The sequence below is a fragment of the Larus michahellis genome, chromosome 1 (assembly GCF_964199755.1).
Source record: "Larus michahellis chromosome 1, bLarMic1.1, whole genome shotgun sequence".
Taxonomy (NCBI): Eukaryota; Metazoa; Chordata; class Aves; order Charadriiformes; family Laridae; genus Larus; species Larus michahellis.
Window position 1 is genome coordinate 148,270,589 of NC_133896.1, and position 60,948 is coordinate 148,331,536.

At 38.0% G+C, this 60,948-nt stretch overlaps 1 protein-coding gene across 3 annotated transcripts; it reads left to right on the forward strand.

The window, feature by feature from the left end:
- The first annotated feature begins 7,305 nt into the window (after nt 1–7,305).
- PPP2R3B (protein phosphatase 2 regulatory subunit B''beta) lies at nt 7,306–60,712 on the forward strand. 3 transcript variants are annotated; one of them, XM_074607808.1, is made up of 14 exons: nt 7,306–7,419; nt 8,986–9,436; nt 38,449–38,634; nt 40,394–40,497; nt 41,059–41,161; nt 41,898–41,972; nt 45,470–45,556; nt 45,982–46,138; nt 48,085–48,133; nt 49,443–49,532; nt 50,223–50,398; nt 53,769–53,887; nt 53,972–54,078; nt 59,472–60,712. In XM_074607808.1, the coding sequence occupies exons 2-14, from the start codon at nt 9,089–9,091 to the stop codon at nt 59,614–59,616; spliced, it is 1,746 nt and encodes a 581-aa protein (XP_074463909.1). In that variant the 5' UTR covers nt 7,306–7,419; nt 8,986–9,088; the 3' UTR covers nt 59,617–60,712. The 3 variants fall into 3 exon arrangements, with proteins under 3 accessions (XP_074463909.1, XP_074463918.1, XP_074463928.1); XM_074607817.1 differs by having other exon boundaries at nt 7,373–7,568; XM_074607827.1 differs by lacking the exons at nt 7,306–7,419; nt 8,986–9,436 and adding exons at nt 23,157–23,307; nt 23,406–23,715.
- Nucleotides 60,713–60,948: the final 236 nt, after the last annotated feature.

Sequence of the window (60,948 nt, forward strand, 5' to 3'; positions counted from 1 at the left end):
CTGGCACCCCACGCCTTCCTTGCTGAGAGGCTGTGCCTTGTTCCCTGCGAATGTAAGCCAGCTTGGGGAGCAATTTAATGAAGCAGCTGAAGCTAATGCCATTTTTTGGCACCACATAAGAGAGTTTGTTGTAGGGTCACATATATGCATATAAGGGGTCATGTACCAGCAAATTTTCAGGAAATAGGAGACATGCACATTATTAGACCGAATTGCTGTCTGGCTCCAATATCTGAAATATGTAACCAACTCTTTAACCCTAAGTCTCAGCGCTGCGATGCATTTAAATCACAAAAATGTGTGGGTTTTTTTGTGTCTTAAACTTAGTTTCTGGAGTAGGAAAAGAATATCAAGAATGTAGCACCAGATCCTATACATAATTACTTGAAGAGCGATACTGCTGGAATAAGTGCCGCTACTGACACAATATTTAGATTAATAAACACTTCTCAAAATCTGAGATTGCTTCTAAAATCTTGATTTTAAAGAAATTAATCTGGGCCTCTCACGCTTTTTTTAATTAGAATTTTTGAGCCATTAATTTTATATTTCCAAGACTTTCTTTGCAACCACAAGGGCTTTTTCTAATGTACACATTTAATGGAAGATAATATTATTTCATAATCCTGGGACTCTGGAGCTGAAGCTTTATAAGAAAAACACTAAATCTTATTAAACTTTGATAAAATTATTGGTGTTGGCAACCTTGCAGGCATATGCCTAGAGCTGCACAGTGTTTTCCTCCGCTAACTACTATAACTAAAAGGACTTTAATGAGAGCAAAAGAATGTAGCTCTGTCTGCCCAGAATCTTTTGGAATTTTCACTTTTCCCTAATGAAAATGAAAACAAATACTTTTTTTTTTCCCTGTAAGCTTTTATGGACATCTGAACTGACTTTTGTAATGAAGGAGGATTAAGCAAACTCAGGGAAATGATAAATGTGGTTTGTATTAGTGTACTAATTAGCTCATAAATTTAGAAATAGTTAATCTTTTAGTTTTGCTGAATGAAAATAGCCGTCAAATCACAGATCAGATCTTGGAACTGGAGTAATGCAGTGGTGAATTAAAACCCCCTGAGCATAGGTGTCTGATTGCATAGCATTATGAAAACTGGAAATTTTGCTACTGGCTTTGAAGAGCACAAGATGAATTTAATCAAAGTTGTAAAATACTACTCAAGCAGCCAGACACTTAACAGATAATAATAAAAAAATGTGATTTATTGGGTGTGTGCTTCTCATTGTGCTGTAATCCAACGATTAACTATGTTAATTATTGTTAGTTCAGTGAGCTAATTAGAGCACTGGTAGCTAGCATAATCCTATATTTTACTGCAGTTTCCATTTAATGTATACATATATGTTCATAGATGTTCAAAGACCATGCCCTAGAAATACACATTATTTCAGAAACAGTTCTGGGTGCCAAGCGATAAAAATATACTTGCCCATCACACAATTTACATTTCCTTAGAACTGCCAAAGTAGAAAATGAGTAGAGGCACTATCTGTTTTACACTGCCCCCTTGATAATCTGATGAGGACTCCTCTGATGCAAATCAGAGAAATGCGTATTCTATCCCAAAACAACAAGTTTAGATCTCAGTTATCCAGACTGGGTCCCAGCCAGGTGGTGGAGATGCAAGAGCCAAGCACCCAGGCATGGTTTATGGTATGGTAGCAGACAAGTAGCTGCCAGACTTTGCAGGCTGCTGAATACAATAGCATTGAGTCTCCTCTCCCCTCTAATGGTTGCACCAGGACGAGGTTAGAAGAGAACCGGGCTTGGTAACACTCAACATGGAGAACGAATACACTCCCATTCTCACACCCCATAAACATCTTCATGCACACCTTGTTAAACACCACCCTAGAGACTGCATTGCAAGCAGTTTTCCATAAACTCCATGTGACCTGGATACGATGCTAGATAAAACCATCGGATAAAATACTGCGCTAGAAGCATGTGAACCCAGGATTAAGAAGATCAGCGTGACTTAATGAGGAACCAGCCTTCACATCTGGACTGCTGTAAACATTGCCCAATCCAAGGTCCCTGTGGAAAAAAAAACCATCACACCGATAGTAATTCAGTGAAAAGTATAAGAAATGTTCACTGCTAGCCCTGCAGTGATACGCAGTAGGAATTAATCTAAAACCATGATGGCAAACAACTGCTGAACCAATTTTCTTCTTTGGCTTGTAGTGCACCTGCTCTTACACTATCTACATTTTATACTCTCTTTTTTCCTTGCAGAAATGTAAATATTCCCACATTAAACCAACCGCTCGTGCAAAGAGATAGCCAGTGACAAGGCCTGAGCCTAACCACACAGTGTGATAAGGAGGAAATAAAATGTATCTGCAAGTACAGAATATTTAAATGCCTGTACTCATGACACAAACCGACGAGTTACAAAGCAATCTGTAATTATACCTCTGACTCGCTCTTAAGGAGCTGTGCGCCAGCAAGCTATTAACCAGATCCCATACTACTGTAGTATTTCACCTCAAAGTTGTAGGAGACAGAGAAAATTCAAGCCTCAAGTCTCAACACGAGGCTCTTCTGAAAGCGTTGCTGGCAGCTGAACACGTGCACCAAGTCAGCATTGCTGACATTTTTTTGTCTGCATATGATGCTACTTCTGGAGGGCATACGATCTGTAGTTCACCCCCCTAGCTCTATTTTTGGTAAGCTGCTGCAAGAAAGGATGAAGTGGCATGGTTAGCTGGTATGGGTGCATAGTTTAAGGGATTCTCAGTTATTACCATTTTCTCAGCCTTTCTCTTCAGTTTAAGTGAGGCCACATAAGGCACCCAAAGTCCTCTCCATTCCCCCTCAAAACAGTACTAGGACTAGCAACTTTTGTTTGAGTGACAGAGTGCTAGACTTTATCTTTCACTAAGTGAAAAGCAACATTTATATTCTCCTGAAGTCTCTCTGACCGCATACCATAAGCAGGTTTACAAGGAACATCACCTTGGCAGCACAACCTCAATGAGCCCTTCTGGCCAAAATTTTTACTTACGACGACTTAAATAAAAGTGACCAGCTTGCCAGAGATATTCAGCACACTTGCTTCCAACTAAGTTAGCACATTAGGAAATCAGGACACAGTTATTTTAGTGCTTATATATAGGTTAGAACTGAACTTCAGATGCCTAATTTTGAAATTTGTGAAACGTGTCAGCAAAAGTGTTGTAAGAAGCCTGATCAAAATGCAATTTTCTCCTTAAAGCAACATCCTAAGGAGGTACTGTAGTTCTCCCCATATGACAGGCGTATGAAAAGCTCTAGAATAGACTCAAAAGGATCCTGCAGTGAACTGCATTTTTACCTTGAGCACGTTTCACCTCACCCTCACTCTCTGTGGAATGATGATTACTCTACTTTTGAGACAGGATGAGACCACAGCTACCACAGCCCTCTGCAACCAAGTAAATGTACTGCTGCAAACACATTTATCCTACCTAACTTTAGACTTCTAAAATGTGGTTGTGTATACCTCAGATACTAATTGAGATTCCTACTAATTAGTGGAGAGGAACAGGCCCTTTTAAGTCATGATACATCTGACCTAGGTTGATGTCTACCTTGGGATAACATTAATTAGGTCTTAGAAATGCAGCTTTACACCCACCAAGTACTGAGGGAGTAGAGACAACTCTTTCATACCCAGATGTCTAAGTTGTACATACCCAAGGTTATCAGAGAAGAAGACCAGCCCTTGTTGCAAACTGCTGATTGGGAACGGGAATGTTCCCAATGGACACTGCTGCCCTGAGTCACCGTAACGGTAACAAACAAAGGCAAAGAAGAATTTTGTTATTTAGCCATTAGTGTATATTGGCACTACTGCCAATACCACCTTGTGTGTCAAGACTGGTAGAACAAGGTAAGTAACAAGCTGTACGCAACGAAGCCAACAAGAACTGGAAGCTAATGTGGCTCTTGAGTTTCTGTACCGGGGTTGGTACCTCCATGCACTATATGGAGGGAGGTACTGTGATATGTGGACACACTAATGTGGGTGTACTAACTCCACTGCACTGTGTAATTAGGCCCAAGCACTCCTATTATTATAGAATCATAGAACAGTTTACGTTGGAAGGGACCTTAAAGATCATCTTGTTCCAACCCCCCTGCTTCCCACTAGACCAGGTTGCTCAAAGCCCCATCCAGCCTGGCCTTGAACACTTCCGGAGAAGGGACACCCAGAACTTCTCTGGACAATCTGCTCCAGTGTCTCACCACCCTCACACTGAAGAATTTCTTCCTGATACCTAATCTCAATCTACCCCTTTACAGTTTGAATCCATTACGACCCTTCTTATCGCTACATGCTCGTGCAAACAGTCCCTCCCCAACTTTCTTATAGGCCCCCTTCAGGTACTGGAAGGCTGCTATAAGGTCTCCCCAGAGCCTTCTCTTCTCCAGGCTGAACAACCCCAACTTTCTCAGCCTGTCCTCATAGGAGAGGTGCTCCAGCCCTCTGATCATCCTTGTGGCCCTCCTCTGGACACACTCCAACAAGTCCATGTCCTTCTTGTGCTGAGGACTCCAAAGCTGGACGCAGTTCAATTGGTTATTTTTATAACCGATTTTTTTATACCCATTTATTGAGTTTTACCAATACGCTGCTCTATCGCACTTGTTAAACAGACCCCTGTCTTATCTAAAGTGTAGTCTGCATCTTTTACAACAATGCTAAGTGTAACCCCACCACTTTAACTTTCAGGTATCAGTTGGATATTGCATACTCAGCACTTTTATATTTAATAATTATTCAATGGACTTTTAAAGAAGCCCATCCCTAAACCAGATAGATACATTTCACATAAATTGTTATACACTAGAACAGATTTCTGTTTTCCATATATTGAAAGCAACATAGAAAAGGTACAGCTTCTGTATTTACCATGCCAGCAAGAACATAGAAATAGCGGCCAAAAAGGAATTTCAAGTTTCAATTCTTGGTGGATGATCTAAACAAAGGGATTCAATTTAGGTATTTTCAACTTTTGGCCAAGTTTTGGCTCATATATCTGCACAAACACACATCCCTCAGTAGATACACTGCTGAGGAGGCCTGATCCATCCAAAGGCATGTTCAAAGTATCCCTGCCAATTGCAAGTATCGGTACGACCTGGTGATGCTGCCCTGTTTAACAGAAGACATGTAGAATTGATTCCTCTCTCATACCAACGTTAATCGTGACAAACTCTAATAAAGTCAGAATTAGAATTGCTTTGAATGTACACTAGCATGCCCAAGAGAATAACGCGACCATGTATATTTCTCAGAGGTGGTGTTTTTCATTTCTTTTTTCTTATTTCTCCCGTTCCTCTGGGAGATCTCACTGCCAGTTTCAACAAAGGGCATCATCTCTATGCAGATGATATCCAACTCTACAACTCTTGTCAGCTCACTCTCTGATCCCCTTCTTGCCACCTGTCTTCAACATGTCAATCAACAGATGGCTACACCATCACTAAGGAATGCTTCAAAGGCATTCAAAATGTTTTAAAAGTCCTCTTTGTTCCATGTCTGTGGCTCTGCTATCAGTCTTCTTAATTCAGCCCTTCAGTTCTCGGCCAAAAACCTTGCTGCTATCCATAACGCAGGGTTTTTGTTTCCTTTTCCCCCACTTTAAAGCTACTTTCATAATATTTACAGATTCAGACATACTTTGACATCTGCTTCCTCTGTGTTATGTTGAATGCTTTACTCCCATTTAAAATAATGCCATTTTGTCCACTTTCATTTTCTAAAAACATACACTCTAAACTTGACCAATCAATGGGCAGGAATGAGAGTAGTAGCCTGCTTCAAAAAGTGGAAGCTCCCTCCACTTTGAAAGTTGAAAAACTTTCAACGGTCTACAGGTTTTCTTGAATCCAGAATCTCATTTTAAGACTTGTGAAAATATATTTCAGTGTCTACAGCAGTATGCCAAAGCCCTCTGATATACTTACAACAGTACTATTGGTTTTGCTGGAAGATATTATTTTGAATATTACAAAAATATAAACGTATTGATTTGTACTAGATCTCTCTCACAGCATCTAGCCTTTCTTATCTCTTTGTTCTCTCTCTCCAAGCCCTCAGAAATAAGAAAGTAAGTACATTCCTTCACTTACCCTATTTTAATCTTGTCTGCATTTTTAGGCCTTCTCTTCAAACTACTGGAAAATGTAAACAGTATCATCTCTAATACAGCCTCAGCTCCACAGCAGTAACATTGCACAGATTTGTGATAATAACCCATCAGAAATTTTTGGAGCATCTGCCATAGTTGAGGAAATGGAAGAATGTAAAAGGAATAAACCAAAGGGAAGTACTGCCACATAAAGAAAATAAGAGTAGTGAAGTAGGGATCTGATGTAAAAATACAGATGACTTTCTGATGTACAAAATACCAAACGAAGAAGTCATACGTGGGTGAGGCCCTTATACATAAAATCACAAAACACAGAAAATGTGTTTACCTAGAAAGCCTTGCAGGGGTGCCCATGAAGGCTAGCAAGTTTCCACTGCATGTTACCCAGAAAAAAAACAGGGTGCAAACAGACTGGCGCGCGCTGTTGCCTTAATATGGGGATTATCTTTTTATTTGCTACTGCCTCCACTTCCCCTTTCATCCTCTCATTTGTAATGGCAACTATGGCAATTACTTGTGTAGATACGGTATTTTGTGGTCGCTTTTAACAGCATTCAGCAGCTAGAACCAGCAAAGGTAAGCTCATGTACTTTGCCAGCTCCTCAGAGGAGCTCGCTGCGACCCACGAGTCAGAAGCCAAGGTCTTGTCACAGCTGCCCTGCGAATGCAGTGCAGGCGACAGCACCGGCGAGGCCCTGGGAGCCGGGCGACACGGGCAGGCCGCACTGCGGCAACCCCACACGTCCCTACCCGAGTGCCGGGCAGCAGGCTGAGAGCAGCACCCGCGGCTTTCGGTGCGGGAGGCCCAACCCGCCCGCCCGCAGGTGTCGCTCCCCCCCGCCCTGCCCCTCACAGCGCGGCACGGCTGCCTCAGCCCCGGGAGGGACTCCGAAGCCAGGGTGGAGGCCGACCTGGACCCAGGTAGCGGCAATAGGAGCCGGAGGCCGTGCCCATCACCCGCCACAACGCCATAACTGCCGCAAGCACCCTGCCGGCCGCCGCAATGGCTGCTGGGAAGACGAGAAGAAGAGGGAAAAACACCCAACACCCTCCACCGCGACGTCACGACGCACGCAGAAAACACCCCTCCCACGCCCCGCCCCCCTCCCCGCCCGTTACCATAGTGACGGCCCGCCGCGTCCCCGGCGGGGGCGGGCCCAGAGGAGCTCTCGCGAGATGTGGGCGGGCCGGAAGGAGGCGCGGATTTGAAGGCAGCGGCGGGAGGTGGGGGGTGAACGGTGTGGCGCGCGGCAGGTGAGTGGCTGGTGGCCGTTGTCCTCGCGAGGTTGTTGGTGGCGCGCGCCGTCCCCCACCCGTATCCCCCCGTGTCCCCCGTGGGGCTGGCGGCGCGGCGCGGCGCTAAACCGTGTCGCCTTAGACCTGTCTGCCGTGGGGGAAGGCGGGTACGTGCCCCTCTGCCCGCCCCCCCGTCTCTAGGGGGAGCAGGTGTGTGGTGGTGGCGGTTGCCCTGAGGGGGGTGGAGGTGACCCTGGCGCTATGGCGGTCGCTGCCACCCCTGCGGCCGGTTCTGGGCCCGCCGCTTGTAAACGGCCGGTAGGAGGCCGCTCCCCTTTGGCCTATGTCTGGACGCCTCTCCCAGGCAGCCGGGGGAGTGCCCGTCTGTGCTGGGCGGCACCGGCGGGCCCAGGCCTGGGCAAGGGCTGCTTTGAGCCGTGAGGGCACAGCCACCGGCCCTGTGAAAGCGTTGGCCTGAGAAACTAGTGAAACATTGTGGCCTTCAGAATCAGCGACGGGATAACTTAGCTGTGAGGTTACTAAGCATAAAGGCTTAGAAAATTTAACTCGTGCAGTGTTACAAGGTTTATAGTTCTGCCGTGGGATGAAGATTGAGCTGTGATTTTAATAGTGTATTCAGTTGCTGAGTGTTAGATTTCCAAGTTCAAGTGCTCATTTCAAGGCATCTTCAGTAAAATATTTGCATTATCTTTGCTGCCTTCTACATATGGATCAAATATTGATAAAGGCTTTAAAAAAGTAAATCAGGAGGAAGCATGGAGTTCAGTTAAACTGTACCAGATCACCAAGTAATTTGATTGTGGAGATAATGATAGTAACTTGGGTTTTGTTCTGAGTATTTAGCTCCAGTCCTCTGCCTCTCCAAAGAAATATGTATTCTCTTTGTTTCAGGTGAGCAACTAAACATGAAATCATACTATACCAGTCCTTGAGCCGTGCTGGGTTTCACATTGTCTTTAAAAACTAAAAGTGAATGTCAAGTAGAGCAGTTTTTAAATACCAAATGACTGTGTGGTACCAAGCAGGCAGACAAATCAAATCCTGAGGAAGGATCTTCAGGAATTCAGCTGGGCATCACTCATAGGGGAATGCATCTTGCGCTGCAATATGCAATGCAAGATTTTAAATCAGAAGCACAGACTTCAGAAGGAAAATTGAACCTTCAGTCAACTGAAAGGCTTGCTTCTTAATTGTAGTATTGCCAAGGCTTTGTATAAACTGCTTAGAGATTTAGTTCTTAGCAGGTTCAATATTAAGTCTTTTCAAAGCTATTTGTCATAAGAAATGCATATTTTAATATGTTCTTGGAGAACATTTGTTAGATAGCTCTCTTTAGAGAGAAAGAAACTGCACTCACGCACCTTCTCCATCTCCATCATTTATGCAGTATGTTTTTAAAAAGAAATCCTTGGGATTTGACTCTGATTAATGGCTTACACTTACAAAGTGTTGTTGTAGCCATATGTTAGCATGTATGTCACAACATCTGTTGATATCTTGAGGGAATAAATATCAACGCTTTGTTAAAACCGTAAGATTAAATAACAGTATTTTTCATAACAGGAACCCTGGAGGTTGTGAAACACTGAAAGTCAAGTGGAATAAGTAGATGACTGTCAAACCTGTATTTTGAATTTGATACAACAAAGAGGGAAACTGGTAGAAAATGTCACCTGGGAAAGTTCTGCAGCCTGTACTGAAAATGAAGGTGGATGAACTCTTTTTGTGCTGGTTGAGTCAGCCTGCAACTCAGCTGATACTAAAGGACTGCTTGAGAAGAATCAAGAATGAGGAGAAAATGGAGATTGGTAGTGGAGATTCAGGAAATGGTAAAAATGAGAGGTTCACTAATAAAAATTCCAATTCCAATCAATGCATATTAGGAGATACCAGATTGCCTTTGATGTCTTTCAACCCTCCTCAACTTTCTACCACTCTTCCATTGGCAACTCCAGCCAGCACAAGGAACATCTCTAATGTTAGAGCAACACGTCGATCCTCAGGAACCAGAGTAGTAAGTTTGTTTCTTAATTATTAGACCTATTTGTTTAAATGGAAGTAACTTTTGTGTTTATAGTGTTCACAAATCATGCAGGTAATTAGTTGCCCTACGGGATGTGCCAGGAGTGGAGTGAAGCAGCAACGCTGAACATAAATCATCAATGTTTCTGTGTCATTAGCACTAATGGCTAGGTGACGTGAACTTCCAAAAGACTGTTTTGGCTCACTGCAGCTCTCTTGCTTTTTATAAGTCATACATGCCTGACACAAAATGAAAGATGAATTGTTTTCTATTTCCGATAATTTTTCTGTCAAGAGCAATATTGCCCTTGTTCTTTAAAACTGCAGAGTGGAAGGCATCTTAAAATTCCATATCCAGTACAGCTGATTAGATTTGATGTACTGCCCTGGTTTTGAGCTATAATTTTGAACATCACGCAATACTGACCTGTGTTGCAACTAATTTACATGTTATGTTTGCTTCATTGTGTGCCACATAGATAAGGAAAAGTCAAAACAAGCGATCCTTGCTTTCTGAAGTATTGCCTCTCCTATGTCAATAAGGTTAGGGCTGGTATCTGTATTCTTGCATTTCTTAACAGGCTTGAACAAACTAGAGGTAGTGGAAAAGCCAAAAATAGCCTTACAGTAAAAAAGTAGTTTTCAGTAAGGGCCTTGTGTTCACTGAGCAGTGTCCAGTGTTGGGGAGGACACATATTTAGAGTTGGAGAATGAAACAGAAATAATTGTAAAAGCCAAAATTTGGACAGATAGGCCAGATAGCCATGACTAACCAGGCATCATCAGTGAATATCACACTTCATATTAAAAGAAAAATCTAGCATTCTATCAGATGTGATCGTTTACAAAGGGCATTTAGTTTACTAAATAGATCACAGTTGCTGGATATCTCTTGTTTAACTTACTTTTGCCAAAGGTAACCCAAACCAAGCGTTGATGCCTCCAATACCATGCTTTCAATAACAGGCCCTTCCACTGTTAAATGCAATCTAATTTTGGACAGATGTAAGCCCTCGCATTTGTTTGCAGTGTTATTTTTACAACATACTGCTTTGACTGCAAATATTCCTTTGTCTAATGATACCAGGCACTATTGTTAGTACAAGACTCAAATTTGGCTCCACTGAATCTGCATATTAACAAAGTAATTGTTTTGGTACTGCATGGTACACTCAGTTCTTCCTTTCTAAGGAGGTCTTGATTTATAATAGACAATGCTCTCTATGCAAGAATGACACCCCTGCCCCCAACCTTGGATTCCTTTTTTAAATTTGCAGTTCAGTTCAATCTAATTTCTAGCCTTTCTCATAAACTGTAAAAACAAAACTGGACAGAAAATGATGTGGTAACTGACAAAACTAAGCATTGCATTTATGATATGCCTTATATCAAATGAGTTGTTAAAAGACATGCAGTTTCTACTATAAGACTATAAATTCATATCATCTAATAATACTGGTAAGTTGTAAGTGGTCATCACTCCCAATCACTCTGCAGACTTTGGTATCTAACTCAATACATTGGCCAAACCTCCTGGTGTCCCTGGGAAGCTTTCTCAGGTTGGTAAGGGTAGAGCGATTAGGGCTGAGGATGTTTAAGAGTATAGGTTACTTCTTGTCTGTTAATGGTGTGTGTTGAATGTATATACTTACCTTTTGACCCACAGGACTAACAACATGACTACTGTTTTTCACTAAAACATTTAATCTGAAGTGTTGTCTTGATTTCATAGATATTAATTTTCAAATCTAGCTTGACAACTTGGAGTCCCCACTTCGTAGTTTCAAGTCATTAAACAGTCTAGAGTTTGTCTAGATTGACTTTATAATATTAGCAACTTGTATTTTATGTGTAATCATTAGCCAGACAGTAGGACATGACAATTGATTTATGTACTCTTTATGTTCACACCATTAGGTTTCCTGTTGTGAAATGTAGAAAGTTATCAGATGCTCAGTTTATTATTGTATTGGATAAAGGCATGCAAAGGGAGAGCTTTCATTAAAAGCCACTGTTACTTGATGTACTTGATCACTAACTCGTGTACTGTACTTTCTCTTCATGTGTCTTGGTGGATCGCTCTATAGTAGATCCCATAAAGAACTAGAAGAGATCAATGAAGAGTAACATTCTTTGCTTAATTGGAATTGTTTGTATAATACTGAGAGAGAACCTAAAGGGTTTTTTTCAAGGAGTTGGGCAGGGGGAAGTTTCCAAGCAATAAGGAATTTATTTATGGCGTCATCATTCAGCCGAACTGAAGCCTCATCCAAAAGTTTCCTAATCTTTAAGAAGCGTAAATTACATTTGGAGCAGGCATCAGCTCTTAAAATACCACCAAGAGTTGCATAATGACATGTTCTGCCATGACAGTGTATTTTCTCATAGAAAGGAAAATACACCCCTTTTCCTTCTTGTACATCCATAAACTACCCATTGCAGTGTCAAAAGTAAGCTCATTTAAGTCTGAGGTCCTCGTCTCATTTCTATAAATGGAAGAAAATGTTTCCGTTTTTTTAAAAAGAAAGCTTGTGCTGTAGGTCCAGTAAAACAGATTTAAATTCTAAAAAGCAGTCCTAGAAAATGGTAAAAGATAGTGGGCTTAACTCTGTGTCTGAGGATGATATTAGGAAAGGGATTTTACGTCAGCCATAAAGAGCTGGAGAAATATTTCTTTTAGGACTATATAAGTCAACTTAGGCATCTTCTTATTAAACGTTTTCTTACTGTATACAGGAATTCTCATAATGCAGGGTATAAGCAGTAAACTCATTTTTGCAGGATACATTTTCAGTATCACTGGGCTGACTCACAACATTTGATTATGGGTAAGGTTGCGGTACACCTTTTTTCTGTTTTTTAAAATGTTCCCATGACTTTTTTGATGGACACCAAACAATAAAGCTTATAACAGAAAACTGATCCTCGGGTTATTACCAGGTAGTAAGTGTGAATGTGTAGGAAACCACACTTTCATGCTACAGGTTTCTGTACTTGTTAGAAAAATATGTTTTGCAGAATGGGACGCATTCTTGGAAGACCAGTCTTGAAGCTAATTAGATATTTAATACCTTAACAGTAATAACATATGAGCAAAACAAGTTGGTGTTCTGATGGCAACTGTGGAACAGCATTAAAAGTACTGTAGCTGACAGCTATTGTATTCAAGGAGATCTTTTCTCTTTTTCAGAGGTTAGCTTGTAACTGAAGTTTGAGGGTTATATTTTTATCCAACATTCAGAAGTTGCCATGTGTTTTTTCTGAAACACTAAGGATGAGTGTCAGAAGAGAATTTGCTGGCTTTCAAGACAGTTGAAGCCTTCCACTGATTAGCAAGTCCAAAGTACTTTCTCAGATAATGAAAGAACATACGTGGTCCTTATGTTAAAGATGAACAAAAAACTGAGGCTCTTCAAACAGGAATTTGTTCATTTGGACAGGGCACTTAAAGGCTGGTTTTCTGGAAAAAATACTAATTCAGAATAAACTGTTGGCTTAATCCACGTGCACATTTTGATATCTAGACAGAACTCTGCTATGAAAACTCATCTTAGGGTGTGTTTTGGTGCAAGTGAAAACAAAGCAGTGTTTGTTTAGGGGTTCGTGGTTTTTTTTCCTTCAGGGGAGGTACTTCCCTTCACTTGCATGGTGTCATTCAGAGTGAGATCAGTCTCTGACTGCATCCTTTGCAGTTACAGTGTTTGTGCAAAGTTCTGGTCATCTTTGTGATGTGAAGTGCTTGCTAGCACTTAGTATTCTGCAAATAGGCTTGTGATTTGTATGTACTAAATGTATTACAATAACAGAAAATCAGAGGCATAGAAAAGTCTCAACATTTAAGTCTTGAATATTTTATATTTTTGTAACGAAATGAGATTCCAGAGCTGTAACTTTCAAACCTGAAGAATAGCTGTCGTAGCTTTCTTCTAACCCTTATTACTACTGTACATGGATTTAACAGTGTTTCTGGCACTCCATATTATCTTAAACATATGGGATGTACACAATTGTATGCTGTTCATCGCAGTGTCAAAAATGCCAGGCCTCAAGGCCTAAAAGATGCCGCAGGCAAGATGTTTAATCCTAACCAGCTGGTGTGCAAGGCATCTGGGGAAACAATTCACAGAATTCCCTATGGGCATTTTGGGGGGTGGTGGTGCAGAGAGAATGTGATATGATCTGAAATACTTCAAAGTTATTTTCCGTTTCTCTGCAGGGTCAACCTTTGATATAAAGGTACTTCTTGGATTGGTTTCTGTATATTCTTCGCTTGATAAGCATACTGTTCCTGGTTGTTATCCTCTCACAATTATTAAAGCTCATTGTCCTGTATTTCTGCAATTTGTAATTATTTTACTACTTTATTGCTGCATAGCTTTTTAAATCTCTACTGTTCTTGCCAAACTGTTGTTACCAGTTAGTTGATTCAAATGGAGCGGTACTACTAGAATCCATTTTAGTTTAAAGGGAGACTAGAATGAAGGCTTTTAACATTGTCGGAAGTTTGAGCATAATAACATTTAACAGTTGCTTACTGGAACAAATGAGTTCTTCCAAGGACTTGAGTTGGAGGGTGGCTAGGCTTAGACCTGCATCGTTTAGATCAGTGGTGGACTGTCTCAGTGTTCTGCAGGTGTACTTTTTTTTTGGGGGGGAGCCACCCTCCACTAGCAAGGAGAGAAACTATGTTCATAAAATGTCAGAAAAGTAAGAGGAATGACAGTGTTTGAATCCTGCCAGCTTTTCATTTAAGTAGTTATGAAGCTTTGATGTTGGCCTTGAAATTTCAAGTGTCTAGTCTTATACGTTGTCTGCATCTGAGTTGCCACCTAGTATACCTTAATACTAGAAGCAATGTTAACTACTAAGTCTAGGTTACATAAGTCGCATTAGCATTACACAATACACCAGATTACACTGTGCAGGACTGAATGTGGTCTAGCACATACACTCCCTAACTCTGTATTATGCAAAGCTTGTGTTAATAGTGCCGTATCCCATCACTAAGTGGGGAGGATGGTGGATTTGGCTTCCATCTCAAGCCCGTGACTTAAAGGCAGACTGTAAATAACCCAGTATCAAACTGATGTACTTTTATGATGATAACAGGGTACTATGACAGATGTCAGCACTAATGTGTTCACAATAAAGGTCCTTCTATGGTGCCAACAAAGGAAGGACAGCCAGAAGTTCATATTAAGGTCTGGAAGAGTGCAGCTATAGGTGTTCCTAGAAAATCATTATTAGTTTCAAGTGTGGTGAAATAATAGTAGTCAGCATAAGCAGGACTGATAGTATGTTGTGTTATTCTTCTTAAGCTTTGCTGTACTGAATAGCTTGGAATAGAAGAATTGTTATCCTGATTAGAGAACCAGCTATTCATTTTATGTATAAATGAGAAACTGAAAGTTATTCACTGTTGTAGCTTTTTGGTAGCGGTCTTTATTCTAACTGCATCTTGTACCCTGGGACGTAAATGTTATGCTTTTCTTAGTAGCAGTAGTAATTCTGCTTACAAATTGTGCTTTGTTAGAAGAAATAGTGATCTTTTGTCCTCTTGCACAGCGGCAGTTGCACTTGAAAGAGAAGATATTTCTGTCCTACTGGAAACTCATAAATATTTCTTATATGCTGCATCCAGTTGTAAGAAGTCTTGGCATTTCTAGTGCTTAAAAATTGAATTCAGAATTATAGGTGGCTTTCTTCAAGTTTAAAATTCACCTGAATCTTGACACAGGACAAATTCAAGTATTTGGATGGAATTTATTAATCACAGGCACTCTCTCCTGTGTGAGTAACTGTCACTTAAAAGCAAACAAACAAAAAAGTACATAGCTGTATGAGGTCATTACTTACTTCTAGTTGCTTCTCTCTGACCAGTCTTTCAAAACACTTAGGCTTAATTATAGCTTTACATAAGTCATTTAAACAGTTCATTTTTTAACAGGTGGTCAGTCTGGGAGGAAATTAGATATTGATATAGAGGAGATAGCTTTCTTTTTTTCCTTCAGTGGTGTTTCAGAACCAGTCTTATATTTTTGAAAACCTTTCCATATGCCTACGCTTACTCTGTCAGCAAGAAATAAGCTTGAGGCCAAAAATATATATGGGCTTACGTCAGTACAACACAATTAATGCAGTTCATCCAGTGAACTAGTTTGTCCACTGGTAGACCTAGTGAATGACTGCACAGAATTTTTCAGCAAGCAATTTTATGAGAAAAATCTACAAAATACCAATGGTAGTAATATATGGCTGATTCTTGCAAATTCAGAGGCTTTGCACACGCAACCGTCTCGAAAAATTCAATGAAAGTTAGGCAACTTAAGCAGTTGCGTTGATTGAGAAGATACCAGTTAAGCACTCTTGTTTTCTGCAGTCCACAACAACTGGTTACTAAATTTAATGTTCTAACTGTGGCATAATATGTAAATAACTCCTTTGTGATGGGTTGGATTAGTATGACGTTCTCATCTTCAAGTTAACCAGATGGTACTAATGTCTTGGTAGATAAGGTTAGTTTGTATTCTGTGAACAACAGATACAACTTAAAATGGGTCCATAAAAAGCTCACCAGTGATCAAGAGATGCTCTTAAAAGTGTCTTCTGGTACTTCATGTTAGATGTGCCCCTCTTGCATAGCAATCACTATTTTGTATAAAAAATAGCTAGAAACTGTTCAGCCACCCATGTACCATTTCTTGACCACAGATACTTGCAGGGATAATGGGCTCTTAGGGCTGTTGGGATATGTGCTTAAATAACCTTGTGCATACTGCTTAGTTTCATTTCATGCGGAACTAGCCTTATGCACTCGTTCTATGCAGATCTTACTAGAAACTTTGTCAGATTTCAGGCAACAAATGAGACTAGTTGTAAAACTACAAGGAGACTTTCACAACTTTTGTAGAAATCTACGTGCAAGGAGAATGCAGGGAAAGACCTTATAAGTGGGTGACAAGGGAAACATTGCAAAATACCTATAAAATGAAGTCGCAAATGTGCCCACCATAAACAAGTTTTGATTGGACCTTCTCGACATGATCTTGACAAAACAAGGTTTGTAGAGCTTATGAAATTGCTTGAGTTGATCTGGTTTTAGAATGCAGCAGAACCAGAAGAGTTTCTAAATGTTTTTATGCCTTTAGAAACTAGATTTGTATTGGTAAACAGTTAATATTCAGATTTTGTGAACATTTCTACTAGATATGATCATCACTGATATATTGTAAATAATCTTCATCATTGTGGCACAATTCATTGACTAAGAAATAAAGCAAACTATCTGAAATTAAGTAATGTTGAAAGCACTTAATGGGCTAGATTTGTCTTCCATCTACTACTACTCTTCAAGAACAGTCATCATTTACAGCAAATACTTATTAAAAGTCTTCTGTTGTAATTTAGGATTTTACACAAGAGATCACCAATTTAGTTCTCACTTGCTGTTAACACACTAAAGAATACCTCCTAAATTTTGACTACTTGCTTATTTATCAAGTAAAAAAATTAAGCTTAGTATTTTAGAAAGATCTTCTAGAATGCTTTAAACATATTTGGACTTCATATCAAGACTTCCAGTGATGGAAAATGGAGGAAATTGCTAGTCAAGAGTACTGTTACTGTTCTGGCAAAGTATTTGTGTTGTTATACCTCTGAAGTTGTCTTATTACTTAAGTCTTATTTCTTCATGTGTAATGGCTATCATACTGGAAGCTAAAGTTCATTTGGTTACCAGTGACTAGCTTTTTTGCTCTGCCTTCTTTCTTTGCTTTGTCTTTTACTGCTGTACCCTGCTTGCAAGTTTGGATGTGCATGACTCTTCATTTAGCTCTGTAGAAACCAATATAGTTTCTGTTGCCTCTCCATTTCCTATATCAGCAATAATTTCATACTGATTCAAGATCAACACAGTAGTGTTAGTTCAAGAGTAAGCCTCTATAGGAATTCCACCAGAAATCCCATTGTTGGTGGGTAAATTACAATTTACAATCCTACTGACTGACTTGTAGAACACAATCTGTATCTTAAGCTTCCCAATTTGTTGGTTTTGCTTTAAGATCTTTGGGAAGGGAAATCTCAAGCGAAAGCATAAGCAAGAAGCTGTCCTGCAGCTGTCACTGACTCAAAATTATTGTCTTGTGATTTCAGGGACTAAATTACATGTCATGTTAGCCTGTGATGCTGGAATTAAAGTAGTGGTTGTACTTTCATGCACCAATCGTTCTAGTTTTGGAAACTATGAAATTCCAAGATATAAATGTGTTTTTGAAAGGATTAATTGAAAATTCAGTTCATGTCAAAATGATGAAGTACTGAACAGATGGTGCAATGTTTAAATAAGTTGTTGGACAGTTATAAAACATTGTCATTCCTGTTCTTTATACCAGATTACTCTGTCAACTTCTAAATTAATGTGACACAAGGTAAATAATAACAATCTCAAAATTACTAAATATCCAGAATGGCCTGTGTTACTTTGAGAAGTTACATAACGCATAACATTAGACTCTATTATAAAAGCTGCTCTCTCCTGTAGGAAAATCTCAGTGGTATTCTGCATCAGCCTGAACTGATTCGTCCTTTCAACTTATTCTGCTATTCAGAGGCTTACCTTGGTAAAATTACAAATATGTGTGTTGTGAACCATAGCTTCTTCTGTGGATAGCCTCTGTAGCATCATGGTTCATCCAAAATGTAAAAACCCAGCATCTTATGAGAGCAAGTGTGACTTTACTTTTATAATCCATCCTAGATATTTTGCTTTCTCTGTTTAATAGCTACCTCAACAGCATAAATTTGAGTGTACCTGGTTTTCATGATCTGATGAATAGTCATCTGAAGATCATGAATAGTAAATAGGTTCCAGCTGTAGATCACCATTCCAACAACCTTTTTCCATTAAAACTCTGTTTATGTTATACACAGATAAATAAAATGTATACTGATGTTTTCCTAAGATGGCATTTCCTAAGAATGAGAATTCCCTTAGCTTTTCTAAGAATGAGAATTGTTCTGAAAGGAATATATAAACCATCCATTAACTGTCAGGCTTCTGTTTTATCATATCTAGTGTTGACGCTTGCTGAAGTTAGTCTGCCAGATGCAGTTAGCAATCTAAAAAGGACCATGCTATGTCTTTGGAGTCCAGGCAGTGTAATCATAGCAAGGTGACATGCATCTTTTCTTGCTTATAATCTGATAACAGCCCATGGCGTGGTGTACATACATGGCATTCTTTTGGTAATGCGCAGAGAAACTGATCAGCCCATCCTGCCTGGGCTACCAGCGTGACCATATATCTCCCATCTAACTGGTGTCTTTTTATTCACTGTCTCGCCTCCTGAAAATTCCTGATTCTCCCAGCAACTGAGGAAAGAACCTGCAGGCGTTGCTCTGTCTAATCCAAGACTACTGGAAAAATTAAATAATCATTAGAGAAGGCAGGCACATGCAAGACTTCTGTGTTTTTTCAACTATCTGCATGTTCTATGGGAGAGGCATTGCATCCTCAAAAAAAAAAAAAAATGCATCTAGACCTAGATTCACATGAACTTCATTCCAAGGCCGAAGGATCAGTTTCTCCCTGTGAAGGTAGATTTCTTAACTACTCAGTGACATCATCTATCAGTTCATCAGTGTAGCACACCATACTCAAAACACCATCGGTAACTTTAAAGCAATCAATTTGGGTAGCTGATAGCTGGGTATGAGCATGATTACTTGATTCCTTCTGTGATCCAGACATTGTAGACTTTGTCTCCCTTGGGTTTTGTCAGTGTACTGCTGCAAAGGGGTGACTCATCCAAAGGAGAGTTAGGGATGGACAGTAATACTTTGTTTAGCTCACAAGTGCATTGTCCTCTTGCTCTCTTCCCATACAAAGTGGTTAGAAAAGGGAAGTTACTAGAAAGAAGCAAGTTAGGTAAGTGTCTGAAGAACTGGGAAAGCTGATTATTTAGATCCCATTATATCCCTTTTCTTATCCATCAATATAAGGATAGATAGGTTTCAACATTATGTGTCCTTATTTCAGGATAGTCAAGGGTGTTGGGAATGAAAATAAAAATCAGTATTTGTGAATTCAATATTGAAAAATCAGTATCAGAGGGTTTTGTCCCCACCCCCAAGTGGGTCACCTTGTCAAGAGATGTTAATATTCTTGATTGCTTAGGCAGTTATGTGGATAAAAAGCAGAATTTTCTTTGCTACTTCCCTTTTATTCCTGTATTTTCCACTTCTCTAGACATTTCATATTTACAGTACCTGCTCTACTAAAATTCAAGGTCAGTAAATCTTGCTATGTACTGTAGTCTCCTGAGAAGGCAATGTTTTTGTTTATTGTTCATAATAATGTAAAATAACACACTTGAACAACTGAGACTTTAGTCCATTGCCATAAAGAGGTTTTCTCCTGCAAGGGCCTTTTTAAAGACTTGAGTAGAAGTTTTGTAATTCTTTCCAAAGAGAAGCACTATCATTCTTCATTCATTTATTTAGACTATGTCAACACTGGACATCACTATATATAGCGTTAAGCAGAAACGTACTGCAGATGCTACCAAGCCTGCCTAAGTTGTAGTAGTTACTGCAGTAAAACCAAATTTGACTGAGATGGACAGTGCCTTCTAATCTTTCCCTATGTTTTTTATTCAATACCTTGAGAACTTCTGCTACAATGATAATCCAGAGGCTACCACTGGTCTGCAGGATTAAAGATTTCTAGGCTACTGTAAATAATGCATCTAGTCAATGAACATTACGTTTACTCAAGTGTGATGTTGTTTGCATCTACTATTATACAATGTGTTTTGCAGAAATTGGGTTAGATTTGTTAGAAGTTCAGTCTGATTGCGGAACTTTGGTCTGAGTTGGAAACCAAATAATTATCAATCAAATGTCTAATTATTATGCAAATAATGGGACATCTAGGTACAGCATCTTTCAGTAGATCAAAGGCTGGGTATGGACTCTGGTCTACAAATAACTTGATAATATTAAATAATGGTGGTAGTCTAGTCACAATCTTGTATGAAGACTGTGGGGAAAAATAAATACAGCATTTCAGGGCCTTTTGTTTTCTTAGTCTAGCAAAGAACTGGTGCTTTCATTTGTCTCTCTTCTGGTATATTTATGTAATTTCTTCTTTATGTAACTTCTTCCACATTACCCAAAATATTAGTGATCCCTCATCTTTGTCTCACTTGACTACTTTTGTGTTAAAGCCACATAAATATTACACTGCTGTTGTGTATGTTTAGATGTCAAAGTGGTAAACACTTTAGCCACAGTCCCTTGAGTCAGATCCATTCATAGTGTGTATCTTTAGCTTTGGAAGGAAGCTCTGAGCATGCATCTTCTCCTCTGTTTATCTAGCTAATAATAAGCTGCCAGGATACTTGAACAGCTTTATGGCTGGCATCCAGCCCTTCACCCAGGAAAGGATTTTGCCATAGCTTTCACTGGAGGGAATTCAGATTTAGAATAAATGTAACACTGTACCTGAACACTCCTGGTTCCATCTGGATGGAAGCTGACTTTCCCTTTCCCCTATGGCTATTTCATGACTGAAAAGGTTAAAACAGATCTTAGGGGATTCTTGACCATGTTGCTTTAAAAATGCTTGTATCTCCCTAAATGTGGCAATGCAAAACCCTTTTCTGTTCAGATGGTGAAAAGAAGGTGATTAAAAGCTGCCAGTGTATTTACCTCTCACAATATATTGCAACTAAACACTCAGTTGCAGGTAGATTCTTCATATATTGCAACTCATGAACTTTTGACAGTTATACTGCATGTGGGTATGTACATGACCACTAGATTTGAAACCAGACTAGTGACAATACTGCTAAAACAATATTAGGCTAACAACAGGGTTGACTTAACATCTACCTTAGGCAGTGAAGTAATATTATGATGATGAAATTCAGAAAATTCAAAATAGTGAACATAATATGCTGGTTAGGTGGTGACAGACTCTGACCTCCATTTGGAAAAAGGAGGGAAATATGCAACTCTTTCCATAATGGAGATCAGAACATTGATTTCTTACTGAGACTCCTTCAGCAGGTTTAGGAGAAGTGGAGCTCTAGTCTTTTAGGTTAGCTCTCCTTGTGGCAGTCAGTCAGTTATCTTAATGACATACTACAGCCACCTCAAACATGACCATGAATGTAGTACTGAATGGGAACGCATCACCTGGTGAAAAGGTGTGAAAATAGAAAGCAATTCAGGTGAGAGGATACCTTTCCTTACTTTAGGCAAGACTTATTTTGCCTAACCTGAAATGCAATCTGCCTTGCAATACAACCTTCCTGACCTTCCCCAAACATCTTGGTCTGGAAGGGGTATCTGTTGCCAGAGTAGGATTCTTTTCCTACTCTAACACCTCAGTGCTTCATCTCAAGTTGCAGACATGCTGCTGTTGTGTGCTGTGTGTCCAGCTCCACACTGGCTTCCCTGTGGCCCAAGGGTTGTCAAAGGTTAGTTGATTTGATCTTCCTAAAAGACAGCGAGTGACAGCCAGTTTTGCTCGATGCAGTTTGATAGTCTGGTCATGCCAACCACAACATGTCTGACTCTTGCCTCGTCAATTCCTTTCTTGTTCTCCCACTTCCGAAAGAAATAAATATCTTCATAACGAGTTGCAATAAAGAAGCAGGTGGGGAATACTGGAAACTAAATTCAAAACAAGAAAACAAACAAACAAAACCATTAACTTTCTAACAGTGTGTGATAAACTAAAATGGATCCAGTTAAGACTAATCATGTTTCGCTAGTACTCTTTTGTAGTTTCCTTTTCTTCTTAATCTTACAAGGGTATTTACTGTGGGGTTTTATTATATTGTTACATGACAGCATGGCTATGAATGGATGAATAGGGCTAAAGATTATAGATAACATAGCGTTGGGGTAAAATAATGCATCCCACTAAGAGAAGTCTCAAACTTAGTGGTGAAAGAGTTGTTTTAGTGTTTCTTGGGCTGTGTGCATCTTTTTGTAATCAACAAAGTGTCCTTATTTAGAGCGTGAGGGATGAAAACAGTCGGACCAAACCATGACACTTTACCAGTTATCAATTAATGAACCTAAAACTGTAAAGGAGGAAGGACAGAAGGTCACTTTAATTTCCACAAAAGCTTATCAGATTTCTGTTTCTGGGAAGAAGATTGCTGTGGACTAAAACATGGCCCTTCCCCCTCTCCCGCCAAAAATGTATTTGGGATTCAATAAACTGAAAATAGAGTGGTGGCTGACTCTAGTGCTACTGAAATGTCACTGGTATGCAATCTAGTATGTGGATGTTAAAGTTTATAAAACTCTTATTTAAAAGAAAAAAAAAAAGTATCCTGTCAACTTTTTTCAGATTTTGTTACATCATTGATATTTCTAATGTAGCTTTCTCTAAAACATGATTTAAAGCAGCATTTTATTGTGGTAACATTTGCCTCATTTCTGCTACTGCTTCCTGCCTTCATTTGAATGATTAGATTCTTGCGATACAGGAATTTAAATCTAGATGAACATGGACAAAAAAAAATCTGTTTCTTGAAACTATGTGAGCCACTCTGAGAGTCTGTCTGCAGCTTTTTCTGTCTGTTGCCTTCATGTTCCCAGTGTAATAGCATTCCTTCTAAAGTACTGAAGAGTTTAAAAGGAATTTAATTGCTGTGTAATAAGCCTTATCCTTCAGTGAGGTACTTCATTGAAGCTAGACAGTGAGTGTTTTGTGACAGAAGGAAAAGCTGAGGGGGATGGGAGGAGGAGGAAGCTACAAAATGACCATGGCTGGCCTCCCTGCATTCCTCTAAGGCTTGCTTTTTTAAAATTGGAAGCTGCTTTTATAGATGCTCCTCCAAACAGGTTTGTTTTTTTCCGTACTGTCCCATTTAGACTTTGGCATGCGTGTACAAAAAGGCAGGCCCCCAAAGTGACTTTCCAATCTGTTTTTGTGATTCCAGCCAAGTTCCCTTTAATGTATGGAGCAGGCGAAGTTGAGCTGACTCTCTTATAATATCACAGAACTCGGGCGCAGCTGCTGCTTTAAGTGGCACTGTGTGATAATACAACAGCTCTGCTATTTACTGGGACTCAAGTGCCTGGACTGGCACACGGAGACATTATATGAAATCCGAAAGCATGAGGATAAAGGAAATTTCTTTGCGGCAAGATCCTGATCTAAGAAAGGAGTTGGCATTGCTAGCTCGAGGATGTGATTTTGTTTTACCTTCTAGATTCAAGAAGAGACTGAAAGCTTTTCAGCAGGTCCAGGTTTGTCTTTCAGTTCTTATACAATTAAGTTATTGTTGTCAGTTGTACTTTCAGAACCATCCACATTGCAGGAAATAAATGCAAATTCTTCCTCGGCTAGCAGGATTGCGATAGTCTGTTCCATATATGATGATTTTTCTGTGTTTTAGAAGATTCTGCAGGTAGTTTTTTGTAAACCAAAAATGAGGAGAGTTTACTGAAGCATGTAGCATAGATAAAGTACAATGTTTGCACACAGGCATAGGCTGTGGAAAGTTGGTCTGCTTAATGCTGTTAGACTTTTAAAGATTGTTTTCCTTAATCTGCATAATCATAATCTGCATACATTTCCCCAGGGGCTTTAATTTATCTTTTACTGAAACTGAGCATATAAAATACACTGAAATACTCGGTAACTTTTACTAACTAATATGTTAAAAGGTGCTTTCATACATATATGATGCTCCTGAATTCCTTTAGATTATGTTTATTTTGGATGTAGTATTTGGATGAGATCAGTTATTGCTACGTGGTTTGCACATGTGCCTCTGCTGTTTTGCAGCAGTGCGTTGAATCCACCATTTTAAAGTGAGTTCATAATTGAGAATGGAAGCATTTGAAACACATAATTTGTAGGAAAACTACTTATAGAGCAAATGTCTAAAGAGAATATCTTTTGGGAGGGGGAAAAGTGTACAGTTGTTTTATTGGAGAAAGTTTGTATTTCCTCAAACACGCTTAAGTTTAAGGCTTTTGGTGGTATGTGAAAGCATTCACTTTGTCCTTACCTCACCCTCTCTTGTAATTCGTGTACTAAAGGTGTATCAGTGATGGTATGTGTGACTTTTTTTTTATCCTTTTTTAATTAAGGAAAGTTTAGCAGTTGAATGAAAATTGCATTATCTTACTATTTCTGGCTTTTAAAATCATTCTAAATGTAGCCTGCTACTTAATTTTGAATTCAGTGCACTAGTGTCCCTTTCGGGTGACCTTCAAGAGAGGACCATAGAGCCCCATGACCCTAAAAATGTGTTAGCCTTCTGTCTTCTATATTATTATTTAAAATTTGTTTTAGCTCAGCTATATAAGCAGTGTTTATTCCTTTGTGCAAAGCAAAATGCAGGTGCTAACTCTGCTGGTTTATGCCATTCAGCGTAAACTTGTGAATGAAAGGATTTCACGTTTTGAATCTTTTGTGCTGAATTGGAGGCAGAAGGAAACTTGTTGACTAGAGACAGCAGGGAAATAAAATACTGTCTAAATTACCTAAAAGTAGCAGTATCAGTTAATATTTAGGCACCTCAGGGCATGAGGCAAGTTAAATCTAGTCATGGCATCCTGTTGTAAACAAACACACTATTACCTTGTGTGGTGCCCCTTAACTTGATCTGTCTTTCGTCGAATGATAGTTGGCTCCCTTGCACTTCTACAGGGCTTTTTTTATGTTGAGCTAGAAAACATCTCAATGTAGTGTGGAGGTAAAAAGCAACTAAGTACTTTAGAAAACAGCTTGTCTAATCTGTAGGGTTTTTTCTGTTTTAGCATGCTGCTGTCTATAAATTTACGGTGCAGACAGTGAACAACAATTTTTTATTTTTAACCAGACTTGCACTTTTTGGGTAAATGGCAGTTGTAGAATACTATATGTTAAACTACACATTATATTACAGACAAAATTCTGTTGGCAAAACAGACTTAGTAGGAGTATAAAACTAAAATCTGATGTCTGTCTTTGCTCAATTTCATATAAAGTATTTTATCTGAGGTTCCTTTTTAAAGGGTATTTCACTTCAACTTCATGATTTTAAGGAGACCTTTTTGAAAATACCTTAAAAAAAAAAAAAAGTGCTGATAAATACTGGTATAGAACATAGACATTCTTTACCTGATACTTCATGTTAATGTTAATTTCAAGTTGTCCTTGTGGGTTAGGTGGATTTCGAAGAATAGCCATTCATCATCTACATAATCATTGATAAAATTTCATGTTGAAATTAGACCACTTAGAGCTTTTGTAGAATAACTTGAAAAATTTTTCTCATTTCAGTTCCTAAGCTTCATTGCCATTGCAGTTTATAACCTCCTATACTGCTGTCATGTTGGCTTTCAGACAGAATAGTTCACCAATAGGATGTAAAATTAGAATGCTAAAATCAAGCAGAAATGGAAGCCAGTCTATTTTTCTATACTTCTACTACACTCTTAAAATTTCTCATATCCATGCAGTTTCTGTAACTTGTTAAACAAATGGCAGATTCTCCTTAAGAGGTTTAGTGCTATTAAAGATGGCCTCTTAAAAATAAAAAAATAAGTAATGGTGGTGGATGGTGTGATAACATGTGGCTCAACATCTGCTCTGAGATGGGTTGGAGTGACTGGGTCTCCCATAGGTTCTAGGAATTCTAAGGCAGTGGCTTTTTGCACAGAGTCATGTAAGTAATCTGTGTAGGTAATCCCCTGTATTTTGGAAGGGGTGGTCATTGGAGCGTAGCAAATCAAGTTTCATGACAATCTTTAAATAGACAACCAGTAGTGAAGTGGGTGGCTCTGGAAAGTGGTGGAACAGGCTGTTTCTCAGTGGTTGCATTTACTAATGAAAATGGATAAAACTGAGCAAGATAGGACTTTCTGGAAAGACTGATCACTCAAAAGGAAGACAAAACAATACACAACTGCTGAAATGTTCTCTGTTACTTTGGGGAACTGAATTTTTTAGTAGATAACTGTGTATAAAACTCAGTAGAACTTCAGTCTATCTTGTCCTGATGTTGCTTATAAGAAAGACCTTTCTTAGGTAATTTAATACCTATGGAATATAGTGAAGAGGACATGCAGCACTTGAAGAGGCATCGTGTCCCTCTTGCTCATCAGTTTACCTGAAAGTTTGGAGGGAGAGAAACTATCACCATGTCAAACGTACTGGCAACTTAAAGATGTGAACTGAAAGGCTTATTACTTGCTGATAGCTGAGCAGAGTGTTTTAGCCAACAGCTGGTGACATCCCTACCTGTCAGAGCTGGAATATAAGCAGCATCAGTACCCAGGCTGTGTGAGGAAAACATGTCTGAAGTTGGAAAGAAAATGATAACAGAATAAAGTACTTCTCTGTGCAGTGATGTGCTTATACCCATGTAACTCAGTGTTAGCTAAACTAGGAAAATAGGTATTTTTTGCTACTTGGAGGCCACATCACTTTGTAGAACAGTTGAGTTCTAACTTTAAAACTAGACTTTTTGATGTCAAATAAATTTCTGCTGAATGTGATGATTTTAAAAAAGGAAGAAAAAAAAAAAAGCTGCCCTAAATCTTGAATTGATCCTCTGAATGTCAGTGCCAGAACCGAGTGCTGCCGTATTTTCTGATGCTTTTAATACATCATGCCTTTATCTGCTGTTACTACTTGGTGATTCCTGTAGTTGCATGCGTCACATCTCAGTGTGGAAATGGAGAACTGCTAGTTCCATGACCACCTGTTAATGATACTAAATGCTGCTTACACATGCTATTTATGTCAGCTGTATGAGAAATATTTCTTCAACTTCAGCGGTGCCTCACAAGATTGGCTTTCCTTCTGAGTGAATTAAGCTTAGACATTAGTGCCTCTTGATGACTTTTGCACTCCTGTTACCAAAATTCTTCATACATGCTTGTGGCATGTTCAAGACAGCAATGAATACAGAGCCTGTAGGTGTTCATGTGTGGTTGTGTTGTAGTGTGCTGATTCTTCCACTCATGAAGATAACATTCCCATTTCTGAGGTAAAATGAATTTTTAGAAGTTTAAGTGAGGCAGTTGTTTTTACACCTATAGTCACAGAAGGAGATTGTGTAACAATTAGAGGTCTCTGGCAGGCCAGCTTTCCAATTAGCATCTATCTTCTGATTTAACATCATTTGTAAACCTTTTAACACCACAGAGGGAACACCTGGTATCCATTTTTACATAATAGTTTTACATCAGGCACACAAAATGCTTTTTTTTTTAAAGAACAAAACCCAAGTGTTTGCAGAGAGGGGAACAGAAATCTCATTCTGACTGTAGCTAATAGTTACACTTGATGCTAGTCTGCTGATATAATGCCAATTTCTGGAGCAGATGCCAACGTTTAAGATAGAATGAAAATATCTAAGCCACCTGCTGAGACTAGCTAGTTAAGATGAGAGGTTTTCCACAAATGGTCCACTGCTACTGGATTGCCAGGTCTTAAGCTCCAGCCTCTTAAAGGAAGCTGTAAACAAACTGATAGGTTTTTTACCACTTCTGCAGTGGAGATCACAGGTTTGAGCTTAAAATGTATTTGCTGCCCTGGTAGCAGCTACTTTACCTGCTCGTGGCTGGTAATAAATTTATGCAAATATGTACTGTTTCTGTAGAAAAGCCAATATGGTGCAAGTTTATGTTAAAGCTTATTTCAGTTGTATGCATGATTTAAGAGACTAGATGTCAGTTCTCCCTGCACCTAAGTTTTTTGACCCAACAATTCAGACATTGAAGAGTTATGATTTATTTATTTTTGCCTTGGAAGAGAAATTTCACTAGCCTTTCCTCCATTTTAACATATTTCCTGTACCTTTATAGTCACTAATGCTACTAATAGTAGATGGTCTACAACTGTTGACTATAGTACTTTGTATGCTAGAAAGCCTGAAACAGTTTGGCACCTACACATATAAAATATCCTTCAACTTTTACAGGATCAGAGGGATATGATATTGTTTTTGCAATTGTCCAAATCAGAATTTGTTGGGGCATTGCCAGACAAGAAGCTGACAGAATACTTGCTCCAGCTGTTGACTCTGCAGCTCAGTAACAAGGCTGAGCTTGCTGATATTTTTCGTGTTTGAGTGGATTTTTCCTAAGCTCAGTTGCATTGAGTGAATGAAACTTGTTTTGTTGTAAACATGGAAGGATGAAAAGCTATTGCAGAATTTAAGAATTAAGTGGATGTCTGTCTTAGCTCTGTTTGTTACTTTTGGTGTTGAACTGATGGCCTGTCCTGACAAGGGCTGTTTTCTGTAGACAAATGTTAGAATTGCCTCAGGTGTAACTGACTGTCAGCTTTTCCCCATTAAAATGATGTTTAGGCAGTCATGACTCCTTTGCAGGTAGTGAGTCCCAAGTGTGGTCCATTGGCTGTATACAATCAAAATGCTTATGCACTACGAGGATTTTACCAGCTTGTCTCCTGAAAACAGTTGGAACCACAGAATATACTGGTAAAGAACAGGATTACCGATTTAACCCATGATCGGAGTATTTTCCAAGAAAGCTGCAACTATGTGACAAACTGGATATATTAATGACTGGGATACTTGATTTGACATAATTCATAAAATGGAGGCTGTTTGACAACAACCCACAGCCAGTGACTAATATTTTTGCACTTCTTCTCTTACCACAAAATGTAGAAGTTGCCTTTCATGGGGTAGATTCTTATGAAGAATCTTGCTTTTTTTCCATTTTATAATCTGTACTTTTTACCTTTTGTGAATTAGCAGGGCAGGTGAAGGAGGCAAAAAAGTATTTTCACTGATCAGCCACAGGAAACTGTTAGAGGATCCGACTTCTAAAGCCTTTGATAGAAGTTTTGTCAGCAAATAAAGCAAGTTACTGATGGCCATGCGTGTAATATGTGAAGGTCTCTTGTGCTCATGGCTTTGCAGGGGAGGTAACTACCTCTTCCTTCTTCCATTCCACGCCCACCCCAGGGCATTTCTGAATAAATAACTAAACTCTAACAGCCTAACTGGAACTCTTTTGATGCTGAAGCTCTATGTGACTGTACAAAAAAGCAAGCATATGCAGCCATGTTTGGAGGTGCTCCTACAGCAATAATGCATTTGCCATAGCGTCTTCCAGTTCCCAGCAGGACTGCATAATTTGTCTGTAGGTCAGCTATACCAAACTGCAAATCAGGTGAATCCTGGTATTTCCAAAATCAGGGTTGTAGAACTTGGGTAAGAGATCTGTTAGTGCAGCATATATATCACTGGAAGTGAGGAGATTTGGCAAGTGTGTGCTATAATGGTTAGGTATTGTGCAGATAAGTGATGCTGAAAATCGGTTTTTGACCATTTGAAAGTTTTCCCATGTTTTGCTTGTTTATTACATGCTAATTTGTATGTGAACATGTAATATGACTTGTATGTGGTGACTGTTTACACATGCTTTTAGTTAAACGTGTTTTTAATTTTAGTGTGTGAAATGGTGTGTATGGAATGTATTTCATAGTTTTGGGTGGAAACTTCTTGGATGCCACTACCTACTGTCGTCTCCTACATGAGAAACAACACACTATCCCAAATAGGTTTATGTAGATGATGCAAAGTTTACATGCCTGCTGAAATACTGAGGCTTGAACATAGAATTCCATGCAGCGGCTTTCTCTTGGGGTTCGTTTTGGCTGTTCAAATATGGCTTGGTTAAATTAAAGGGGTAAAGAGTTACTGGTAGTTGTGCCACTACCAAAAGTTTTTGAAAGACTTCTTTAAGCTTTAGTAAGACTTTCAAGACTATCTGGTGATGGCCCTTACCACAACAATTTCACTCAAACTGGGTGGGGTGCTTCTTTCCCTAGCTATCATGCAATTAAGAGTAACCAGCTCAACTACTTCTTACTCTGCTGTCTTGAGACTTAAAATAAGGGGAGAAATTAGCTTCAAGTAGCAAACAACTAACAAAATCTTTTGTGTTTTTTTACCTCAAAATTGGAAGTTACCATACAAACAGTATTTCAGTAACAAAATAGACGTGAATTCTAGTTTGCTAATAAGCTGAATTTTCCAACATTGGGTTGTAAAATGAACCTATATCCTTATCCCTGACACTTAGTAGCCAGGGATACTTTAGAATTTTGCTATTGATCTTTGCTCTCAACATGGACCACATTACTGGTGAGTTACTGCTCTAAAGGTACAGTAGAATTTGATACTGAGTGATTTTAAAAAAAGAAAAAAAAAAACAAACAAAACCAAAACCCACCCAAATAAAGTAACTCTTCTGAGCTTTCTATTTGTAGTTCATAGTTGCCAAACCAGGAAGGGGTTTGCCTGATGCTGTTGTCAGTAGACAGAAGAGGGAAGTTAGAGTCACCATTTGTTTTATCTTAACTTACAGTAGCAGTGTCTGCACTATGAACTTCTAAACAGAAGGAGCACAATGACATAGTTAAATGAAATATACAAAAGGTTTTAATCCTTAGAGCTGTTTTTACATGCTTATAGCAAATAAGAAATTAAACATATTACTAGGCTGTGGAACTCTAATTCTAACTTCATCATATTCTTCCTTCCTTCTGCAAGTTCTTGGGCAAATTTTATGTCTGTCTTAGGCTTCATTTCTTTAGGCTTCATTCATATAACATGAAAAAGGATCCTGGACTCCTGACTGCTCTAAACCTCACTGAATCTCTTTTGATTTGCTTATGGAATTGCTACTTGCTGGAATATGTCAGTCCCAGAAACTCAGGTCACTTTAGTTCTGCAAAATGAGACCAAGCAGTGTAAGGCTCAGTCTCTAGAGTGAAGTTGGTTTAGCATTGAGGATTATCGTTTGCATTGAATCACAAGAAAAAATGACCATAGGCTTTTTTACAGAAATAGGTTTGAGAGTAAACTGCCAAGAACATGCATAAATGAGATGAGAATGATAGCAGTCTGTGTAAAGCTGAGATGAGTGGACAACCTGGTGTGCAGGCAGGGGACTCCCAACATGTTTGGTTGGAATTTGAAGGTGAACATGGAGTTGCGAACTGGAACACAAACTGCATTGAGAGGGCTGCTGAACCCTGCTCCCTTGTGTGACCAGTGTGTATAAAGTAAGAAACAGTGTAGTTTGAAGTACTTTTTTCTTCTAATGGTATATGGCTAGAACTTTATGGAAAAATATATTAATTTTTCTATTTTGTTCTCCTCATTGTAGCACAAATTTTAAGTGACTACAGACCAAACTGGATCAGAGAACTGAGCTGAGTCAAGGCTAAAAGGAAAAGTAAGCTAGTCTAAAACTGCATCAGGGTTAAAATTAATAGATGTTTATCTCTTGCTGTGGAAAGAGAAGCATGTATGATAAAATTAGTCTCCATAGCACAGCCAAAACCAAGCTACCGGACAGTGAGTGAAGGATAGCAAACTCAAGTCTGGGATGGGAGGAAGCAACTGGGACTAAAATGTTTGTTGCCAGAGGAAAGACTTATGCGTATATACCCTGACACTTGTTTTTAGTGTAGGGAGGTGTCTCTCTGAGCTTTATCATTCACATATGTCTTAACTTTCTGACTAAGTTAGGCAAGATGAATCATGATCTTAGCATGGTTTTAAGCCTGATGTAAGCTTATTTCAAACAATACTGCCACAGTATTCCTTTAATCTTCCTTATGTTAGCATCAGGATCGTGTTTCTTCTAAATGTAATCTCTGTGAGATTGGGTGAGGAAAAATAGTTATTTTTAACTTTGTTTTTTAGCTGTCTTGTTGACCTGAGGCAATTCACCATACTGCTTCACTGTCACTAGTACTGACACACAGGTCAGTAAATCCTGTATGCGGGAGTGGGGGAAGATGCAGGTGTACTGTGGTGTAGCTTGCCTTATGCCGTGCTGTAAAACTTCATTATTAAGCTTTCAGATTAAATTACTGTTTTCAAGCTATTTTTTCAGGGCAATAGCTAGATTTTGGAGAAATCTAGCTTGGAAAAAACCCAAATTTTGAAAGCTTTAAGTTGTCAAAGGATCATTTTTCACAGAGGAAAAAATACTGTTAAGCATATCAAGCTGAATGGGAAGTGATACAGCCAGTGAACTCTTGTAGTAATAAATCTGTCTTTTTAGTTTGGCTAAAAAGAGGCTAATGACGAGCATACAGAGAGCAAGAAGAAAACATCACTTCTTTAACTTAGATAAGTGGAAATCTGAATGTCTACCACAAGATCAAGAGAGCTGGTGTTACAGAAGAGATGTTTCTCTGGGCTTGTCCTGAGGAAAATTCTGGTAGTAAGCTTACTTTACCTATCCTGAAGTGGATTTTTGAAGGCACTTTAACCTGCCAAAATATTTGAGGTGTTGGAACAGATTTTTCTAAATTAATGTCTTTTCCTTCCAAATGAGACTGAACTCTTTTCTAGACAATAGTAGCATAAACCTTCTACCTAGTGTTTTCAAAATTTAAATTCCACAAAACTACTGATCGTATCACTTACCTAGAGGGAAATGTTGAGTTTCATAGTGCAGCCAAATATGTAGTAGGTTAAGCTGAAATATTCCTGAGACTTTATTGGTCAGACTTGGACTAATGGCTATAAAATGAACAGAAAGACAGGGAGGCTGGTCAGGTACTCCTTTTGAGCCTACTTACTAATAACATTTTCTTACATTCACAATTGCCAATTTACTTGATAGACTGTAGGACACCTTGTGTTCTGTAAGAACTTACTGAGTTTAATAAAGGAGATTACCTTCCATTACTTGGAATTTTCAAGTTCATGTGCTAAGCAGCATTTGAGTCTCATCACTACCATCCTATTGCCCTTTGGGTCTCTGTGTTGACTTCCATTTTCTCCTGCTTATCGGGGAACTTCATGCAGCATCTGCTTTTTTTGTTGGGTGATTGTACATGGGTGGTTGCGGGGATTTTAGGATTTAAAAGGCTGAATAGCATACCTCTGCAGAAAATCCTCTTAGCTTATTATATACTTTGTTTTACCCAGGTAACATTAGCATAATGTGTGATACATAAGAGTAGAAGACCCAGTCTATTAAAGAACTAGATTAACGTACGCATTGCACATTTTAGAAGTATTGCAACATTGCTTTTTTTTTTAATTCCCTAGTTAAAAATACTAAGGATTTGAACCAAACTTGTACCTATTTGATAGGTAAAAATGTCTTTATAGTATTTTCAGTATTTAATGCCATTTTTTGTTTGGGACTGTGGTGTACCACTTATTCGTAAAAACTTAACATGAAGTTGGCCATAAATGTGAGGTGAAATTTTTGGGGGGGCCTATTGTCTTGACCCTGTTGTATGTATTCCATTGACTTTTTTCTGATGTGGATATCCCTATGGAAATCCATGTCAAATAATACAGCAGGAGCTGAACACTAACTCTGTAAATATGCTTTAAATGGCTTTTTTTCAGAGAAACAGGCATAACAATTGTCGCTGTCTGTCAGATACTAGAAAGCATCAGTGTTTCTGAATGAAGTTATCTTTTTCCGTAGTCATGTCAAAACAATGCAAATATCAAATCAGTTCAATGAGCTTGTGTCTTAATGAGTAAGCTGTCTAAAAAATATTACATTCATAAACATATTTACCATGTTTCCTTTTCCAGCAAGCCCTTTTTCAGTGAGGTTTCTCTCACTTGCATTTGAATCCACATAATTGACCACTTTGTGGGGTTCAGTACCTCTGGGTGGTAGTATCTATGTGCAGATGTATATCTAGACTTGACTGAGTATACAGTCTTAAAATATCTGGGAACAAGCACCCCCTTCCTTTTTATTTCAGAAGTACATCCTGTCATTGAACAACTCCATCATAGTGTCAGCTCTTTCTTTCAGTTGAGAGAGAGGGAAAAGGGCACCTCGTTTTAAAATCCTCACTGTCTTCATTTTTGCTTAGAACCAAGTTAACTGCCGAGTGTGACTCATTTGTTGGTAGATATAAGACTATCTAGCAAGACGACTGAACTTCTCTCTTTGGAGTGAAGCATATCCATGTTCTCTGGTATTTACTAACATTATAATTACAATATAGTAATAATGGGTTTATTTTACACTCGCTGTCAACAGCTGGAAAAGTATTATCTGGAGAGCTGCAAAATAAAATGGGGAATTTTCCCTTTGAACGGTAACCCCATTGGGATATAAACTTCCACTTCCTCCTTTATAAAAGTCAAGGCAAGTAAGTGTTGGATAACTGTATGGTTGTATATGTCAGGAATAAAAACTGGTTCAATATTAAAGGTTTTCTTGAATTCTGTTAAAGACAAATGTTATGTAAGTTTGTTTACATTATTACAAAAAAGGAATTTTCAAGGGATCCTCACTTCACATCTTTTACATAAAACTTATATCATTAAGTTGCCACTGCAGTTTAATTATGGATTCTGGACTTTACATATACTCATTGCAAAGGCTAATGCACCATTCAGTCCTAACGCTGCAGCGCACATCTGCTTGTATGAGTTATTTACAAGCTTATACAGCTGTTATCCTTACCTCCAAGCATGTTATTTTTTGTGCTATTTCTTGGCAAGTTCCAGTGAAAATCTTCACTTACCAAACCAGTCTCTCTTGTCAGTTTAGCTTACTGGTACCACTATTAAAGGTTTTAACTTAAAGCCATTAGAAAATGTAGGTCACTTTCTAAATGTTAAATTAACCACTGAAATGAAATAGTTGTGTGTGTAAAAAGAATAATGGACTATTGCTGCAGATTTTTCAATTCAAAGATTCGTTGTTAGCAGACTTCTAGCAGGTAATGAAGAAATTCCCTGGTTAAAGTTATAGTTAATATAGAACATCTTAATCTCACACAATTAGTGCAACTTAATTGCCCTCAAATAACAGAATGACTCTTTTCATCAGCTATACAATTTGTGCATCTACAGAAGTAACTAGCTGAAATAAGAGCAGTGGAGCTTTCTGAGCCCTTTTAGTATTGGGCGTTCCTTCATTAGAGCGCATACAGCAGAGCAGCTTCAGTTGTACAAGGATCGTTTTGGTTGTCAGATGGGATTCAGGCTGAGAGAAGAGGAGAATCCCTAGCCTTTCTTGGGAAGGAGAGGAGAGAGGAGGTGTAATACTAACTTTATAGTGCCTTAGTTGGAGCTGAGAGTTTTGGATGACCTGTTTCTTTCTTGGTACAGGCTCTTATCCCTCTGTTGACTGACATTAACAGTACAATTCGGTTGTCCAATTGCAAGTTGCTAATGGCATTTAAGAAGCATTAGTGGGCTCAGAACATCGTGTGGCAGATGCAGAGCGCTCTGAGCTGTCTGCTGGATACCACGTGGAATATTCAAGGGCATTTTGGGTTGTGCCCTAGATGATATTCTCACTAGATGTCTATATGTAGGCACCAAATAAATCTATCAGAAATGACTGTGAAGTGATCATATATTTTCTAATGCAAATGAAGCATTTTCATAGTTTCTTCTTTGACCGACTTTGAGAAACCAGCATGTAGAAATAGGCAACACCTTTCAATATAGGGGGAGTTATTTTGTCTTGTGGTAGAGGCTTGTATTCTGTACTTGGGTTTAGAGTCAAGCAAATATACTATTTTACAGATTAAATTTCATATTTTTTTTATAATAAGCATGCTGAATTCAAAGTCATGCTTATGAAACATAACACTTTTATCTTAAAAAAATCAATTTTAACTTTTACCATATGTCTATCTTCAGTTACAAATCCGTTGCTTAACTTCTACCTCATAGTCATGGTCCGAAACATGTTTACAACAGATAAAAGGATGAAAAATAAATAAATAAAACCCTTTGTTGTATAACTGTCTCAAATAACACCCAAGGAAGTTAGACGTGCTAGGATGGATCTTACTACAAATCCTGAACTGAGATCTCCATGTGCATTTAAGAATAGCTTTTAACCTGGGCTAATGGAAATCATTTATTGTGTACTCTGAGGTATTTGAAGTAAATTAATAGTTTCTGAGAAAATATAAAGTTTCTGTTGAACAAATAAGTCTGAAAAACTTTTTTCTTCTCTTGGGACCTTTTCCAATGTAGTCTTCCCCGACCCCTACCTTTCCTTTTAAAAGAAGCTTTTCTTTAATCTGAGGCTTTAAATTTTCCGAGTTGTGGATTTTAAAAATGCCTTGTCTCTCTGTACTAGGTTTTCTTGAAACACTGATTTACCTCACATTGCCTGAAATGTTCAGGGGATGTTAGTAGTCCATAATGGACACTTAACCTTTTCTCAGGTGAGGTACACCTCATCCGGCATCTCTGAAGAACTAGAAAACCTGAGCTTCGGTGGCATTTTGAGTGGCTATCCAGGCAGATCTTGTAATGGGGAAAAGAGGAAATAAAATAAACTTACTGTTTGAACGAATGTAAGAGTTTGATTCTGTTAAGATGGTTTGATTGCCCGTGCTCAAAAGCATGCCAGCTATCTCACTGTGGTACCAAGCCCACGGAACAGGTCTTTCGTTGGGTTTTGCATAGGGTAATGTTAGGGCTCTACTAAAGCCCAGATGCTGGCTTTCTAAAATGAAACAAGGTGTTAATCCAGTTGTATCCACTATTTGTAGTGCTGGTAGTAAGGTTACTTAGTAAAATGTTGCTATCTTTATTCTTCCCAAAAGTTTGGAAGTCTGTGGTTGGAAGGAATTTTTGATGCCCTGTGGCACTTTTGTTCGAAGCTGATACCTCATTAACTGGACTACTAAACTAACAACGGGTATCAAAACTTGTAATTTACAGGATTCTTAGAAAATGACAGACATTGACTCTAGGTATTACAGATTCAAGGTAACTTTTTCCTCTATGAAATAAAACTTCTAGCTCAAGCAGTTCTGCAGCTGTGAAGAGGAATGCTGGCTCAAATGCAGAGGAGGGGAAAGAAAGGTTAATTCAGGCTTTTTTTAGCATGTGTAGCATTCCAGTGAAGGCTTCTAGGTTGGAACCCTCCAAATTAAAATCTGCTCTCCATAAGCACTTAGTTCTTTCAGTGATGTAAGGAAGGATTTTGATTGTGGTAGGAAAGAAGCAGGGTACCTTTACAGGCATTTTGACAAAGGTGATAAGGAGTAAAGCAAGGGTTGGGGCTTTGGGAAGTTTTGGTTGCCCCCCCCCAATTCTGTTTGGAAATGAGAGATGGAATTAAGGATATTTAACATGCTTAACACTAGGATGAGCCACCTTATAGCATTAACCATTGTTTTTACATTTGAACAGTGGCCTTGGGATGAAAGACTTCATGTTTAATTGCTATCTTTGAATTGCCACATAACTATTGTTACTTTGCTTGTTGTCTTTGTTTCTCTGCCTTATTGGACTTTGATTTGGAAACTAAGTACAAGGTAAATGGTTCTTTACTGAAGCTAAATGCATTTAAATAAATAATTTCTCTTGTTACTGGTCACTTTTTTTTTAATAGTACAGTATATCACAAATTCTTGAGAAACAGATTTCTAAGCTCTTATGCCATAATTGTGTATAGTTTACCAAGAAAATCCCTCTGCAGGAATCCTTTACTACCTTTATAAAAGTCAAGCATTTTTTAGGATAAAAAAAAAAAAAACAACCCAAACAATCTTCACTGTAACTAAGTTAAACAGTTTGGTGGTTTGTAACAAAATTGTCATGCTTATTTCAAAAGTTTGAAGCTGTAAAACTAGAAATATGTCAAAAAGCAAATTATTTCATGACCTGTCTGTTAAGCTAGAAATTGAAGGGGTTTTTTTCTGAGACTGATCTTATAACCTGCATTATTTCAGATGTCTCCAAGAAGCTGTCTAGTGTATTAATCTTGAAACTTGAGATGTTGAAGACTGCAGTTGTTTTTATTAAATTTTTAACATCCTAGAAATCTTTCTAAATGACAGGTTTTGGAAATACTCATGAATTTTTCCAGTGTGCTCTTTCTTAAATAGCTTATTCAGCCTATCATCAAAAATCTTTTTGAAGGTGTGTTGTAACATATAATACCAAGAGATTCAAGTCATCTGAGGATGACTATTGTATGTGATTTCATTGTACCCAACAGTCAAATGTGTATTTATCTATTTAGGTTCAGACAAAGAAGGAAGAAACTTTGCCACCATCACTTAGTCAAAACATTCCAACTTTCTATTTTCCTCGAGGATGTCCTAAGGAAAAAGTGAATATAGATGCTGTGATTGCCAAAATTGAGAGAACTTTCTCTGAGTTTCCAAATGAGAGGGCAACGTTAGAAGACATGGGGAAGGTTGCAAAGGTGAGAACTTGCTGGCTGTCAGCTCTTAGTACTGTACACCTATGGAAAGGAAAAATGAGTTGTGTGCTTTGTTTTCTTGCATTATGTGTTTTCATCTCCTACAAGGTAGTACCAGTAAGGCGTCATATTCAACGTTGTTGATAGCACAGTTAGGTGTAGAAATCTTTGCATTAACTTTGTCTCAAATAGCCCTACATTTTGCTTACAAAAAGAAACAAACATTAAAACATGAACAATTTTTTTAGTTGTATAAACAATGAAATACCGAAGGGGACACTGTATGTTGTTCTGCATTCTGTATTGACCAACAGACTTAAGGCAAAAGTACTGTTAATATGCATTTTGTTTTCAGGCATCCATGCTGTTTTTTCTCATTCAGTTCTGTCACGAACCTCCATTGTAAAGGCATTGAAAGACAGAACAGCTTGGTAACTTGAGATTATAGCCCTCTGGTTATTACCGAAGAGCTAATTTAGAGTTATGGCAGAGTGAAAATTAGAAAGCAGTAAATATTTTTTAACTTCTGTGCAACAGACAATAGGCTAATTAAATGAAACTTAAATTTCCATTTTGTTATGTTGAATCAATGCTTGAAATATCACTGCAAGTCATGGTCTTGGTAATAAGTCTCAGGTTCTCATCCCTGTTCCTGTCTTTTTGTATTTAAAGTCCAAGGTCTAGAAAACAGAAACAAAGACTTCTCACAAGAGCAGGGCTGTGTTCAGCAACTGCTTGTTTGCCACACCAGAAGTGTTTAACTGCTAAGCTGAATGATAGGATTCTCACCTTCCACTGGTCACTTCCACAAAGAAGTGAGGAGAGGTGGAAGAGACCCTTATCTCTCAGCAAGAAAAGTGGAAGGGTCCAGTCACCTACAACTCAGTGATGAAAGGCACCTTCCTGAAGCATAGGGAAAAGTCTCTCAGGCTGAGGACAGTATTCATCAAGCTCACTCTTTCTTATTTTTTTTTTAAAGTACTAGTTAAACTATTGTGTGAGAAATAACTGTCCTCTTACTCCAGTGACCTTATGCGCCTTGCAGTATTCGCAGTCTTATTTGAGATCCCCACGAGATTCTCAGAGATGCCAGCATGAGTGACTACTCCAAGTTGTAATCAGTTTTAGGCGAAAGCTGTTATGTGCTCATATGTACTTAGCTGTTATGGCTGAGGAAGCTTGGAGCAGACACAGAAGCAGCACTGCAGGTATACGAAAGCATTGAAGTTGTGAAGGTGTAACTTGGGTATCCTGAAGTGAGATACTGCTGCTTAGGGCAGGCTGACCTACTACTTAAAATTGGATAGATGTGTATGCATATGCAAGATGCAGGCGAGTTGAGCCATCCTCTGGGACAGGCAAATGTAAACTTGTTACACGGCTTCTGAACTGGAACTGCTTGTACTGTTTTGAGCTCAGCTTAAAGATATCCAGCCCTTGAGCAGAGCTTATTAGTATGGACTCTTCAGCTGCTTGGAGTCTGGACAGAGCAGGCATGTGACTGCATTCATCTATTAGGAATGCTGCAAGTTGCCCTGTGTTTTGCTTTCCACTTTTGGATTTCAGCCTAAAGCAGTTGCTTGAAATTAATTATTTTGGAAGGTGCAGTTGGTTTCAGAAACAATTTTTGAAAAAAGAAATCAGTCCTTTAATGTTTTCTTCTTAACACTTGTAAAACTTAATTTTTGAAAGACTTCTAAATGAAGGAGTGACCCTCAGATAAGCAATCAATGAACTAACTCGATGTATACTTAAATTCTAGGCTTGTGAATGCCCTCTTTACTGGAAAGGTCCTTTGTTTTATTGTGCTGGAGGTGAACGAACAGGATATGTGTCAGTTCATAAATTTGTTGCAATGTGGCGGAAGTAAGTAGATTACTTTCTTTTAGAAGTACTGCATTTTTTAATTGAAATGTGATATTTTAAGCTCTGAATGAGTTCCAATTTATAAAGGGGAATAAAACACTTTCCCATAATCAACCATCGACAGCAAATTTGTACCTGGGAAAATGTAAGTAAATCATCCCTTTAACCCAAACAAACAAATCTTTATTTACCATGTTCATAGATTTTTAAAGTGTTTGGTGAATGACTGGCTGTTTATGGGGAAAAGTGAAAACCATGGCCTTAACTTGTAGATGTCAATTCTGGACAAAACACTTTTTCTTCTTTCTAGTTCTCCTTCAGTTCTAACTGAAAAATGTCCTTTCATGTAATCAATAACACGGACTATCCACCTCCTTTACCTAAATGTATGAGACAGTACTGCTTTGATAAGTTCACTTAGAGTGTACTTTGACATTCGTAATTAGCTTTTGAATTAAATGTTGTAGGTGCAGTTCCATAGGCCTTGCTCTAGGATGCCCATACAAGGTATCATGAGCAATCTTCTCTGTAGAATATTAAATGGAAATATTTACATTTCAGAATACTTCAGACCTGCTATGATGATGCTGCAAAGTTTGTTCATCTTCTAATGAACCCTGGATGTAACTACTTGGTGCAAGAAGACTTCATTCCTTTTTTACAAGTAAATTGCAACTGAAACTAGTTCTGGAAACACAACAAAATGATGGGCTGGCAAAGCCCTGTTTTATTTTGGTTTTTGAGCTAAACATGCTTTTTCATGGTCTTCATTAAAGTTTATTGATAATATCTAGTGTAATTCACTTCCTATGGTCCACTGAGACGATAGTGAGTGACTTATATAAAATGATTAACTGTAAAATAAGGTGAGGTATTTTCAAGAGCTACAGTAAGATGCATGGAGTTAAAATTGCTTGCAGGAATAGCACATGTATCAGAATCCTTAGGGTTTAGAAAAGCAGTTGAAGTTATTTAAGTCAAGGAGGCCCTTTGATGAGCAAAGGAAAAAGTGGTATATGAATTCAAGACCTAATACAGCTTCTCTCAAAGGGTGGCAACCAACACCTTTACTAATAGATGAATAAAACCTAAACTGGCTTTTACTGAATCATAGTCAGACACAGAAATTCAAGCGGCAACAGTCAGCAGTGTTCAAAATCTTCATCCCATCTGAAATACAGGAAAGCTTTTGTTTCTCTGGCTTCTTTAAAAGATAATTAAAAAAAAAGTCAGCAGTATTATTTACATGAAGCATGTTCTAAATGAAGTTTTCTTTAATGATTGTGGTACTTAATTTGAACTGTTTTGGTTCAGGAAGCAGATGTGCTATTCTGTGCTAATTATTTTATGTAGTCATTAATAAATACTGTTTGGAATATTGTTATTTCTCTTTTTTGTAGGATGTGGTGAATAGTCATCCTGGCCTATCATTTTTAAAAGAAGCATCTGAATTTCATTCTCGGTACATTACCACAGTGAGTGATTTTTTTTTTTTTTGGAAAAGCTATTTTTTATTAACCAAGTAGGAAAATCAAAATGACTAAGATTTGTCAATATGTATAAGCATGTTTGTCCCTTGAGAAAAGTTGAGTATGCTGTCAGTCGTCATTTCTACTTAACTAGAAATCTGATGAAGAAAGACTCAATTTCTTAAGCATCGTATAGTTTTTCTTAACATTTATAAGAAATTGGTGAACTTAATACTAATAAGAGAAACACTGAATTGTAATAATGCAGGATAACGTAATGAACATTAAACAAAGAGCAGACTATTATCTTAAACACTTGATTGTGGCTATAGATTGTACTTCTTAGAATCTTGACCTTACGCTTGTTTTAATTAAATGAAGATTTGAATGAAAAGTTTGTGTTAACATGATTATGTTCAGCATTAAGTAAAATAATGGTAATTGTGAAGCTGTGTGCTGCGTTCCTCTCTGGGGATTTTTCTTTCTGAGCAGGTTTTATACATGAAAAGTTCCATTTCTCTCTTCCTGGAGTTAGGTGACTGAAGTATTCTTTCTATACCCAAGGGAAAAATCAGTGACACTAGATTTGCTCAACTATAGACTAGACAGCCGGTTCCACTGAAGTCTCTAAAATTCTTCAAAATGACATTCAGTTCGCTTTCTTTGTGCATGTGAAAAATAACTTAATGAATATTCTCCAACAAAAAACATGCAGAGTTGATCGTCTTTTATCCAGCTTATAGTTTGACCCAGACAAAAACTGTGGAAGCTTTTTTGAAGCGTTTGGGTTTGGGTCCTCATATCCTTCTTACAGAGACTGCCAGCCCATCGAGTATGTCCGGCTGCGTTAGGTTTTGCTCCTTGTTATAATGATTACATGAGCTCCTAGAACTTTCTTGTCAGATGCGTGTGAAGGAAATGTTCTGACTGTGAGTAGTTTTATTTCTTAATGGAATCTGGGTTATATCAAAGCCTGCTCTGCTTAAAATTATGAAAGCTCGCCGCCTGTCCTAAAGGACCATAGGAGGGGAAAAGTTCTTGCCATTTCCAGTTACTTTTCTTTGGAGGAGCAGCTTATTTGAGTAGGCCTGAGTCTAGCAATATTGAATAAATTAGTGCTGGCAGTACTTTACTAACAAAATTTAATGTGGTCTTCAACAGAAATCCGTATTTAATCAAAAATCCCAAAAGTAAACTGGTATTGTTAGGAATATAGCAAGAATATTTGGAATACTACTCTGCAGATCCAGAAATGGCAGGACTATCTGCCCTTTCTTGTCCTATTTTAAGATGGAGTTACTCTTGCTCAATACAGTCTTCTAAAATTCTGTCCTGCAAGTTATTAGTAATAATTATAAATGATTTCTCTCGAAGATGAAGTAAGGCATTTCATACCTCTGTTTATAGTAGCTTTACCCTTGCTACATGAAACTACTTCATTGAAAGGATTTTGTAAGCATTGCAGTTGAAGATTTAATGTCCGTTCATGTTAATTTCCAGTTATGAGTTAAATGATCCATTTTTCTGCTGTATTTGTATATACATACATGTATATACAATGTAAATGCATGAATATGCATGCATATATTACACACATCTCTTTAGTGAAGCAGGTATCTTGTAAGTGTTGTTCAACCATGGAAGCAATCAGTTCTCTCTCCTAGGCTATGCTGTAGGTTGGTTGGTCAGTCTAAGTGTTAAGGTTAGGAACATGAGTTCAAGATAAAGCTGAAATATATTAAAAATGATTGCCCAGACAAGGGAGATACTACATTTAGTCTGAAAGTATGTTATGTATATATCTGAACTATGAATTCTTGAAACTGTAATCTCTGTATTGCACCATTTCCTCTCCCTTCTGACAAAACCAGCGTGCAGCACAGTAAAGGAAGCAATTCTCTGACAATTTGCTTATATTCTGCTTCAATTCGCTTTAGAAAACAGGGTTTTTTTAAGTCTGTTCCCAGTTGTCTTTAGCAAACATTCAATTTTGTTTTTATTTTTAGACCAGTTAAATGTATAACAGATGAGATAATGACATGCAGATGGATTAAGTTGCAAAGCGAAGACAAAACCTTTTTAGAAAAAATTGCTTTGTAGTATAAGCCAAAAATGGGCCTTTCCTAAACTCACAATTAGAACTGAGCTAATTAAGTTTCAGAAGTAGGCTAGTCTATTCTCCTTTCTGGATTTATTGAACCAGCTGTTCTTGTTCAAAGTAAGAGCTGCAGAGCTTGCTGCATGCTACAGTTTAAGCTTTACTTTAAAACTTTATGAATAAATTACTCTACCATTTGTAATTTAGAAATGATTGGTTTGTTTAAACTATTGCTTTACTGCAATTAAGGTCTGAAGTGATAAAAACTTAAATAATGAAGTCTTTAGTTTGGAAGAGGTTTTACTTGGGGGAAAAGGATTTCTAAAGAGTTGGTTCTTTTAGCTCGAAACTACTGTGTTGCAAACAAAATGCTACACATGCAATATTAGGTCTTGCTAATTAGCAGGTATAATTTATCTCCAGTTAAGCAGTTATAGTGTGTAATATGTTTAGATGTTTTTTGTCTGCTTTTGTTAGCAGTGAATAACTGACTTGAAAAGTATATGTGGTTGATTTAAGTCAAAGTAATTGAGGTGAATACCGAATTCAGTTTAAAAAAAATTTCAGAAACAAACCCCATATTTTAAAGTCTTCTGTTTGTAAACTAAAACTAAGCAAATGGTGCTGAACGGATGAGTTTACCAAAATAATAGACCTGTAAAACTGATTTAAACAAAAGTCTTGGATACTCAACTGAATGGATTTCTTTCTGGTTCTGATATCACTCATGGCACAAGAGCTAGCCTTCTTTCTTGCACAGATTTTTATTTTTTTTGTTCTTCAATTAGAAAACATTTATGTACTTCTTTAAATACTGTTAACCAGGTTTTTTTCAAGTAACTTTAAATAGAATAAAATTAAATGGGGGGGAAAAAACGTATTCTCTCTGCACCTGCAGGAAGTATTTTTTTTGTCGGATGTTGAGTTGTTGTATTCGCAGACTCTAGAAGTAGCAACAGTCCCAATTCTAGTTCTGTGACTTCATTTATGAAGTAAAATATTCTTACAGTAAATATACATCTTTAGATCTGAAATAATGAGATATATTAATAGGTTTGTTAGATGATATCATGTAGATCTGGAAGACTGGGAGGTAGTGAAATTGCCAACAGACGTATTCTGGATAGCATATAAGTATTTCGCAACTTTAGTGTGTGAGATACGGGTACTGCAGCATTGAAATAAGATTTGTCAAGATGAGTTTAGAATTAGAATTTAGAATTAGAAATAGTCTGGTAATATGATATAAGAGAAGCATCAACCTGCTAAGTAACGAGAAGAACAGAAATAGCGGAAAGATGGAGTTCTGCAATGCACCTGAGCTAAGACTTACCTTTGACAAATGTTTGGGAGGGTATTTAGTTAGCGTACCTAAGATCACCTTTCCTTTTTCTTTTTCTTGCAGGTTATACAGAGAATATTTTATACAGTAAATAGGTCCTGGTCTGGGAAAATAACTTGTAATGAGCTCAGGAAAAGCAACTTTTTGCAGGTACATAATGTCTAAAATTTTGCAAGACAGATGTTTCTACAAGTTTAAAAACTGCATTAAATAAACGTTTAAGGGAGTAACATAAGTGCCATTTCTTTCTTTTCCAAAAACTGGTGAAGGCTCAATTGCATTACTTCTCATACACCAGAATATGCTTAAATGTCACTGTTTAGATAAAATTAGCTGTATAAATGCATATGTCATTAGCAGAAGTCTGGCTGATCTCCTCATTCTTCTATGGACACATTAATTTTCTACCTTGCGTTCACTCTTTGCTGTCATGCTGCATGGTGTGCACTGTCTCTGAAGATAGAAGTTGTCCCACTGGAATAGTACTAGATATTAACTTGGTTATGAGAACTCAGATCATTCAACAAATGTCTTACAAATTCTTTAATGTGTTCTATTTATCCTTCTGATAATAGAATGTGGCATTATTGGAAGAGGAAGCTGATATTAACCAGCTGACAGAGTACTTCTCATATGAACATTTTTATGTTATCTATTGCAAATTTTGGGAGCTGGATACAGACCATGACCTCTATATTGATCGGAAGGATTTAGCTCGACATAATGATCATGGTATGACAAATAAAGCACCTTTGTTTACATCTATTAAATGACCTGTAAACTTTCAATTGAGGAAGTGGTTAACTGCCAAGGCCAGGCTTCATGAGTCTGTTGGTATAGCTGATCCTGCTGACTAGTGAAAAAAGCAGGACAAGTCATCTGTGATGTTGCTTTGTGTCTGGCAATACCAAATTTGAGGAAAATTCTGAATTTGAATTCTGATCTTGGCAAAGTAGTAGAGGAGGAAATAAATCTGTAAGTGTGTAGGCTTGATCTAAAAAAAAATCATTTAAGTCTTGGTATATTATAAATGGCTCCATTTGGCAGTTTTGGGTTGTTATCCTGGAAACAATCCATTTTACTTATATCATTCAACTAGCATGCCTCTTACGGCAAGGTATGGAAAGAGTAGAAAAAAGCAAACATACGTTCAGGTACTTAGCTTATTTTAAATTTTGCTAACTTGGCTGCAGTACATCTTGTTTTAATACTATTTAAGAGCTTTGCGTTTTCTGCATTCACAATATACCATGACTGTGATTCTGTAGTCTTGCACAATTGTACCTATTTTAAATATTCTTGTAGCTTGTATAGAACTGTTGGATTATATTTTTTTTGGATGCTTTGTATCCATTGTCATCTTAAAAGTATTCCCTTCAGGACTGGAAAGCTTACTTAAGCAGAAAGTGATTATGGAATATTGTCCCACATTAAGAGGAATAAACAAATTCTGATTGCTTCTGAAAACTCACCCAGTGAAGTCTAACTACAGTTTAGGACACTGGACGGAAAGCTGCTTTCATTTGAGAGGTTGCTCTACTAAGTTAGTACACTACAGAAAGGAAGCAGAACTGATGCCATGCCACTTGCAATATGGTCTTGCATCCTTTAAACCATGGAATATTGCATAAAGCTTAACAGCTGCTGCTTAATGAGAACTAGAATAAAGAAGAGCATAAAATGAACATCATAACCCAACTTTGGTCTTAAACTTCTATTTTTTTGCATATCAAAACGAGATCAGCTCATTTCATAAATACCTTCCTTTCATACTGTCACTGGTGTAAAATTAGGCTAGATCGAACACTTAATGTAGTAACAAAAATATTAAAGTATGTAGCTGTTGTTGAGAAGGCTGAACAGCTTCAGTGTTTCAAAAGTAGATAAAAAGCAGCAGCACATATGTCTGAAACAAATTGACTATCCGGCAGTTCTGGGGATAAATATTAAGCAGGGACCAGCGTCTCTACTAGAATAATATGGTGATAGCATTGCCATAAGTACATAACAGATGAACTGTTCTAATGGTTAACCGCCTGCTTTAATTATCAGTATTTCTACAATGCTGAAAAAATATTTCAGAGCTAGAATAATGAGAAGTAATTCTTCTGTGAGAGCAGTGTCATGTGCTGCTTTGGGTACCGTCCACAAATTCTTCAGGATAAACTGAATATCCTTTCCAGAGCTAGTGCTCAGTTAAGACATGTCTCTGAAATCCTTGAAATGGTTTTAAAATTAGAAGCATGGATCAGAACCATGTCAGAAATAGAACCATGTCAGAATTGGTTAGGTATGCTCATTATGTATTAACGTGCCAATTTTATTTTGGCTCTTTGCCAAAACCAAGGTCATATAAACTGTAATGGCACTTGAAAACATGATTTAATTGTCAAAGAACTGGTAAATGCTATTTTACTTCATCAGACAATTTAATTACTTTTATTATGCTACTATTTCTGCATCAAGCCTGAATTCAAAGCTGGTTGGTTCTAGCTCTGTTTTGGAGACTTTGTGTTAAGTGATCTTCTCCAAGAGAACTCAAAAGGATTAATGAGCGCTACACTTGATCTTTCTCACAGATGCGTATACATAAGAGGTTTCCAATAAACTTCAACTAGACAATACAAAGCAAAAATAACTTCTGTAAAATTGATGCTATTTTAAACCCTTTTTCACAGCAATATCAAACAGGATGATAGAGAGGATCTTCTCAGGAGCAGTAACAAGGTATGTATTTCGTATGCTGAACTAAATCAAATTTAATATTTATATATTTGCTTGTTAAATCAAATGTGACATTCCCATGGAAATGCCTTCCCCTTGAAATGGAACAGTGAATTTCAAGATTTAGCATTGTAGTTTAAACTCTAGTAGAACTGGAGTGCTCTCGGAACCTTTGGCCCAGTCGAAGTTCTTTACTCTTCTTTCTTTATCTGAATGAACACTCACCCACCATAGGATACTGTGAGGTTTAGTAGGGATGGGAATGAGGAAGGAAAGAAATGTTGGCGTTGTTGTTTTTCCATCCCTCAAACCTGTAAAAATATCAAAGGGAATTGGGCATTTTGGTACTGCTTGTAAAATCAATTCTTATTGCATCAACAAATTTACAAAAATGCCTCCAGTGGAGTTAATTTGTATTTTTGACAGTCATTCTTCGTTATTGTGGCTTGGATTGACTTACTCTTGTGTAGTTATGGCATTTAACTCATCTTTGAAATATTTTGCTAGCACAATTTTTGCAGCTGGAAAGTGACTGATAAACAGAAATGCCATAACAAAAGCTTAAAGGAGTGAAATGACATTTGGCAGGCATATGTCTAGAACTTACTCCTTTATCCAGGTTTTTTGGGTGAGACAAAACATACATCATATTTTTCTAGACACATTGAGGATAAAACAGCAAAAAAGGGACTTCAGAAATAAAATGTAATACGTCTAGGAGCTGCCTACCTGACGTTTTACTAGAAAGGTCTTCAGAAAGTATTTGGATGCTGTGTTCTGTGGTGAAAGAGTAGAAATAGACAACTACGTTCTTGCCACAAATACTTCCTGAATGTTTTTATTTCACTTTTATCTTCATATTTCCATTCCAACACTTGTAACTGGCAGAGTTCTGTACCGCTCTAAGTTCTCATCTCTTTTACCTAAATAAAAATTCTGAAAAATATGTGTGCTTGTATATAATATATATATATCTTTTTTTAGATTAATTGAGATATTTCTTCTGTTAACAATTAAGCAGCAGTATTGCTGCCCAGGAAGGAAAGCTGTAAGTCCTTCTGAACAAAGTGATCCTTTCCTCTTCCAGCTGCTGCCTTCCTCTTTAAATACACGTTGCAGTAGAAACAGAACAGAGCACACAAGCTCCTTATCCTGAATGATCAGTCTGTGACAAGTCACCTTAGGAACACCACATCTTGTAGGAGATAAATAAATAGTTAATAGCACCGAGGAAAATAATCCTTCATTTTGGTTAGTAAAAGCTAGGTATTTTAAAATAAACTTTCTATCTCTTCCCTCGTTTGCCTTCAAGAGGTAGGAAAGCACAAAAAGATGGAAAAATTAGCTATGCTGACTTTGTCTGGTTTTTGATATCTGAAGAGGACAAGAAGACACCAACTAGGTAAGAACAAATTTATGTTTTAACAGAAATAAAGACTGACTTTATTGCTTTTCCAGTCTTTAAATAGGGACCACTGATGCTCCGGTGGAACTGTAATGGAAGAAGCTAAATGATAAAAACATGAGTGGAAAACTGGCCGAGTTTACATCATTCTTATTTATCGGTGTCTCCTGTTGTTGCTGCTGTAAAAGTCTATTTTAATGACTTTTAAGAGGCTAATTGGCCTACTTACAGACAGGGTCACAGATAAAGGAAATCGCAGTTGTTTCATGATGCCAGTAACTTTGGGAAACTATACAGCTAGCATTAGCTGTAGGATATCGATAAGAAACCTGTTGCCAGATGTGTTACTGGCTTGTTCAATACAAAAAAAGAATTTTTGATGCCCAATTCAATTTTTCACTGGCTCCCTAGAGTTTTTGTATAAAGCCACATGCTTTAGTCATCTCCTCCCTCACCCACCCACAACTAGTAAGTGTGTTTTCAAATGCAGTAAGGTATGACATGTCAAATACAGGAAGCTCTTACCACAGTAGATGTTGCTTAATGACTTTCTATGGCATTATGGAATATAGTCTTAAGTCTAGTTTTACACCTGTAAGTAGTGTAGCTTTCAAAACAAGCAATATAAATTCTTAAAATTAAAATGTTTATGTAAACAGTTCTTTGCTATTAATTATTGAATTTCAGCATTGAATACTGGTTTCGCTGCATGGATCTTGATGGAGATGGTGCTTTGTCTATGTATGAACTGGAGTACTTTTATGAAGAACAGTGCCAAAAATTAGATAACATGGCCATAGAACCTTTGCCATTTGAAGACTGTTTATGCCAGATGCTGGATCTCGTGAAGCCACAATATGAAGGTAATAAAATCCTTTTCCATCTCTAACTTCTGTTTCCCTGGATTAGGAGCTAATGCAGCCTTAAGAGCACTCTGTTGGTCATATGAAGAATATGCCTTTAGGTGGTCTTTTCTCTAAAGTCTGTTAGAGCTTATTAATTGAATGGCCTTCCAACAGCAGGCAGGCATTCATTTTCATACTAGAACTTAATATGCTGCTTTAAAATTCCTTGTAGGCTTTTATTTTGGGCTTGTAGCCATGTTTAGTCTTAAATGAAATCTTGTCCCTATCTGATTGTGGTGATGATCTCAAGAAAAGCTCGTGACACTTCTGTTCACGCCTCTTACCTGTTCCAGTATGCATTTAACTGAAGTTTCTTTAGAGGAAACAGTGTTGGTCTCTGTAGATCAGTAATGACTTATTTTAGTCTAGAAGCCTAAGCTGCCCTTAGGAAATGCATGTCAATAGGCTTAGAAATAACTGAATACTAAACTGTTCTTAGTATTTGGCTATTTCTATTTTGTGCATTCATTTGAACCTTCACAGACCTGCATTCTACCCACCTGCATTTGACGTATATGATCGTTAGCTGATGCAACTTCAGTTTACATCTTACACGTGAAAAAAACCTTATGAAGTGAGGACGATGCTCGCTTCATGTTTGCTCTTCTGTGCTGCTCAATACTAAAAATATTTTTGCATGCCTTGGTAAACATATTACTGTGAAGAGTGATATCTTGCATGTTGATGGCCTCCACCTCTGAGCTGTTTCTGATACTTGTCTCACAAGTTGATAAATCTGTTGTAGCCATGATGGATTAGTCTTCAGGGATTTGTTAAACTCAACACAACTGAGGTCAACCTGTATCTAAACTTAATGTCTCAACACTTAAACACAGTTAGCACTAATAACCCTTATTATGCTTATACTTTTAAATGTGAATTCCAGTGTGTAAAAGGACTTGGCATACAGTCTGGTTGCTATTATTGTACAGACTCTGCATTGCAATAAATTTAGAACTTACCTATTTGCTCTTGAAGTGTTTGATAGGAGTAGCAACTACTGTCGCATATACTAATGTTTGCTATTTTTTATGGTAAAAGAAAATTGTTGACTATCTTATTTAATGCTTTTGTTCAGCAAATGTAATGTGCTAGTGTTTCACATTTAGACACTTCTAGATGAAGCATTGAGTTTTTCCTACTTGAATTTCAAGTATCACTTCAGTTGAGTGATTAAGAGGGTGATTCTGTTTACTGTCTATCCAATTATGGTTAGAGAATCGATTAGTAATGGTCTTGCTTATTGCCCACCTTCTTTCTAGTATTAAGAATATTTAAATTACAAGAAACTTATTTTAAAAAGGCAGTTGTCTTTTGACACATGATTTTTTTCATGCTAAGGGAATTGAAGTAGCTCAAAACTAAACTTAAAGCTTTACATTCTTATTTAAACAAAGTTAAAATGGATTTGCTAGGTGAAAACACATTTCTAAAGGCAGATAAAATTGTAAATGAAAAAGCAGTGTTAAGTTTGTTTTGGCTGGAAGCTCAATCCTAGATATCAGTGGAACGAAGTCTTAGACCAGCATTTGTATAATGCATGGGGTGTTGGGTGCATTTAAGCTCTAGAAACACACTTATGTTATGTGATTGCCTACAATAGCCTCCCAGACTTAGGGGTTCCCTTCCAGTCTTGTACATTGTGCTTCTGGAAGGCAGACGCTTTCAGTAATGTTTCTGTTCTGGCATTTCAAATGAAACAAGATTGATGTATCTGTTCTATATAATGAAGGTGACAAAAGGAGGCTGTGAAACACAACCAAGATGAGTTGTTTAGGACAACAAAAATGAAAGCCAATTGAAATCATTGATTTATATTTTTTTTTATAAAAACTGAGTTACATCTAAAAGGTGGATTAAGAAAAAAAATCTTCTGTTTTTCTAATACAAAAACTAGCAGTGTGAAATTACATTTCACTGGATTGATTTGAAACAAAAGGTACTCTCATACAGTTATGGCTAAACTGTGATACCGTTTGCTACGGGATGCTCTGTGTACCAAAAAGGGAATGCCTTAATTTATGAAGACCTGAATTAATTATCTCAATTTAATTATATTTTTTGTTGGTCTTTGAGAGACAATGGTAGACATCTACATGAGTGCTAAGTGTCTAAGCTCCCATTGCAATAAATGGAAACTGGCGAGCAAATCAACCAACCAAATATAGGTGTCTAACTTAAACTGGGAGCTTATGTAACTCTGATTCAAACCAGTTGCTTGGTTGTGGAGAGTTGCTGCCACTTGAGATGGCCCAATACATCAGCCATCTGTGTGGGTCTGACAGATACGACACAGGTGCCATGAGGGATTTGTGTCATTCTGGAGCATCAGCTATAAGCCAGGCAGAAGACATTAAGGCACTTCAGATGGCAACAAACACAAGCGTGGCAACCATTTACAAATGGGATACGGATTTTGCTTCCCTCTGATGCCCTTGAGTTACGCTTTGTTAGAGGCTGGGACAGTGTGCTGAGGAAGGACTGTTCTAAGTCTGGCTTTTATTGGACTTTTCTGTAACACCTGCGTTTAGCCCCTCCTTTGACAACAGAAGACTGGCCATATTTAAGGTGAATCGATAAAGGGGAGTTTTAAGGATAGCCGTCTGTCTTTCCTTGTATGTCTGGTATCTTTGAGTCTTTCTGCGGAAGCTTAATGTTCGGCTTTGAAGTAAGGTAACATTTCTGAGCAATCCGACAAATACTTCTAACAGTTAACAGATCCATTGACTTGAGTCTTTAAAGTATCACTTTATAAAAAAAAACCAAACCAACCACCTCTGAGTATTTAGCTTTCCTCTTAAGCAGTAACTAGTGATCAGGCTAGACAACTGTGGCAAAGTAATCTCTATGAAAAGTTCATTTGTATGAAGCGTAGTCACACACTGTCATCTGTCGTACGTTTTTCTTTTCAAGTCAGGGAGAGAAAGGGCTGCTGCCAGAGCACGTTCTTGCCTGCTACCCAAGCACTTCTTGGGAAGGAACGGCTAGCGCACTGGAGAATTCTGTCTCCTGAGGAAGCTTAGGCAATTAGCTTAAATGATTTTTAATAGTTAAGTGCAGTAGACTGCATCTCACTCCAACATATTGAAGGACAGGAGGATGACAGCTAAAGCAAGTAACAAATCTGAAACATTTAAAAGTCTTGTCCGCTTTGAAGGACACTTCTCTAGGCGTGAATTTCGTCTATTTGCTTCTCTCCTATTGCGTGGAACACCAGTGGCAAATGTTCTTGAGCATAACGATGACTTAACTTTTGAATAACATTCCTCCTCTTTGGGGAAAGGATAACTTCAGCTCTAAATGTCTTATCTTGTAATCTTCTTTACAGGAAAAATTACTCTGCATGATTTAAAGCGATGTAAGTTGACAAATGTGTTTTTTGATACTTTTTTCAACATTGAGAAATACCTTGACCATGAACAGAAGGATCAGTTTTCAATGTTGCGGGTGAGTATGAAGCTTTAAAATTCTTCTTAGTTATGTGTTCAACAATTAATCTGTTGGTGTATAATTTGCAATGTGATTGTTTAGGATGGTGAAGGTGAAAGCCAAGAGATCTCTGACTGGGAGAGGTACGCTGCTGAGGAGTATGATATCTTGGTAGCAGAAGAGGCAGCAAGTGACCAGTGGAATGACGGGTAAGAATGTAGCAGGAGGGTTGGTACAAATCCTTTCTACTAATGTAGAGCCTCACCATCACTATCATCCGTGATGCTATTTTTATACAACGCTGCTGTTTGTTGTGCTTAACTGTGTGCGCAGTGAGAGAGGAAGAACCTTGCTTGTATCTCAAATTAAATATTCCTTGATAGTTTGTGATCGCATTGGTTTTGTCAAAGAAAAGGTCCTACTTCAAGTTTGGGAAGGAAATAAGATTTGAAAAAGCTTCAACTCTAAACAAAATACATTATTTTTTGTAGCTCATTGTTAAATTGAATGAAGAGCTTCATTAAGAGTTTTGAGGGGAAAAATTCTCACTTCTGAACTCAATTATATCAGCTTAGAAGTATTTTCTCACAGTTCTCTAAGAGTAAATAAGATAATAAATCTTGCTGTTTCAAAATCACTCCTTTTACTTTTGCTTTGTAGCTTCCAGAATGTCTTAGAATCCAAAGTCCCAAATTTGTCATTCATTTTTCCCGCTATTTAAAAAGATAAGGAAAACAAGTACAAATTTAACTTGGTTTAGGCCTTAAGTTGATGGACCTGTCTAGAGAAAACGCATTTTCCTGCATTTCCTTTCCATTTCAAAACATCTCTGAATCTTGACAAGTGTTTTGAGGATGACTGCCGCAATATTTAAGAGACTGCTTTAAAACCTCAGAAAGCAAAGTCCTCTTAACACATTGATTTCAAGAAACTTTGTTAAAAGAAAGCTTATGAGGGAAGAAAGAGGGGGGAAGGACAGAATTGCTACCGTTACCCAGCCACTTCAGCATCAAGGGGGATCATACTCTTAACTCTTCGTGGGATCCTCCCCTAGAATTGATTAATATTGTGGAATTAACAAGTCAAAAAATAACTGAAGCTTTATTACTGTGAGTTAGGCAACATTAAACCTTCAGGGTTTTTATCCTGTTTTAATCTCTTAAGGTCATAGGCTAAGTTTGGGGAAGGTATAGAACAAGTATTTACATTTGTGACTCTTGTTTACGTCACTGATGCTGAGTATAGTAGCTTAAATTCGATGGATTGGGGGAAAGAAGAGCTTCTACCGTCTGGCTGTGAAATGTTATTTATTTATAACTCAGCTGAAAAAAAACCTAGCGGGATTCTTATAAACTGGTGAAGGATTCAGATTATTGGCCCTCTGCTTTAGAATGCCCTTCTAAAATTAACATGTTTAAAACATCAGGAGTCAAAGTCTTTAAAAGTTTCTGGTGGACTTGGGCTCCTTCTGACAGGATCAGACCGGCCCCTACAGCATCTGCCATCGTCTCAGTGCCTGTCAGAGGGGCCCCCTGAATATAACACAGTAAATTAGCGCATCGGGTCAACCTGAGAGCTCGGGCTTGAGACAGAAGTGAATAGCACTTAGGAGCCTTGAGGTACTGTTAAATCCGAACATCTTAAATCTTCACTAGGACCGCTTTCTCAAATGTTTTACACCTTTGTTTTCTTTCTCTTCTGCTGCTCTGTTTGTTTGCTTCTATCCCTGTAGTTGTGTGTCTCCACCTTCCTGTTACAAAATTATGCTGCTGTTGTGACTTTCTAGAATTTGAGTGGTAAGCCCGTTTTGCCCACTTTCAGTTATAAAGTTGTGGAATTTAGATGGGTTTTTGAGTAAACTCATTTCAAACGCACCTAAGAGTTAATAGTTAACTGCAGATTTCCTTGATTCCACTAAGATCGTATTATTCTGTCTTACGGCTCTTAAAGCCTCTTATCGGTTTGCAGTGGAATACCCTGAGAAACTAGTTCTTTTGTCAGTTGTGAGATACCGAGGGTTGAGGTATGCTGTATGGTCTGTAACAGCTAATCCTTTGGCTAGCTTGTCAAGGAAGGATTTCGATGGTCCTCTGGTCTTCTGCGTTGAGATCCCATGCACGTCTGTGTCCTGCAACTCACTAGAGGCAAAATATCCTTTTGACATTAGCAGTGAGGGACCCGCGTGTCAGGAAGTCAGGTTACTCTGTACCGCTGATTAAGGGTTTGAAATTGTTGGGCTCTTGTAGACAAGTGTAATTTTGTTTGAAGATAATGTTTAGGCACCATTTCACTCATGAGTGCAAGCGGGATATAAAGAGTGAGCCTCGAGGTGCGTTTATTCTGATTCAGTTCTGAGCTTGTTGACTGCAGCTGTTTCTCCTGAGCCAAGAGCATCTCTGATTATTGTTTAATCTAAATTGTTCTGTTTTAATGTATTTGCGTAAATACACTCCTTGAGGAATACCAGTGTTTTATTGTAAGAATAATGTAGCCGAGCATGCTGAGACATGGAGATGTATGACGCCAAAATATCCACTTTTTCATTTCTTTTGAGCCTGGTGCTTGTAAACTCAAGCAGCTCTTTGGTTGTAGGTTGCTTCTGCTATTAGCAGATTTGTCACAGGTCTTGTAGGAAAAAAAACACCTGACAAAGAAAAATACTGCATCCTATGGAAACACAGCCCCCAAAATTATGCATTTTATTTAATTAATTTTCTGTTTCCCTAGTTGGGTTTGATGGATAGGCCGTAGGTTAACTGTTGGCCCTCCACACAGATGAATAAAAGCTTTTATCCAAGTGTTCCTGAAGTTTTGCTGCTTTATTTCCTTGTAGTATAGTTTGTAATGCTCACTGTCTCCATGAACTACCAGTTCATAATTTGTCAAAAGTATTTCAAGTATCATATACCCAACCATATATAAGGTGTATTTGGGTTGACTAAATAGAAACAAGCATTACGCTTCATCTTACTGATTTGTGCCTACCCTTACATCAGAAGCTTGTGAAGACTGTTGCATTTCAACTGCTGAATTGAGATTCTTTTTTTTTTTAATAAAGAGCAAAGTTAGGATACCTTCCAAATTGTTTATCAAATAAGCAACTGAATCATAAGTTGTGAGGAAATAGATGAAAATCTAAAAAGTATTGTGATCTGTCTCAGGGAGGCATTGTCAAATCTGACTTAAAGTTTGAATTCTTTCTAAAAGGGAAGGTCAGCAAAAGTGTCTTCAAAACTCAATACCAAAGTAGGACTGTCTGAATGTTTTGGGTTTTTTCTACAATTGTCTTGAAAAATGAAGCTCCTTTGCTGTTGCTGAAGCAGAGAGAAACACAAGACTACTAAAAGTTTCCTTGCTGCTGATAGGAGAGTTTAATGAACAAAAACGTTAACAAAAATGTATTATGAGCATTTTAAGTTACTGTGTTGTACAAAAACCTTCCTTAAAATCACTTACTCTACTTAAAGGGTTGTAATGCCTGCCCAAACTGAAGGGACTCTGTTTGACAGTCCCATGTGAATTTTTTATTATCGCTATAGTAAATATTTTCCTGACATTCCTGTTTAAAAAGGTTGATCTGAAACTTGGGAGTGGTTTACAGAAACCTAGAAATAGGCTGATTTCTTTACATTTACATGAGCTTTAGAAAGGTGAGGATGGGGGGGTGAGGGGAAAGGACTCTTTAGAGGAGTTGTAGCTGTAAAAACCTCTGCGCTGGGAATAGCAATAGACTTTCTAATACTGTGAGAGGTAACTCAAATAATTTCAGTGTCCAGAGGTGTAAAACTGGGACAGCGTTTCTAATTTTCTTTAGCTTAAATATCTTGGAAAGGAGTAAAAGTGATATTCCATGAGGCCACCAAAGCTTTGCAAGAGACTGGGATTTTTGTTTGGTCCAATAATGTTTGAAGAATAATATTCTAAGATAGATGGAACCTTCAGATAGTGTCTGAGAGATCCTCATACTGCCATTTTAACGACTGGAGAAGCTGCTGTCACCTCCCTGTATCACTACGCAATGAACAAATCCAAAAGGTACATTCAAGATGTTGCAGTTTAAGAAAGAAAAAAAAAAAAAAAAAAAACAAACAACAAAACAAATTCCTTCTCAAAAAGATGGGATTAATGGTGCAGAAGACTATAAATAACAGATTTGTGAGCCAAAACTGTTGTTATGGTAGAATATGCATCTTTTTTCCAAATCCGTGTTTTCAAATGAGTAACTCTTAGGATGGGCTTTTGCTTTCTGTTCAAATCGGTGAACTTGGGGGAGAAACCAGAGGTATTCTGTTCACTGCCTAAGCACTGATTCATGCTCACATAATTGAGGCTTTAATACCCCTGGGAAGGATGAAATAACGGGGGGGGGGGGGGGGAGAAAAGAAAATCAGGAACTATTTTTACTCACCGCTTAATCTTTGCCTGTTGTTATCAAAGCATCTTTATTTTGCTAGATTTCTTTTACTCGAAATGGTGGTGCAGCTGGCTTAATAGGTTTAATAGTTTATCTATGAAGTGTTTCAAGAGAATTGCATTCACAATTGAAAATGTTCTTCCTCTCACCTCTGCTATTAATGCTGCTCTGCTTTAGTGTTCATAGGGGATTCTTAGTATTTAACTCTTCTTTGCCCTATCTCTTTCTCTGAAAGAACGCCTGATCACCTAATTCCCCTAATCACCACGTGATGCCATTATAAAGTCACGTTTGAAGAACAGATACTGCAGTTTCTAAAGCTTGTTCTCTGCCTAGTCTTGTTAAGTAGACGGAAGCGATCGTGTGCTGAGATGAGACCCGGTAGCACTTGGGAAGATGCGCACGAATCCGCGTCAGCCCAGCCCAGGAAATGGTCAGTTCTTTAATCTGACATCATAAATCCCTACGGAGATGTATGATGTCAGAGATTCTAAAGAGAAATCTCTGCAGCGATCTATGATGTTTAATTTTTTTTTAAATGGCTATGAATTGCACATCGATCCCACCTAAACAGTGCTGAAGCAGATCTCTTTTAAATATCAGCCTTCACTGACTTGAGTTAAACATTACATTTCATTATCCATCTGCTCGTTTTCATCAGCAGCAGGAGGTTATCAGTAATTTCTCATCAAACAATTGGCTTTTGCTTTCTGGCATCTGCTTTAAATACCCAGTTGGTTGCTATCACTTCCTTGTGATAACATGAGAATTTGAATAACGCGTTCAGTATTCTTTCTCTTTTGTTGTATCTGCTACAGGTGTAGTTTGTTCTGCCTAATTCAGCATAATTTCGCCTTTCTTGAGAGGAACTGGAAGGGTTTCTGTCAAGCGCTGAAGTCTTGCATGTGAGCGTTTCTAACTTAGGAGTAGTCCACTAGAGCAGTACGTGCCTCGAATCCTTTCAGTAAAGCTGTGTATCTCACTAACTTCTGCGCGTGACGGGAGAGTAAACGAGCTTAAACTTAAGTAATTGTGACAGAAACCTAGTGCTGCTTCTGGTTGCAGGTTTCTTTAACTGTAAATATAAACTATTGGAAATTATGCTCTTCCTGCAGGTGCCATGTTAGCGTTCTAACATTTGGGCACTTCCCAACATAGCCAGACTTTTCTTTTTTTGCCCGCTCCTAGGTATGAAGCAGAACTGAATCCTGTAGACCATCAGAAGGCCAACGTCCTAAAGTATCAAATGGAAAAAAGACCATTTTTTGAAATGCCTTCCCATCTGGCTGATGTAGACTTGGATGAATACGACTACGAAGAGGACTTTGAGTAGTGGCGCCTTCTGGTCAGCACTTGGGGGAAGAGAAGGGACAGTCTGCAGCAGGTCTGCTACACACCGATACGTTTCAGTGGGGTTTGTTTCCAGGAAGTCAGCTTAGTTTTGTGCTAAAAATATTTAATCGCTATACTACCTTTTAAATAAAAGAAGCGCATTTGTATGGAATGACAAAACTTTTTGTATTTATTCAATAGTCTATAGTTTGTAAAATAGATTAAAATATTTATTTACAGATGTTGCATAATTCCTTTTTGGAAGAATAACAATATTTGACTTTAGAGAAAAGTAATCTACTGGTGGGTTGTTTGGTTTTTTTTAAGAGAACTGTGCAATTCTCTCTAAGTTGATGTGTGGTGCACTGACCATCTCCGTCCCATATGTGAAGGTGTTGCCAGGTGTTCCTGGCCCAGTATGGGAGGTAAGGAGACAATTTATACCTGGCCTGCGATGCTTCTATGCTCATAGCCAGCCCTAGGGGTTTTTATGCCTCGGCAAGGACAAGAATGACGCTGAGCGCGTGATTCAGCTCCCATTTACAAGTAGAGTTTCATTTGACAAGCTGAGCGTGTTAGTGCACGAGGGAAAACAAACGCCTGAGACAAGTTGCTTCTCTTCTCTGTGTAGTCCTTGTTTGCCCCGACTTTAATTTTGCTTGCCCTTTTAAACTTCGGTCTTTTCATCGTGGTTCATTATAAAATGATTATTTAATAACGAAGTCTGGTTTAGTGTTCATACTTGATCCAAAATGAGTGTGTTAATTCATGTAGAAGGAACCAATTTATTTTTTTTTTAAATCCTTTGTATAAATGTTACTTGATCAGTGATGTGCACTAATTTGTTGTGGGCATTCAGTGCTTTTGTGTGTGTCCCCTTCCCCTTCAGTTGTTTGCTATTGACACATTCCATGGATATTCATCAGTGTCACAGCAGCTTGGAATTGTTGCCTCACTCTTACTGTTAAACAGATTTTGTTGGAGGTAAAAAAAAAATGTACAAAAAGATGTAAGTTATTTTTTGGTTGCAGTGTAGATCTGTTAAAAAGTTTTAAAATCATGTTTGTATTTTCAAATAAAGATTTTCATACATGTTACTGAAGTTCTAGTTATTATGTTATGTACTGCATATAATTAACTTCTTACTATTAAAGAGCCACTTAAGATAGGATGGGTTTTCACGAAATTTTTTCATAGAACTTTTCAGAGTTGGAAGGGACCTCTAGAGATGATCTAGTCCAACTCCCCTGCTAAAGCAGGATTGCCTAGAGCACATCACTCAGGACTGCATCCAGGTGGGTCTTGAAAGTCTCCAGAGAAGGGCACTCCACAA

What these genes read in the sequence shown, in the direction of transcription:
- PPP2R3B (XM_074607808.1), top strand. Translation starts at nt 9,089, where the DNA reads ATGTCACCTGGGAAAGTTCTGCAGCCTGTACTGAAAATGAAGGTGGAT. An exon ending in TTTGTTGCAATGTGGCGGAA is followed by an intron (nt 40,498 to 41,058) that starts GTAAGTAGATTA and finishes TTTACATTTCAG; the next exon opens with AATACTTCAGACCTGCTATG. An exon ending in ATTCTCGGTACATTACCACA is followed by an intron (nt 41,973 to 45,469) that starts GTGAGTGATTTT and finishes TTTTTCTTGCAG; the next exon opens with GTTATACAGAGAATATTTTA.